This window comes from Callithrix jacchus, chromosome 5 (assembly GCF_049354715.1).
Source record: "Callithrix jacchus isolate 240 chromosome 5, calJac240_pri, whole genome shotgun sequence".
Taxonomy (NCBI): Eukaryota; Metazoa; Chordata; class Mammalia; order Primates; family Cebidae; genus Callithrix; species Callithrix jacchus.
The window spans coordinates 159,369,285-159,441,373 of NC_133506.1; the positions used below are offsets into that span (position 1 = coordinate 159,369,285).

The 72,089-nt window shown below is 45.3% G+C and overlaps 2 long non-coding RNA genes across 2 annotated transcripts; both read left to right on the forward strand.

The window, feature by feature from the left end:
* Positions 1–4,965: 4,965 nt before the first annotated feature.
* On the forward strand, positions 4,966–10,025 carry LOC128932233 (uncharacterized). Its single transcript, XR_008481821.2, has 2 exons — positions 4,966–5,138; positions 6,616–10,025. It is a non-coding gene; the product is annotated as an uncharacterized LOC128932233 (long non-coding RNA).
* A 4,245-nt stretch (positions 10,026–14,270) lies between these two features.
* Positions 14,271–22,847, forward strand: LOC144582899 (uncharacterized). The gene is made up of 4 exons (XR_013536449.1): positions 14,271–14,324; positions 19,243–19,350; positions 21,070–21,169; positions 22,261–22,847. It is a non-coding gene; the product is annotated as an uncharacterized LOC144582899 (long non-coding RNA).
* Positions 22,848–72,089: the final 49,242 nt, after the last annotated feature.

The window sequence follows — 72,089 nt, forward strand, 5'->3', positions numbered from 1 at the left end:
AGACCCCAGTGTCAACAAGAGGTAGGGTAGGCGTTTAAACCCAGTTCTGGCAACCTCCAAAGTCCCTGCTTTCAAATCTTTTTCTACATTTACTTTTTTTCGCTGTCAAAACATTTCTTTCTCCCGGACTCAGGTTTCGCCCTAGCTTTGCCATCGATATGTCCTTAGACATGTCAGGTAACTCGTTTTGCCTCTTTGTGGTAAGTTTCTGATCTTGAAAATAGGACTAACAACGTTCCTCTTGCCTGCCTCCCGCAGATGTTATGAAGGATCAATATAAAAGTATTTCAGAAAGTCTGCAACCTAAACAAGTGCAAATTACCATCATAGGTTTTTTTTTTTTTTTTTTTTTGTAATTTAGAGATGGGGTCTTGTTCCGTCATCCAGGCTGGAGAGCACTGGTATGATCATAGCTCTCTGCAACCTTGAACTCTTAGCATTAAGCAATCTGCCCATCTCAGCTTCCCAAAGTGCTGGGATCGCGGGCATGAACCACCATGCCTGCCCTCATTATTGTAGTTGTTATTGCTCACCTTGTGCACCGTCCACTGGAGGGTTCAGAAGACTCCCTCCTAAAGATGCGAGGCTCCTCGTATAGACAGAAATGGATATCACTTGCCGAAGAACACACCGTATCAGTTAGGATGTTTTCAGATGATAGCAACGGAACCCTGACTCAACTGCTGTAACCACAAAGGATTTATTCATCTAGTCAGAAGTTCCAAGGCTGCACAGCTCCAAGGTTACTTAATCCATGGGCTTCTAGATATCCTAAGTGAGCAAAGCTCCTGTCTTTCAGCTCTGCCCCCTACTCAATGGTTTGGCTTGTATTGAAGCTAGCTCATTTCATGGAAGTAAGATGGTAGCCTCCAGCCCCACTTACAACACCTACATCCAGCAGAAGAGGCTGAAGCTGCCTCCTTTGTCTTCCTAGTAATCTCTTCTTATAAGCAAAATACTTTCCCAGGTGCCCCTATGCTCCCACAAACACTCCTTCACATGTCACTGGGAAAAACTGCACCACAGGCTCTTGCCTAAAGCAGTGCCTGGAAAGGACACGGAATGACCAGCCACACAGCAGCATGGAGGAAGGTGGATTCTCCAAGTGAAGCCAGGGTTCTGGTCCAAGGATGAGAGGGAGGGTAGCCCCTGGTAAGCAACCAACCAACCATATCTGCCCTAGAAAAGCAATTAAATCACTCCGCTATGATTGACTGTAGTCCTGCCAAGTCTCCGAAGGTCTCTAAAAGAGAAAACAGCACAGTATTCTCTCACTTCCCCACCCTTCACTTCCATTTCATTTCAACCCAGTTCTAGTTTAAAGCATTCCATTTCATTTCGCATTCACAGACTTAAAGAGCCTTCTTCTGCCTCCCTGGGTCTCTCACGTTTCTTTATTTTGGATACAGCTTGTACCAATCAGTGCCAGACCCTGAAAGACTGCTTTCCACTTTCTCGTCCAAGTTTTCCCAAGTGAGACAGAGAGGACTCTAGAATGGGAAGGCTCTTCAAGTGGCCTTAATTAAGTTCCACTCTATCTACCGTCTGAATCACAGCACCCTCGTCAAGGCAAGCCTCTGCAACGTTGCTGCCTTTATCACCTTCCCAAGAGATTTAGTCTCTAGTGAACAGTCTCTCTCCTACATTCCAGAAAGAGAAGGCCCTTGTTCTGAACGGGCAGTGTGGAGCGACCAAGCATGCAGGCAGGTCTGGATTTAGCTCAGTGGTCTGTGAATCACAGTGACTGGTACATTCCAGGAAAGAAGATCCGGCAGTCCAGATGAGCCTCAAGGTTAACTACGGAAGAACAGGTAATCACCATTCGGGAGTAATTATCACACTGTCCACCCATCGGTGCTGAGTCTCAGCCCAAGGATATTTTTAGCTTTGGAGTCCACTTGCGTTTCCTTTCTCTCCCTCTGTTTACCCTAAAATTAACATTAATCAACATTCGGCTCCCAGCACACTATGCTCCCGCCACGTAATTATAACAAGTTTCCTGATATGTTTTGTTGTTTGGCCTTAAATCCTCAGCTTGTGTCTCTGAGTCAAGGCAAGCCTTTGCAGCAGTGAATCAGACTCTGCGGGGCCGTGGATCCTCCAAGAGGGACCCTCCAATACTATGTGAGGGAGGTTGTCATAGCCCACACTCACAGCAACAGTCTTCCAAGGAAGCCAAGAGGAATATATTTAGGCTTTGTGTTATGAAGAAATTATATGGCACAAAACCAGTGACATTTTGATTATTGTCACTTAGAGACCACCAAAATAGTTATAAGCAGAGACAGATGAGCTTGGATAGCCAGTCCTTCTGCAAATGTTCTAAAAACCACACAAAAACCTCAAACTTGATGCCATTCCTTGGCTTTCTGATGCTAATTCTCGTGATCACGATTAGGCGTCTCAAAACACTAGTAAGAAAATTTCTTTTCCTCATTCTCTGACCAGAAGAGGAAAATGAAGATACTGTATAACTCCACCACTGGGTGATAGACATTATACCTCTTTATTACACCAAAAGATAAATCCACTAACGATATTGGCTCCACAGGGGTGGAAGGATTATGAAAATGACAATGAACAGTTTCTCTGTAATCAAAAGTGGGAACTCTTAGAGCTTATTAGCAGGTTCAGCACTATAAAGGGGTCCTAAGCCGCTAAGCTCCATTCTGGACATTCAGAAATTACCTGTCAGTTTGAAAAGTGGTCACTTGTTTTTGAAACACCTTCTACATTTATTTCATGTGAGTCTCAAAGCCTTTGAGATAGATAGGACAGGATTTTTTTTTTTTTCAAAATTAATGAAATTGAGTCAAAGAGGTTAAGTGACTTACCCAAGACCAATGTGGGGTAACTGTATGTATCACTTTGCCCAGGGCAGTCCCTGTTTCCATATAGTCTTCCGTAGTAACTGTTAAGGGGCTTCCGTTGACTCTCAAGAGTGTCTTTGAAAGATAAAGTATATTGTCTCCCTAACCATAGGTCAAAATCGGCACCTAGTCTTATAACCCTTGTTCCAAGCTATTATGGCCGTGTCTCCAACATGGTCACTGAAAAACCAGTCAGTCAACAAAATGAGCCCTCGTCCTCTGGCTCCCCCATGGATTATAGCAACTGACAAATCAAGTGAAACTCACCTGAGAAAGAAGAACGTCTTGCTGGCAATGGTCGTGGCACCAAAGGTGACTTCCTCCAGACTCACAGCGGCTGACTCAATACTGCCACAGCAGCCAGACTTCCCCAAAGTTCCAAATGTCAAACGCTACTTAAAAATACCCAGCACCCATCACCTCTGTTTGCACTCGTCTACCCAAAATGACCACTGTACCCTTCATCTTCCCTGATCCCAGGCCAGTTATTCATTTCAGCACTAAATTTACCTCCTGTTCACGCCAACCTTATACTACCTTATGGTAAAATAAGGAAATCAGAAACTGATGTTCTGATTCTGAGGAGACGGAAAAATTCGTATACATATTAGACAAAAAAAAACTCCTGTTAATCATAGAATCTAGAGCTAGAGGCACTAGTTTGGGTAAATGAAAGTCATAAGACCCTTATTTTAAGATGTGACTTTAACCACACTGGGAGAGACTAGCTACACCTTTTACTTTTCTTTCCTATTAAAGGGAGATATAAATAATGTGAGTTTTCAGGACAGAAAGAATGCAAAGAAACTCAATGCTTAGTTTTAAAGACTGTATTTCATGAGCTGCCTTATCCTTTTTTTCTTTTTTTTCTGCATTCCTCCATCTAATTTTGACTGGTTTTCTCTCCAGGACGCATGTTCTTGGAAGAAACCACGGAGGTGAGCTAGGGGCAGTGGCTCACGCTTTTAACCCCAGCCCTCTAGGAGGCCAAGGCGGTAAGATCACAAGGTCAGAAGTTCTAGACCAGCCTGGCCAACGTAGTGAAACCCCATCTCTACTAAAATTACAAAAAAAAAAAAAAATAGCCAGGCATGGTGGCGCAGGCTGTAATCCCAGCTACTCAGGAGGCTGAGGCAGGAGAATTGCCTGAACCCAGGAGGCAGAGGTTGCAGTGAGCTGAGATCGCGCCATTGCACTGCAGCCTGGGTAACAAGAGTGAAACTCCGTCTCAAAAAAAAAAAAAAAAAAAGGAAGAAGGAAAAAGAAAGAAACCACAGAGGCGAGTCCTCTCCTGCTCCCAATGGTGTCGCTTACTCTAAATGTGTGTATTTAGGGGTCATTTTCCATCGAGCATTTGAAATTGTGCTTGTGATGGCCGTGGGAGTCACGAATCATTCCATAAACAACTCCATAGTAAGTAATGGAGTTATTCATGGAATGGTTTGGGGCGTTATCTCTATTTTGCTTTGTGATGGTGGCGGTTTTAACCTTTGTTTTGGGTCCAGGGTACATGTGCAAGTTTGTTACACAGGTAAGCTCATGTCACGGGGGTTTGTTGTACAGATTATTTCGTCACTGGGGTACTAAGCCCAGTACACGATAGATATTTTCCTGATCCTCTCCCTCCTCCCACCCTTCACCCCCAAGTAGGCCCGGGTGTGCGTTGCTCCCCTCTTCGTATCCACACGTTCTCATCGCCTAGCTCCCACTGTCACCTCCATTTTGGAGACTCCTGTAACTCTGTCACCCCTCCAGAAGGGGAGCTGCGAGGGGCGAGGGGCTCGGCCACACCCGAGCTGTACTACCTCCTCCTCCCCCTCCACCTCCCCCTCCTCCCCCTCCTCCCCCTCCTCCCCCTCCTCCCTCTCCTCCCCCCTCCCTCTCCTCCCCCTCCTCCCCCTCCTCCCCCTCCTCCCTCTCCTCCCCCTCCACCTTCCCCTCCTCCCCCTCCTCCCCCTCCTCCCTCTCCTCCCCTTCCTCCCCCTCCTCCCCCTCCTCCCTCTCCTCCCCCTCCTCCTCTTCTGCTCTTCCTGCCACGGCCGCGCCCCTTCTGGCTCCTGCAGCCCAGGAAGGCTCCCTCACTGCTTAGCAACTCCTCCCCGTGACCTGGGCAACACTCAAGATGGAGGCAAACAAGCCTCGGCGTGCCCTCTGCTCCGAAAAACAGAGGACGCCACGGAAAGCCCAGGCTCAACCCTGCACCTCAGAGCCGCCGAGGGCCACTGCCACCAGGGCAGCCTGGAAGGAGGGGGGCCAGAGTCTGTCCAGGTGAGGAGCCCAGCCCTGCGATGAGAGGGGTTGGGGGAGGGGGTTAATCTCAGGGCTGCCACTTAGGAACCCTGGTGACCCAGGGCAAACTTCCCATTCTCACTGGGGCTGGTTTCCCTCCTGAAAGAACTGCATAGCAGTCCAGGACCACCTCTGCCCACGGCTGTCACTCACACTCATCCCAGCCCAGGCTACTGCAGGTGCTGGGCACACCTAGTCTCCATCCTGTGGCCACCTGGTGCAGAGGACGTTATTCTCCCCACTTCACACATGAGGTGACATTAAGTCACCCCACTCCCAAGGCCACACAGCACAGGGAGAGCTGGCACTTGGGTTTGACTCTAAGTCTCTCTGGCTCTATGGGTTAGAACACACTGCCTCTCCTCTGAGGGCTGCTGGGGGAGCAATAAAATAAGACAGGGTGACAGGCTTTGGAAATTGGCCTCCTGGTCTGAGCTGTCTTTGGTAACCCACCTCTCTGTCCCCCACATCCTATGGGTTCACAGGCACTTCACAGAGTGGAGACCAAGGCGGGGACCCTTGTTCTGTGACCTCGTGCACTGCCACTGTCAGACACTCTGCAGAGGCAGTGAAGGGAAATGAAGCCAGAACACTCTGTGCCAGGAATTCTTTGAGAATAATTATCTCACGGGTCAGTCGGAGTTGCCAGCCAGCCAGCTGCTCCAGCACAGATGTCACTGATTCCTCAGGGTCTGTCTCCGGGTCCCTTGTTCTAGCCGAGACAAGCACACACGCCCCCACCCAGTCACTTTCCCTCTTCTCTACCTTCTCCCTTATTATCTCAATTACCATCCCAAAAGAGGCCCCGCAAATGAAGATGGGTTTGGAACCGCAATGGTCAACATGCTTAATAATAACAATTATATGATTATATAGCTCTGCTCTAATAATATGTAATTACCCAATAATTACTATTAAACAGTGCAGTGGTGACCATTGAGGTCCCAGAACCCTTTAATTATCATTATCGCTGATCATGAAGCAGAGGATCGTTCTCTAACATTGTTTCTGTGTATCACAGACACCTCTTCCAAACTCCTAGAACATCTATTTATGGTTTCACTCTTGAGCTGAGGTCTCACAGGGAGACAGAAAACTTAAAACTCAGGCCATCTCCCGGTGCCCTAAGCACGTGACATGCAAATCTCAGGATTGACTTTCTCCCTCATCTCCAAGTCCGCACGTATCTGCAGAAGCTCCTCATCTGCGGCGATTGATGGGGAAAATCTCACATCAAAACGGCTAGAATGAAGTTATGGCCTCAACTTCTTCCCAAACTGCTTTAAGACACTGAGAAGACAGATGAATCATGGTCACTCCTGGGTGGAATTCAACAGTGTTCTCAAGGTCTCGGTTACACTGAGTTTAGAGGCCTTGACACTTTGCTTTCTCTAATCCGATACTTGCCCTCCCATGGAAACAAACACTGAATTTTATCTCTATTTTTTTTTTGCAGGATTCCACCTTCAAGATATGTTTTTCGGGGGCTTACAGGTGAAGGGGAAGTACAACAGTATAAGAATTTCTTCCTGAAAACTTTTTATGCTAAACGGATATAGGAAAAGTGAATTCTTTGGTTAAGAACTGTACAGAATTCCAAGCTCCATTTTTTCCCAGACTGCAAGTGGACCTCCAGAAAATGTAACTAGAGTTTATAAGCTAAGGAAAGATTTGCCTTTTCTGGTTTGAAACTCATACCCTTTTATTCCTAAGGGATGTCTGATTCATAAGCAGTAGAATGGGCTAAAAATCAGCCCCCTGTCTATGGGCGAAGAGATTTCTAGCTTGGAGACCAAGGTATATGAGAATAATGTGAACGTATTTCCTTCACATTAAACAATTACATTCTGATATTTTTAAAAGGAGAGAGAGAAAGCCAATCATTTTCCTATTCATCATGGTAAGAGACTGAAACAAATGTTTTTCCAGCTTAATCTACCAGCTACCATTAAGTGGCTAATCCTTTTAGATAATAATCTAAATTATCCCCCAAACCTGAGGGGATAGTGTGCGCAGATGAGAGAATGCGAATACGAACCCGTTTTTGAGGTCCTTACAGCACTTTGTTAGTTTCTCCTGGAAGAAAACTCTGTTAGTACAAAACACAATTAATGGCAAATGCCTGAGGGTTCTGGGTGGGACTCGCTCCTACTTTATGCCAAAAGATAAATGATGGAGATGGGTAGCTCTTTCCTTTCTTGTGTTCCGTGTTCGTGCCACCCCTCTTCTCTGTGACAAAGTCAGCCTGTGCCTTACAGGTTGAATGTGACACAGAACCCATTCGATTTATCCCCAGTGGGTGACTGAGGCAGCTCTCTCTGCCCGTCTTGGTGCCCACCGGGCAGCTGAGCTTGCCAAGTCCAAACCCAAGCCTCAGTGTCAAGTATCCGTCTTGGGTTTTGGGTTAGAACATTCCAAGTCCCAGAGCAAGCGAAGGCAGACCTGCTCGAAACCTTTTGATGGATTTCTGGTGCATTGAGGAGGGAACCAGAGCGGACCTCAGCCTAGAAGATTCCCTAGGAACAGTTTCTCCAGCTTCAGCAGAAGAGCACTCCTAGCCCCAATCATGATATCCACCAACACCAGCTTCCAAGCTCTTCTCTTCTTTAGCCATCTTTCCCTACCCCTAGCGTGATCTTATCTAGGGGTAGTGATCTTATCTTATGTTTGTCAAGCTCACTCCCACTCATCCTCAGAGTTCAACTGGAAAGCCATTTTCTTAGAGGCCTGCTGGGACCTACCAATCTGAAGCTGTCAATTGTGTTCATGCTTCCAAGCACTTTTAAAATAAGTTATCATTAAGAGAAATAAGTACAGGCTGGGCACGGTGGCTCACGCCTGTAATCCCAGCACTTTGGGAGGCCCAGGCGGGTGGATCACCTGAGGTTGGGAGTTTGAGACCAGCCTGACCAACATGGAGAAACGCTGTCTCTACTAAAAATACAAAATTAGCCAGGTATGGTGGTACGTGCCTATAATCCCAGCTACTCAAGAGGCTGAGGCAAGAATTGCTTGAACCTGGGAGGTGGAGGTTGTGGTGAGCCGAGATCATGCCATTGCTCTCCAGCCTGGACAACAAGCGCAAAACTCCGTTTCCAAAAAAAAGAGAAGTCAGTACAAACTTGGCTGCCCACCTTTCTTCCACTCATTTATAAACTTCACGAGAGGAGAGAGTGTGTGTTTTGTTCATTTTTATTTGCCTGGTGTTGGGTACATAGTAATTTACAAATATTTGTGAAAAAAATGAGTTTAGGAAATGTAATGAAAGCAATATTTAAAGACACATCCTAAAGCCACCTTAGGAAGTAAGGGAAGAGGAGCAAATGTAGTGGAATAAATAGAGTTGGCATAAAGGGGTTGAGGTCCAGACCATCTAGCTCCAAAGCACAGAACGACACGTCCGGTCTTTATTCCACACTCCCCGCACTACTGGAATAACCTGGGAATTTGGCCCCATGTAGCATCTGAAGAACTGTCCACAGATAGTACAATACTCCCGGTTCAACACCGGCTTCAGCGGTTAACATTCTGTTCTCAGAAACCATCCAAAGGTCTTAGAAATGCTAATACCCTAGCATTCACATTGCATCCACCAGTATCTGTCACACCCAGAGACAGAGACAGGAACAACAACAAAAAGAAGCCTTTGCTGAATCATAAATCCCCACTTTTGGTTAAGAAACTGTGAGGACAGAGCTTACATGTGTGTCGACCTCAAAGTTAGGGAGGTGTTCCAACATAGCCTCCCTTCCCTCTGTAACCTACTGCAAGGGTGTAATTTACTATTTTATTTATAGCGTTTTTCTAGCTATATTTTTAATCTTTACTTAGGGATGATGAGCTCTGTAAGTTTACTACCTGCAGTATGAAGTTGTAATTTTACAAACTTCTTCGAAACCCTTGTTCTCTAATATTTCAAGCCACACTGTGCCCCTTCTCTTTCTTGCTCTCTCTCTCTCTCTCTCTCTCTCTCTCTCTCTTCCCCCCCACCACCATAGTTTATCAAATGGGAAAGGTCCTACTTGTCCTTTCTCCCTGCCTCTCCGCTGCTCATCTTAGCACTTTGGCCCTCCTGTGTCTGGTAGCTTCTTTATGGCCAGTTCCTTTCTCAATGGACTCGCTGTATAGAGAACCATTCAGAAGAATACGGTTTCTCTGCTACTGCTGCTGCTCAGAGGGTGACCTGAAGCAGCAGTACTCTGGGCTCATGAGGAATGCAGAATTCCAGCCCCCACCCTAGGTTCTGAATCTGAATCTGCTTAACTAAACAGTAGATGACTTCTTTGTCCATGGAAGTTTAAGGAGCTGCTCTAGAGAACCTTCATCTCAGTTCTCAAGAGCCTTTGCCAGGCCAAGCATGGTGGCTCATGCCTGTAATCCCAGCACTTTGGGAGGCTGAGGCAGGTGGATCATGAGGTCAGGAGTTCAAGACCAGCCTGGCCAATATGGAAACCCCATCTCTAGCAAAAATACAAAAATTAGCTGGGCATATCTGTAATCCCAGCTTCTTGGGATGCTGAGGCAGGAGAATCACTTGAAGCCAGGAGGCACAGGTTGCAGTAAGTCGAGATCATGCCACTGCACTCCAACCTGGGTGACAGAGCAAGACTCCATCTTGAAAAAAAAAAAAAATCCCTTCCCTGGGGAGCTCCTTCCCAGGTGGTCCCTGCCCCTGCCCCTGCAGCAGACCCTTTCCCTACACAGCAGCTAGCTGCTACTATGACCCAGTCTATTCCTCTCTTGGATTCAAAAGAGCTCAAGGGGTCTCAGGACTCTAAACTCCCAACAAATGATGGTTTCAGGGGTTCTGATAGTAAATATCTGCTGCTTTATGAATTTAATAAAGTTTTGTGAGCTACCACATGATCTTATATGTCAAGAGCGTCTCTACTTATATACATATTTGATATGTGTGTACATAATACATGGTAATGAAGTTCTCACAGTAGTTTATGTGAAACACACACCCCACATTCTGATCATATATAATATGTTCTAGAGAAAACAGCACAGCCTTTAGAATTAGACAGAACTGGGGCTTAGCCTGTCTCCACCACAACTAGTGGCGGAAGCTTGAGTAGGTCACAGGGCCTGTCTAACCCTCAGATTCCTCTTCTATAAAATGAGGGCAACTGTCACCTTGCAGAGTAGTTGTGGGATTATAAATGGGGTATAATCTGTGTTTGACGCAGTTCCTGGCACTCACCAGGTATGTAGCAACTTGTAGTCCTGTCGTCGGCGTTATCATCATCATACACACAGAATACAGGTTTCTGTTCGTGCCTAGATATTTAGCTACATCCCACGCAGTTCTCAATCAATCCCACACTCCTTCTTGCTTAAACTGGCCCTGGTCAGTGCTTTAATCAGATGGCTTCTTGATCCTAAAGCCTCCCTTGGAAGTTTCCCCACAAATGGGCACAAAGTTAGTTCTGCAGCTGTAAGGCCGTCTGGGCACACGGTCAGCCACCTTTGTCAATTCCTCAACTTTTCAGAGAGAAGCATCTAACCAACCCCGTCATTCCTGACCACTCGAGTTCCTGACTCACTCTAAGGCAGCGGTTCTCAATGAGGGCACAAAAATCTCAACAGGGCACATTGGCAGTGTTCTGGAGATGTTTTTGGTTGTCACTTGGGGAGAGGAAGGATGCTAATGGCACCTAGTGGGTGGAGACCAGGGACGCTGCTACACATCCTTCAGTGTATTTCTCCATCATGGACAGCCCTCCACAATGGGGAAACGTCTGGCTCCCAGTTGAGAGGAGCACAGTACTGAGGTTGAGAAGCTGATCTAGTTTAAAGTTGGGATGGCATTCAACTCAGTAAGTGGCCTCCTTACCACTAAACTGGTATCTTTCATTTTTTTCGCTGTCTTCCATTTCCCCTCACAAGGAGGCCCTCAAACTCACTTAACCCTTTATGCCCCATCAGGAGTTTCAAGTCTCTCTGGTTGGCCTGGCAGCTCATTTCCTGCTGGAAATGAGTGTTGTTGCCTTTGTTTATTTCATAGCTGGAACAACTTGGTGGGTGCAGGGAGAGCCACACAGACACATCCTATGGCGTGTCATCCATGCTGCCACTCGACAGGAAGGAAGATGCACAAGGATTCTGGCACAAGGCCTCATATGTGCTTGATTCTTTCTCTGTCTCTTGACCAATTTGGCCCAATCGGATAAATGAATTTTTCTCCTGTGAATGAAGACAGAGACTTCCCTTCCTCTGCCCTAGAGAAGTGAGCAAGGAAGCAAGCATGCAGCCCTGATCTCTTCTGGGAGTCATCATATGGCCTTGAGGAGAGCAAGGTTGAGAATGAAACCACTGCCAAGGACATCATAGCAGAAAGACAGACAGAAAGAACCTGGGTCCTTGTGAACAGAGTCATGTCCAACAGACCCAGTCCTTAAGTACACTCCGGTTCTTGCTGTGAGAGGTGCTCTGCCTCCCTGTCTGTCAGTTTCTCACTTAGAGGAAGAGCACCCTAACTGATCATGTATCCATCTCGGCTGAACTAGCCACTGCAACAATCAAGAGCCCTCCTTCCAAAAAGGTTAGAAATTTTATACTCCAACTCAAGACCTTCACCGAAGCTGCCTGGGTCCACTGCCACCCCATTTCCTTCCCCTGTCCTCTCCTTCCTAAGTTCACCAGCCAAACCTCTTTCCCTCTCTGCTCCTCAGCCCACACCCATCCCCGCCAGGGCTTTGTGGCCTTACTTGTACAATTTACCCACCATGGCCTCAGGTACGAGGGTTTATGACGTCCATAACAAGTACTTGCTAATCTCTCAGAAGCCACCGGGTATATGGAATCCTGCAGTTTATCTGGATGATCAAACTATTTCATTTTTTATTCTTCTTAGTTGGCATCAGTGCCTTAGAATAGAATTTGGATGTGTGCTTTGCCTAAAAGGAAAGAGCTGACAGAGCTGGCAACTGGCAATGTATCAGTTCCACCTCAAGGAAATCAACAGGGAGAAGCTAATGAAACGGAACAGTTCTCATATTAACCAGTTAGCTATTCAGCTTAGGACAGATGTGGAAAATAAGCCCATATGAGACAAATTCATTAGAGTGAAATTATCCATTCAACACCTTGATATCTGAGCAGACTGATGTTTCACAATTATTATAATTATGATCATGGGATAAAGAGAGCCAAACTTTCGAAAGAAGACTTGGAAACCATTAAAAATTCTAGCACTACCCTGTGAGATGGAAATAATGAGCTGGTCACAGATCCCCAGGATATCAGCAATTGCTCTAAATCCTTCTTGATGAGGAATCTGTGACTCCGAACTCAACATTAATTCAAATGCAAATAATATCTCTCCCCCCTGAGAATCATTATTCCTGATTCAGCAGGCAGTTTAATGGGAAATCTGCAGGTGCACAACAGACTTTGAACCAGAGACGTTGTTCCCACTCCAGATGAAGCTTTGACTCCCGAACACATGGAATCTGGCAGTCAGAGTCCAGAGATTCGAACTCTGTCAGTGCCTCTGAGATGGTAGTCCCTGGGTAAAGCATATGGAGCTCAGTAGGGCATGGATCTGGTGGCTGCATCCTGGAAAATGTCACAGACCCCTGTCTGCTTCTCTGAAACACACACCCCGTCGCAGTAGCTGTTAACCACCTCAACCCTTTGCATGGAAGTTCTTAACTACCACCCGCAGAAGACCAGTCAGCCTCCAGCCTTGTCATCTCGAGGTAACCCACAGAGAAGAAAAGCATCTAAAGCGGGAAGCATCTAGAATTACCTGGCTCAGGTTGGACTGTCTGATACTGGGAAAATTACACGGCCATTCTGTACCTCAGTTTCTCCATTAGCAAAATAAGAAAACTAATAACGTCTGCCTTGTAGGACTGTGGTATGGTGTAAGAGCTATAACACACTTTTCATAGGCAAGATCATAGAAAGGTTCACAGTACAGACTCTGAAACCAGACTTCCTCGTCCGAATCTGGGCTCTGCTGCTTACTTACTTAAAACCTTGGCAAAACAAACTTTAACATTAGTTACCCCCATGTAAAATGGGGGTGATAATATTAACAACCTGAGTTATTATAAAAAATTAACACTTTCAAAGAATTTAAACCAGTGACTGACTTACATACCAAACACTGTGTAATCACTTACGGCATAAGCAGCGCTCGGGCCATAATGAGAGCTCAGTAAATGTTCTATGTTAGCACAAGCATTGTCAGTATTTCCGTGAGTCAGTCATAACACCATAGAAGAAACAGACAATAATATTTCCAAAGATAGAATAGAAAGAGGCAAGGTACTTCCAGTTAGAAAGTACCTCTCAGCAAATTTTTTTTTTAACCAGGTTTTATATGTGTAATACTCTTTTCAGGATTCTGTAACAAAATGCTTCAGACTGGCTGGCTTAAACGACAGAAACTCATTGCTTCACAGGTCCGGAGACGGTGGTCCAAGATCAGGGTGTCAGCACGTTGCATTCTGGTGCGGACTCTCTTCCTGACTTGAAGACTATGCGTTCTCATTGTGTCTTCACATGGGAGAAACAGAGAGAGAGAGCTTGGCCTCTTCCTGTAAAACCACAGTCCACTGGATTAGAGGCCCGTTCTGAGGACCTCATTTAAGCTTTGGTGTCTCCTAAAGGGCCCGTCTCCAGATATAGTCACATTGCGGCTTAAGGCTTTGACACACGAGATTTGAGGGGGATACGATTCAGTCTATAGCAATATCACAAGAGAAAGGCCGTGTGATGCTTTGGCATACCCTGGTGACTCAGGGATGGCCAACTAGAAATACAACAGGTACCCAAATGCCATCCTTACTGAGAAGTCTGGAAACGTATTCCAACACAGAAGAGACACGGTTTAGCAAGGTGGGAAGCTACCCTATGGCCGTGTGTGGCGAGCACCGGTCTCACCAGCCATGGACACATGAAGTCCTTCAGTGCTTAACAATGCCGAGTCATATCGTAGATTATGTTCCAGAATTACACCCACACGGCATGTGCGGCAGATAAGCTGTCCTTACCCAAGAAGTATCAACACCACAACAGTCCTTGCTTGTCAGTCTGGCAGGGTCAGAAAGACCTGCCTGGAGTCAGTGTCTCTTAAAGCAACTGCTGGAAAAGTGACACCTAATTATTCCAAGAACAGAGTTATAAGAGACATGCTGATTCAACAAATGGGTAACTATATATACTTGTTTTATTTGATAAATCTATCCCTAAGAAATGGTGTGCAGAAAAAAAAATCGGAGGCACAAATCATGATGAATATTCAGTTAAAACAAGCCTGCAGCAAATCTGAAAACTCTATGAAAATACAAATAATCACCCCTCATTTCAGCTTTTGAGGTTCTTTTCTGTTATTATTATAACTTGATAGACCCATCGAGTTTACATTAGCCAGGATTTATATTTTTTATGAGGGCCTTTACCTGACTATTACTTCTTTTATTCTAGATTGCAGTAGCAAGAATTTAAAGATGTTACAAGGTAAGTGAGAGCTGAGATGAACTTCGGTCCTACAGAACTTTCTCTTGGTTATTTCAGGGCCAGTGGGCTTTCAAGTACTTGCTCGGTACATAGGAATCCCTGCACCTCACCACACTTCGCAGATGTGTCATTGTCAGAGGTTACAATTTCATTGTGATCGCCTTACAATGTGATTGGAATCCTGTAATAGCTAAAGCCAGTTTATTCTCAAGGACAACATTTAAAGCAAAAAGGGAAAATCTATACATATGTGAAAAAAAGAAAAGAAAAAAATGTGTCTCCTTGACCTTCAGTGTTGGGGGAAATGACTAGAAATAAACACAATTTTCTCCTTTGCTTCTAGGTCAACTTAATCTCCAAGGTTTTTCTAACTTATTATCAATTTCGAAAAATAAAAATATGTAAAATGAAGAAATAGATCAGGGCTCCTTATTTATCACAGACACATCCTTAACCTTCTCTTTAACCATCTGGCAGCGCATCTTCAGCTTTTCTTTCTGCCTTTACTTTCACAGATAAGGGACATTCGTAACCTCTTGCTTCTCTTATTTGTTGATGTCCCTCGTCTCCTGGCAGTTACCGCACTACCTTGACTAGGGTTTTACCTCCACATCTGTGTTATCCTCAGATGGTGGTGTCATGCCACCACACTGAGCCATTGGCAAAACATCCTGATGGGGCACAACCACCTACCTCCGTTTTGTCTCAGTTACCACGTGGCCCAGAGCCTTTCCTCTCTATACCAGCTGAACTGTAGTTCATCTAGGGGAGGAAACGGTAGGCTGGAAGCAAGGCCAAGAACAGGTCAACCCTCTCATGCAGTAAGAGATAGACCAGAAAAGCCCAGCCAGGTGTCCTTAGGACCCTCTGTCTCCTGTTTCAGTGGAAACTACACTTGAGTAATACCAGAGCCACCACAACCTCAAATTCCTTCTCTGCCTTACCTAACCTGAGGGAAGGCCACAGTCTGGAGGCCCTCTGGTCAGGAGGCTGAGAGCTCCTGTGGGTTAATTATTGTTTACTCTTTGGAACCAAAAAGTGACCAAACACCAGAAAACCTGCTACTTGGGACCTTACAGAGTGGTCTATTTATTTCTGTTTGAAAATAGAGGGGCACAGGTCTTCCCCACTCCCTCCATGCTGGGGCTGTTTCTAACGACCTGCACTTGCCTGTCAAGCTGTTCTGACTGCTCATGTCTACAGCCCTTGTTCCAATAACCAAGTCGGATAATATAACATTCAGAAAATCTTGGTCCTGTTCCTTGTTCTATAAACATTTCAAAAACCACAGAACAAAGGAAACAGAAGAGAGGTTTCATGCTGAAGTCTAGCGCTCTCCTATGTAGGCCTGCGTGGGATACAGTTTATTCTAGAGGTTTGCGTCTCACTGAGAATTCTTGAACCACAGAAACTGCATCAATGTGCATTGCTCCTTCTGAGCTCCCAAACCAATATCACAATTGCACTGACTTGAGACTTTGCCCAAGTCACAGGTTCCAAGGCTTGAGAGTAGATCAGGATCACCAAGGGGACAGGTCAAAAATGCCAATTTCCAGGTTCCATCCTCCAGAGATTTGCTTTAGGAGATATAAGGTAGGGGCACAGAACTGTGCATTTTTAGCTACAGATTTGTTGATTTTGAAGCAAGAAAGTCTAAGACCGCATTTATACACTGGCCTCAGTCAAAGTGAACATTTTTTAAATCCTCAAGAGGGCCCTGCCTTTTCCTGAAGGATGGATTATTTTCTTTCCTTCATTCTCAGTACTCAAGATTAAACAGTAGGCTGGACGCAAGGCTAAGACTGTCTCCAGGCCCTGAAAATATCTTAAGGCCTTTTTGAGATGAATAATATGTTTTGGGCTCATTGAATTGCTCTTTATTCATTAAGTAAAGATTTTCTAATTCATACTATATTCTGGGCACTGAGGATATAAGGATGAGAGAAGCAACTCTTGCCCTCAGGAGCTCGCAAGCACATGGGAAGACATTCAGCTAAACTAGTGACTGCAGTAAGGTGAAAGAGGGGCCACTGCAAACACAGCCACTGTTGCTACGGAGTACCAAAGAGGAGCATCACCTGACAGGGGTTTAGGAAATCTGCTTGGAGGAGGTGGCCTCAGAAGAGGGCTTCAGGTAAGGAGAAGAGACTAACTAGGCCAAGAAGATAGAGAGGGAGTCATATTTGCAAAAGCACAGAGCAGACTGGAGCAGAGCATCCTCAAGCCACTATGAGGAGTTAAATATGTGCAGGGTAAGGACTCATAAGAAGAATGACAAGGTGTGTGAGTCCGTTCAGGCTGCTGTAACAACATGCCATGGACCAGGTGACTTCCATGCAACAGAAATGTATTTCTTACAGTTCTGAAGGCTGTGAAGTCCAACACCAAAGCACCAGCAGATGCTGTGTCTGGTGAGGGCCCTCTTCCTCCTGGTTCACAGGGGGTTCTCTTCTCACTGTATCCTCACGTGGCAAAAGGGACGAGGGTGTTTTTCTGGGGCCTCTCTTATAAAGACACTCATCTCATCCATGGGGGCTCCACCCTCATGACCTAATCACCTCCCAAAGACCCACCTCTCAATACAATCCTGGAGGGTAGGATTTCAACATATAGATTTCAAGGATGGGGGGACACAAGGAGAAGACGCTGAAGGAGTAAAGCAGGATGTAAATCAAACTTAGGAGTTTGGAAATTATCTCTGCAGTACTGAGGAGCTATTGGAAGGTTCTGGTGTGTGCAGAAGATGCATCGGATGGGGAAAATCGGTGCTGAGATGATTACCTCAGCATAACCAGGCTCGAACACCAAAACTTAATCACACCAAAATGTCTGTGGCTTAGCTCCATGTTTTTTCTTCTAAGTAATAAAAAAAGTTTAAAGTTTCTATTACACATAGAAATCTGTTGACAATTTTCATCTGATGGCAGCTATGGCACTGCGACTGTTCATGTCAGAGTCCTGTGCCAGTGGAAACAAAGAAGCTGCTGTGGCTGGCATGCTTCAACTCAGTTTTATTTCCTTATTTTAGAAAGTCTCTTCCTTTTGTTAAATCCATCTTCTTTTTGAAAGCTAGCATCTTCTTGATGGATCCTTTGAGTTATTCTAGGACAATGCATTTGTAGCTCAAAAGTGTGGTTGGCTGCAAACTCTTTTACAGCTTTCAAACCCTCTACCACAGACTCCAGCCTGCCTTTCCAGAAATAGCCTCTCCATGTCTGCTGCACTCCAGCCAGATGGTTAGAGTCCAAACCAGCCACGAGATTGCCTGAACCTGTGCCTGGGCTCAAACACTTCCTTCTGCCTTCCACTAAGAATGCCCTCCCTCCAGCCCTATCCACCCATCATTCCTTTTCTGATTCTGTAAGTTCAAGTGCCTGAGGTAAAGATACCTTCTCTGATGCCCTGAGCAGAACTGCTTCCCCTCTGGACTTCCTCCTTGATTGCCTTCTAGAGTTTGGCCTGCGTTATAATTACCTGCGCACACATCTGCCCTGTGAAACCCTTTAAGGACATGACCCTGTCAGGGTCAACTTTGGCTCCATATTCCTCGCTTAGTGACTACACAAGGCTGAGTTACACTGCACAGGGCTACTTCTCCATATTTCAGAAACTGAGATTTAATAACCACAATCCACACGAAAGCTCCAGCTCATAATTAGAGCTACAGCTACCATTGACTGAGGGCTTATCCTGGGTCAGGCATGGAACTGAGATTTTTTCCACATGTATATATAATAATATTAATATATATGTGTATATGTATATGTTTATGTGTATATATGCATAAATACATATATTGGATATTGGGCCTAATGGATTTTCTGTGTGTTCCTTTCTGACCATAGAGAAACCTTTCATAGAGACAAAATATGTCTACAAGAAGGGTCACTGCCCTTGCAAGGAAACTATGTACATATATGTGTATAGATATATGTGTATATGTGTATAGATATATGTGTATATGTGTATAGATATATGTATATATATGTGTATATGTGTATAGATGATATATGTGTATATGTGTATAGATATATGTATATATATGTGTATATGTGTATAGATGATATATGTGTATATGTGTATAGATGATATATGTGTATATGTGTATAGATATATGTGTATATGTGTTAGATATATGTGTATATGTGTATAGATATATGTATATATGTGTGTATATGTGTATAGATGATATATGTGTATATGTATATAGATATATGTGTATATGTGTATAGATATATGTGTATATGTATATATATGTATATAGATATGTGTGTATATGTGTATAGATATATGTGTATATGTGTTAGATATATGTGTATATGTGTTAGATATATGTGTATATGTGTATAGATATATGTATATATATGTGTATAGATATATGTTTATATGTGTATAGATATATATTTATGTGCATAGATATACACATATATACATATAAATATATACACATAGACATACATTTATGTATGTATGTTTATATGTGCCTATACATTGTATATTTAATTGACAACATATATGTGTATATATGTATATACATGCATGTTGGGGGTGTGTGTGTGTGTATGTGCGTATTCAACTAATCCAACATAAAGGATTCTCTCCTTTTTAGAGGTGAGTAAACTAAATCATAGGGAGCTTAGGTGACTTGCAAGAGACTTAACTGCTGAGCAGGGGGGCCATCTGTGGCCACCCTCCTGTCACAAGGAAGCCTGCACATGTAAGTTGCTCCACCCCTGCCCCAGATGACTCCTGGGTAACAGCTGTGAAATATTTTGATCCATCCTGAGGCTTCTTTGCTAGTCCTACTGGCAAGTCTGGAAGGAGGTGTAGGGGGCATGAAGGAGAAATAAACACAGAATCTGGTGGAGTAGCTATGTTGTAGAAGGAAAGAGAAAGACAAGTCAGGGGTGGAGAAAGAAAAAGAAGGGTTAGAGACTGGGGAACGCAGAATAGTGAACAGCATAGGTTACAGAGCTTAGCTCTGTTCTGGCTGTTTTCTCTGGAGCACTCTCACTTTCACGTGCGGGATGGCTGTCCCTGCCACTGGCCTGTAAGCTCCGGGAGGGAAGAGACTGTGACGATTAGCTATATTCCTAGTGCTTGGCACAGTGACAATTATCATCATAATAACAGCAGCCATTATTTACTGAGCACCTGTGATGTGCCAGAGCACTGTTCTATGCATGTCTCCCGTATTATCCAATCCTCACAAAACCTTATGAGAGCAGTATAAGATGATCAACTCTAATTAATAGGTGAGGAAACTGAGTCCCAGAGAGGCTGCATAACTCATCTGGATCATACATCTAAGACAAGTCAGGGCTAGCTGTGCAGACAGATGCTCTGACACCAGAGCTTGCCTTTAACCACGATGCTGTGCCACTCTCATGGCACATGAATTAGCCATTTATTAGGCATTTACTGAAAAAAATAATGAATAAAGATGGGAAGGTCACCAGGACCTAGAACGGGAAGGAGGTAAAGAATTATGAAAACTGAAAAGAATCTTTGGATTTACGAAGTTAAGAGGATGTCAGTGGTGGTCAGGAGAGCATGGTGGAGTCGTCTCTCTGTGCCCGGGTAAGCTGGGAGTGCCCAAGGCATCTTTGGCTCTTAGCCCAGTTGGTGGAACCTGGTCTGCTCTCAGGATACCTGCCAAGGCAGGGGGCCACATGTCGTGACCCTCCACATTCCTTCCCAAGCCACCCACTGGCCCCCTGAAGGCTCCTGGGAGTGACTGAAAAACTGGCATTCTTGCTCCTGCAGAGACGTCAAAGAGAGGAAACGCTGAAGACAGAAACCCAAAACTCTCAGTTTATGACTTTGAACTGCGACTGGGGAGCGGGGTGGGGAATAGCTTTCATTGGGTACAGCCACCACATCAAAACTAAGTAAAACATGAGAACTGCGAACCACATGAAGGGAGAGCGCGCCAACCTCAGTGAGACTCTTCACACTTAAGACGCCTCTTGGTAGCACTGAAGCCTCCCAAATGAAAAACAAGCACCGTTGTTCTTTATGGCCCAAATCACTTCAAAAGAAACTCGCAAGCCCCAACAAGATAAAGCCCAGCTTGAACGTGCACCCCACCCCACTTCCTCGCTGGCTTCTTCCTCCACGCATCGCCAGAACCCGCTCCACTAAACAGCAGGGCGTGGGGGAGGGAACGGGTAGAAAAGGCGAAGGCCCTGGCCACCCTCTGTGCATGACTGCCATCTGCGTATGGCAGGGTCTGGGCCCCATGAGCAGAGAGCTGCCACCGCGCCGCATGTCCGTGTGGCCGGCCAGCTGGATCAATGAGCTCAGCCGCACTCAGCTCCAGGCGGCTGCAGATTTCTGACTCAGATCTCAGCGAGCAGCACTGACATCTATTACTCCAGAAAGAGATTGGCTATTGGGCCTAATGGATTTTCTATGTGCTCCTTTCTGACCATAGAGAGACCTCTCACAGAGACGAAATATGTCTACAAGAAGGGTCACTGCCCTTGCAAGGGAAATGTGATCCCAGCACGGCTGTAGCTGCTGGTGGCAGAAAGGTAAAGGAAAGCAGCACAAACAGGCCAGCCTGGTGGGGGGCAAGCTGGTAGGATCTCCACTCCACTGGGTGAAAGGGAAGTGGGCCGCGTAGAGGCAGCAGGAACAAGGGAGCAGTCAAAGTCCCTTAACACGGGCCTTCAAGAGCCCTCGGGTGCGTATATTTAATTGTGGATGTGTCCCATTTCTATAATTCACAAAGCAAGGTCGCAGTGTGAGAACTCAAATCAGCAGTCCAGTTTCCCATCCCAGTCCCGCATGCTTAGCCCTCGCCCCCGGCCCCAGGCGCCTGCCCAGAAGTCTCCTGCCTTCTCCCATTGACAAGAAAAGAGGCGGCCGGGAGCGGTGGCTCACGCCTGTAATCCCAGCACTTTGGGAGGCTGAGGCGGAAGGATCACGAGGTCAAGAGATTGAGACCATCCCAGCCAACATGGTGAAACCCCGTTGCTACTAAAAAAAATAAATAAAATATATATATATATACACACACACACACACACACACAATTAGTTGGACTTGGTGACACACACCTGGAGTCCCAGCTGCTCGGGAGGCCTGAGGCAGGAGAATCACTTGCACCTGAGAAGCGGAGGTTGCAGTAAGCCTGGATCGTGCCACTGCACTCCAACCTGGTGACAGAGCGAGACTCCGTCTCAAAAGAAGGAGGAGGAGGAGGAGGAGGAGGAGGAGGAGGAGGAGGAGGAGGAGGAGGAGGAGGAGGAGGAGGAGGAGGAGGAGGAAATGGGCAGGGGGACAAACTGACTGACTCAAACGCCTTTCTTTTTTTTTTTTTTGAGACGGAGTTTCGCTCTTGTTACCCAGGCTGGAGTGCAATGGCGCGATCTTGGCTCACCGCAACCTCTGCCTCCTGGGTTCAGGCAATTCTCCTGCCTCAGCCTCCTGAGTAGCCGGGATTACAGGCATGCGCCACCATGCCCAGCTAATTTTTTGTATTTTTAGTACAGACGGGATTTCACCATTTTGACCAGGATGGTCTCGATCTTGACGTCGTGATCCACCCACCTAGGCCTCCCAAAGTGCTGGGATTACAGGCGTGAGCCACCGCGCCCGGCCAAAAGCCTTTCTTTCCTAGGACTCCATCCAGGACAGCAGAAGTTGTGGCTGAGAGGAGGAGGGGGCCAGAAGCCCTGCAGATGCCCCAGGCCTACTGAGGCACAGAAGGGGAAGGGAGGAGGCTGCTGTGCTTTCTGTATACCTTGTTCTCTGCCCAGAAGGTCAGCACAGCCAGGCAGCCCCAAAATGCAGTGGAGGGTAAAGAAAGGAGGACCCCCTTTCTAGAGAAGGCTCAGAAGGCTCCTGAGAAAAGGGAAGGGGCAACCCTTTCCCTTTGACTTCCAGTGGGAGGAGGGAGGAAGGGTACAGAATCAAAATGTATAGCACTTGTGGTACAGTTTGCTCGTTTCTGAAAAAAATCAGGGTAGATTGGGTGCCCAATGCACCATGGCACTATGTGTTTGTAAGCACACGCGGGGCTGTGCACAGGGGTAGGGGGCCTAGAGAGAGAGAAGTCAAAAGGGAAAAGAAGGAAAGTAGCAGTGACAAGTTTACTCATCAAAGTGCATAAATAAGAAGACCTTGGTTTCCCAAAAACGGCCCCATCTTGGTAGCAGAATGGGACAAACTGTCACACATCCACAGTGAATTGTAGACAGAAGGGAAGGAAGGACAACGTTCATATGCCTTGGGTGTATAATAAGAATACATGTGTGACCTACATGTGTCAGTTTAATTAGGACAAGTGTCCATCCCTAGCAAAGATTGATTACTCACTGTGACCTTGTTTTCGAAAGGATAATGAGAGCAGATGAGACTTTTGCTTTAACAAACTTCCTTGGCCAAAATTTTAAAAGCTGGTAATTCCATCTTGCTATCAATTCTGATTGATTTGTTTTGTTTTGTTTTTCTCAACTTTACTTGTCTCTGAAATTGTCTGAAATTGAAATGTCTGGGAACTATAACCTATGACATGGAAGTGCTGTATAATTTCTTTTCGAATGTCAAGCATCTTTAACTAACGTGGATTTTTGTTAAGTACTTGTCTGACATCCAATGTCAGATGGTTACCAGGAAAGCTGCTGTGTAGAGGGATGTACTGTGTACCGGGCAGGATCCCAGGCTCTGTTTCTTAATTCAGGTCATAAAACTTACACATCTTTGTACGGTAGATATGACTTCACCCAATGTTCTTTCAAAAGAGAAGCAGAAGCTTTATGCCTTGAACACCACATGGTGGTGAAGTCAGAATACAAGCTGAGGGCTGGTCTGACTCAGAAGCCCACAGTGCTTCCTATGCTATCTCCTCAGTTACTGACGAGAAGTTCACAGCACTGGACAAGAGAAAGACCTTGATGTTGACTCCACCAGCCTCTACTTTTGCAGAGACTGGGCTACAGCAGAGGTTATGTTACTTGTCTATGGCTTACTCAGTAAATTTGGTGATGGAGCTAAATTCATCAGCAAATTTGGCTGCCACTCAGTTGCTAAGTTGCTTACCTGGTGTGCTGTCCACGCTCACCCCCACCCCTACCCCAGCTGTGCTCCAGGCACCATCCACAGATGAAAAGAGACAGCCATCCTCAGCACCTTCCAGACCTGAGCAAGCTGAGAACAGCTGATGCCTCCCCAAGTTCCTGACACAACTCCAGGGCTGTGGAGGAGGCCCCATCCCACAGAGCTACTGCAAGAAGAAGATGCTGGGAGCTGAGCTGCTCCCTGGCAATCACCTCCAGGCCAGCTCATGCTAAGGGATGGGGCCATGGGGACAAAAGAGCATTGTGTGTGAGAGAGGGAGCAGGGAGGGAGTGTGGGGAGGAATGCACTGGCAATTTCTTCCTCTCCCAAAGCCTGCCTCACCCAGCTGTCTCATGGCAAAGGAAGGACCCTCCCTGGAGGGGCTGGAGGCCCACCATGGATGCCTGGAGACTGGAGCTGATTGACTGAATTATTAGATTTCCTGCAAAGGATAGAGGGCTTCATTTAGCCGGCATTGTGTCACTTGCTACAATGGCCCCTGAGTATATAGACGCTGCCTTATGCCATTCCCTTTAATTCCCTTCAAATAGGGACATTTAAAAAGAGTCCAATAACATTTTTCTGAAAGGAACCTCCACCTCCTTTTTTTTTTTAAAGAAGAACAGAATCATTTGTTTCCAAAAGGGGGCCCTCCAAAAGAAGCTGGAGGAGCAGAAACCATTTTAATAGCATCTTCTCTTTGCTGAATTGTGTCTTCATTTTACACTGTGGCTTTATTCTCTGCCCCTTTGACACCGCCAGCTGCCTTTCACGTTCCAGCTCAGAAACAGGCTGGCTTCAGGCTGTAACAGGCACCAGCTTCCAAAGCCCTTTCTCCAGATGACTCACGTTAGCTTGTGCGAGCCTGCGAGCCTGTGAGCCCCACACCACAGCTCCCAGATCTTTGTTCCTTCGCAAAGTGCATTTAAGCTCCAAGCGCTAAAACGGTGTCTACCTAAGTCTCCTGCTTTACAATGGAGTGAAATAATGAATGACACAGTGGAATGTCTGGTTCCGATCTTGTTCAAGTTCATCCTGTTATCAACTCAGCAGCTGGAGGAAGTGACATCACACGCCCAAGCTCAGCTTTGAAGCTGGAGGTGCATACCAAGACACTGTATGTGGTACTGCACTCTGGCCAGGAAGCATCACCCTTGGACCATCTGTTAAAGCATTGTTTTTAAAAAAAAGAGGTTGGGACATCAGTTTCTTAACTGGAATTTCAAATCCTATTGTTCAAATGGTGAAAAAGGCCTTTTGTGAATTCTGCTCTTAGCCTGGAAGGTTGTAAAAGGAGTAGACATGAGTTCTTACAAATGTCTTGAAAATTAAATTGTTTTATGCAAAGCATAAATATATGTGGGGCTAGGAGGGGGTCATGCTCCACGGAGCAGGCTCCCATGTAACCACTGAAGCAGATCCATTTAATGCTGGTCACCAGGGCTTCTTTGCCATATTCCAAGTCCCGGTCTGTCTGGGGCTGCTTTTCTACTCCTAAGTAAAAGTACTTTATCAACTGCTTATCTCAAGTTTTTCTTAGTGAGTGACAGCCCTGGGAACTCTCCGTGTGGATCTGTGCAGCATGCAAAATCATTTTACTTTGAAGACAAAAGACACTCGCTTCCTGTAGCTTCCTTAGCCATCTCTACCTCTCTTCCCTTCCCGCCCACTTTTCCCTCCCCTCCCCTTCCCTCCAACCCCCACGGCACTAAATAAAATGCTTAGAAAATGAAGGCCACAGCTGCCCTTTCTTCCCATTAAAACAATCAAGAATGATGGTGGGTTTAATATATTTGATTAGAGAAACTCCAATTTGGTGCACTTGAATCAGCTGCCTTTGTCTTCAGCTCCCGATGGCCCGATTTCAGTGGAATGTCCTCTGCTGTCCACTGCCAGCTCACTCAGGCTGGGAGAAAATTCAGACGCTGAAAGCATTGGCTTGGCATGCTTAGAAACATGGCATTTATGCTGTGGAAGATGCCAGACTCACTTCATCCTAATCAGAGGGAGCACCACTTCATTAAATCACGGTCACTTACTGGTGACCCTCAGAGTGGTAGCCCTGGGGGCCTGTGGTACCCTTTATCAATGTCAATTTTTCATGGATTTTATTGCTTTCCTTCGTTGATATTCACCATTGAAATTCAAGCAAATCCTGTTCAAACAGCCGAGGAGATTCTGGTACCCAACTTGCACAGAGGAAATTGAGAGAATAATAATCACATTTACATGTGGCATCTCTTTCATTCAAACAACAAATAGAAAACTAATGGAAGATAAGAGAATGTGTCATCATTTCCCCACAAGGTGTTATTGAAAGGGTTTGAAACATTGCCTGGGCAGCCCCTACCTTGCAGGGTACTTGAGAAAGAATTGATCTCATGGGGGCTGGAAGCTTGGAGAAGGCTGCTTCTTGGCACTTAAAGTTTATAGAGATTTTTAGGAAGGGCTCCTTTTAAATATTAAATAAATGTATACTCTAAATATAAGTACAAAAATGAATTCAGTGTGAGAGTTTAAATTCCTATGCTACAGAGTTTGTAGGTGTTTGTTTGAATATATTTCAATCCCTACCATGGCCAGGTCAGAGACTGGAGATACATGAACAAGGTCACAAAGACTGCTAAACTCATTTCTACACTTTGATGAAGCAAAAGCCCCACATCTCCTGGTATCCACCCCAAGTCAGCCGCCTAGCTGAGCCCCTGCCCAGTGACTTCTCCACCCAGGCTCTGTGGTAGAAAACCAAAGCCCAGGGACACAGCCAAGTTAGAAATAGCATTCAGGGCAATCATTAAAAAGTCAGGAGACAACAGATGCTGGAGAGGATGTGGAGAAATAGGAACGCTTTTACACTGTTGGTGAGAGCATAAATTAGTTCAACCATTGTGGAAGACAGTGTGGCAATTCCTCAAGGATTTAGAACTAGAAATACTATTTGACCCAGTAATCCCATTACTGGGTATATACCCAATGAATTAAAAATTGTTCTATTATAAAGACACATGTGCACATATATTTCTTTCAGCACTGTTCACAATAGAAAAGACTTGGAACCAACCCAAATGCCCATCAGTAATAGACTGGATAAAGCAAATGTGGCACATATACACCGTGGAATATTATGCAGCCATAAAAAAGGATGAGTTCATGTCATTTGCACGGACACAGATGAAGCTAGAATCATCACTCTCAGCAAACTAACACAAGAACAGAAAACCAAACACCACATGTTCTCACTCATAAGTGGGAGTTGAACAACAAGAACACATGGACACAGCGAGGGAGTATCACACACTGGGGACTGTCAGGCGGTTGGGGGAAGGGGAAGGACAGCAGGGGGTGGGGGGACAGGGGAGGGATAGCATTAGGAGAAATACCTAATATAGATGATGGGGTGATGGATGCAGCCAGCCACCATGGCACATGTATACCTATGCAACAAACCTGCATGTTCTGCACATGTACCCCAGAACTTAAAGTACAATTAAAAAAAAAAAAAAGAAATAGCAGTCAGGTTTTTGGATCCCAGTGCCCATGCCCAGTCTGTGAGTTGGCCTGTCAACGACATGGACAGGGAACAAGCCGGCCTCTGTTAGGCTCAGGAAGAGTGGCCCGGGAAGGACAACTTCCTGTCCTCCACAGCCCTGGCACTGAGCATCCCATCATCACCTCAGGGACGGGTGGGCAGGGGCTGGAGGTCACTGGGAGGTCAGTGTGGTGCCCATCAGCTTTGCAGGCACTGCGAGCCTCAGTCGTCGGAGGAGGCCTGGTTACACTCTGGCTCCACACCCAAAAGCACTCTGGTCACGGGGCAAGAAGAATGAGCACAGCCTTCCGGGAGGGGCGGTTTCCCAGGAGCAGCACCCGCACGCAGGGAAGGACTCTGGGAGGAGGAGGTGCTGAGTTAGCTCCATGCTTCTCCTTGGGAGAACCTCAAGCCTTTGTAGACACAGAGGGAGCAGAGCACAGGCAGCTAAGGCCCACACAGGGTGAATAAGATAACTTTGGTTGCAAAAATACAACAAAGAGCTCGCTGGATTTTACTTCCCCTTTCGCTGTAAAAGTCGAGATTTCAGATTCCTGTTGTATACGGATTAATATGAAAAGAATTTTGTATCCCATTATGGCATTGTGTTATAATAATGGAATGCTCTCCCCGCCCAATCTGGCTTACTGTCCCCGAGATCTTGCCAATGATTATTCAGTTCCACAGTGTGTGAGTGTCGCTGCGGGGACAGCCTCCTGAGCCTGAAAGAGAGAGGTCGTGAATGCTTCGAGCTGGAAAACCGGGCACAGCCCGTTCTCCACCCCAGGCACCCCCTCTATGCACACTCAGACACACACACTTCACCCAGAGCTTTTACTCTCTTCCAAGCTGGATGGACCTGCATGGGAAGTGTAACACATGGACAACTGCAGCTGTATGAGCAGCTTATCGTCTGTGACAAGACACACAATGGGTTCCAGAGAAGGAAAACAAAATACTCTTTAAACTGTGCTGCATTCTGTTTGGAAATGGAGAGGCCAGGCAAAGGATTTTCCCTGACGACAAACCAGAACAGGGGTGTTGTTGCTGTACTTTGATTTTGCTTGGTCACTAGATCTTGTTCCCCTGAGCATAAAGATTTGACAGAGTTTCTCCAGAATGTACCAATTCAAAACATCCTGAACAACTAAGCAGGGGCGGGCAAGGGGAAGATGTGCTTTTAACTCGTCACATGTCCGCAGGACTCTTAAGGAAAAACCGGTAACCGGTTCTTTTCCATGTCCACCAGAACACAGTAAGGAGAAATGAGCTTCAGTTGCAGCAGGTGGGATTCAAGTGAGACATGAGGAAAGTTTTCCAGCCTCAGGAATGTGGACTAGAATGTATCACTGAGTGAGGATGCTGAAACACTGCAGAAGGTCAATGATGAGGATGCTGAAACGCTGGCTGATTTACGCACAGTAAGGGGTGGAACCTTGGATGCTATGGAAACTCCTGGCTGGTTAGGTGCTGATCATGGTGTTTTGTTTCATTCTGTTTTGAGATTTCTAGTTGCTGGGTTCCCGTCATCACATATTTCCCTCAAATCAGCTCCCTTAGAATCTCCCTATTTGGAGGGAGAGCACTGTTCTCCATTTCTGCTCGGCCACTTCCAGCCTCGCCGGCTCTTTATAATCTTCAGTGAGGAAATGCCTCTCAGGCTCACTCTTCCTTCCCTGCCCTGGCACAGAACCACAGATTCCCAGCGCTGAACAATGGCTATGGAAGATGTATCTGGTTGAGTTTGTTGTTTGTATGTGTGTGTGTGTGTTTTATTCTTTTCCTTTTTCTTAGTAGAATTCCTTCAATTACATGTATGTTTTCAGCAGTCAGGCCAATCCTCCTCCTCACGGGGGTGAGGTCAGCAAACCCAGGAAACTTTCAGAGCCAGGAAAGCCTCAGACCCAAGAGGAAGCAATTATGGATGCCCATGGCCGAAGTGTTCTGTGTCCACCGGAAGTTCAAGGGGAAGGTTCCTGCCCAAGAAGGCATGGAGGGCGTGAAATCATGTGTGGCTGCACTGAGGCTAACAGCTCCCAGCCAACCATAGCCAGTTAGGAATGTCAACCTCTCAAAAGCAAAACAGGTGAAAAATGACTCCCCATTTTCTGAAGTACTCTTGGAGCACAAGCTGAATGAAAACCAGTCATCATTGCCCTGCCTAGCATGGAACAGAATGAAAAGAAGGCAGATAATATTTCCCACCGTGAACCACTCATCCATCTCTGTTCTGTTCAGGTATTTGTGTCTAAGCAACAGCACCTACCCTTCTCAGCATTCACCCACAGGCCCCCGAAACCAAGCCCAGCACAAACAACCCCACTGAACTTGAGAGCTAAAGCCACCCTGAACATCTCCAGGCTTCTTTCCTCTGCAGCTTCCCTCCTTCTTCCTCATCGCCAACTATACCACCAAAGTATCTACAACTGCTCAGAGGTAGGCAAACTACCCTGAAAGTGTTCACACCTATTTCTTCCTTCCCTTGTGGATGACATTCTACAATAATTCCATTACATTTACAGAAAAGTTATTTCAATACCTCTGTATATTAAATATATATGTATATACATGTAGCTTTTACATCACTGTCACGGTGCCACATACACTAAAGAGAGGAATTATGTAGCTCAGTACAGCTATCTAACTTAGTCATTGCTGGCACTGAGCTAGGTACTATACCAATGGATTACAATGCAAATGTACAAGCTGGTAATTTTGAAAATATGTAAACTTAACATTTACTGTTACATTTCAAGATGTGCCACACCTGCCCATCACGACAGTGCTGTAGGTCAGTTTCTCTGACACTCAGGTGTCCATCAGATCTCCTGATGAGCCATAGGCCCTCAGAGAGGTCTACACAGTACCTACAGGTCAACAGATGGCATGAGCAAGTGCATTTCCTCCAGCCGAAGACTTTGAGGACATCTAGAATGCTCTCTGATGCTCAGAAGGAGGTAAACATGAGCCCAGACACCCAGCTTGACCCCAGCCTGCACCAGCCACTTCTCCAGGGTGAGCCATATGACCTTTAGTACATATCAGCCGAACGCCCCAAACTCAGGGAAACATACATTAAAAATAGGTCACAGGTACAATACTTCTTGAACACAGGAACATTGTCTTACAGACTAAGTAATTTCACTGCCTGGTAAAATTTCTATTTCACCATAGTTAATAAATCCTAGCTGCTGAATCAATGCATGAATAAATTTTGTCAAGCCTCAAATACCAGAAAGCCACCAAGGAGTTCCGAGAAGGTGAGGAGAAACAAGGCGTGGTGTGTTAGTGTTGACAGGAAAAAGACAAGTTTGTATGGCCGTGGTGAATAGGATTTGGTCCACAGATCTCGAACAAATGCAAGAGGAGAATTACTTGTTAATTACGTATATTGTTCAGTACCTCTATTACCCAAATGTGCATAAGAAAGACTGACCCAGCCACTGCCTAGGATATGAAGACCTAAGACAGCCAAGATAGGAAGGATACACACCCACTCAGAGTGCACCTTGATGGGTAAGCAGCTCATAGAAGGTGACCTCCTCCAACACATTTCCTTCACAATTGTACCCAACGGGGATGCAGGGGATTCTTCCAGGTCTGAGGCAATGGGCTCAGCTCCGTGCCTTCCTGCAGGAAAGGAGAATGTGGGTGTGCCCATAAAAGCACGTGTGTGTCCATGGATACCTGGTCAGTCCCACAGAGCCCCTGAGGGACAGAACTGGACCAATGATCGTTATTATTATAATTAGAATTGTTACTGCTAGAAGTTGTGTTAGTCCAGTGCCTGGCACCCTGTGATGTGTCCAGTGATTGGAGTCAATGATGAGCATAACAAAATGTTAAATAATAATCGTTTCATATGACAGATGGAAAAGAAAAATATAGATGGATGCAGAAAAACTAAAGGAAGCAATTGATTTATAGACCTTTACCGATGTTAAGAAATCAGCAGTATGGCATTGGAATCTATATTTAGGGCATATTTACTATATATTAAATACATGTAGATCTTGCTTCTTGGCACCAAATGAGTACAGTTGGAACAACTGCAATATCCACAGGAATTTTAAAGTACATTGAAATGTACATAACTATTTTTAAAGATGTTTAAAAACACCCTTGACCCCATCCTGGCCAACATGGTGAAACCCCGTCTCTACTAAAATTAGCTGGGTGTCGTGTCGGGTACCTAAAATCCCAGCTACTCGGGAGGCTGAGGCAGGAGAATCGCTTGAACCCAGGAGCTGGAGTTGCAGTGAGCCAATCACTGCGCTCCAGCCTGGTGACAGAGCAAGGCTCCATCTCAAACAACAAGAACAACAACAACAAAAAGCAAAGCTTTTGACCCATTACGACAGTGCCCCAAACCCTTTCTCATTTGAAAGCCGGTAATACACCATGGAATATTATGCAGCAATCAGAAATGATGAGTTCGTGTCGTTTGTAGGGACATGGATGAATCTGGAGAACATCATCCTCAGCAAACTGACACAAGAACAGAAAATGAAACACCGCATATTCTCACTCATAGGTGGGTGATGAAAAATGAGAACACATGGACACAGAAAGGGGAGTACTAAACACTGGGGTCTATTGGGGGGAAAAGGGGAGGGCCAGTGGGAGGGGGAGGTGGGGAGGGATAGCCTGGGGAGAAATGCCAAATGTGGGTGAAGGGGAGAAGCAAAGCAAAGCACACTGCCATGTGTGTACCTACGCAACTGTCTTACATGCTCTGCTCATGTACCCCAAAACCTAAAATCCAATAAAAAATTTAAAAAAAGAAAAAGAAAGCCAGTAACAATGTCTTCGCAGATTTGTATTCCTATGTTCCCAGGGGGTGGCGGCAAGACTTGGAAAAACAGCCAGGCTACACATTTGCATCAAACAATAGAGAAACAGCCTTTATGAGAGACAGAACATGAGGAGAAGGGACAGGGTAAGGAAACAGCACAAACAGGACTGTGTCTCAGCGGAACATCTGAGGTTTACCACCATTCCATCAACTGCATCCCCAGCAAGCCGGTAACGACGAGCCTTTAATGCATTTGCTGCCTCTGACTTGCGCGGCCCAGCATGCAATCATCCAAATGACACCACAACAATACCGGAGCACACATTAACCACTTACTGTAATAGCTGGACTGCTGAGCAAGAGACATCAACGGACGCAGAGCGGCAAGCATTAAGGGTGGCTTCGACTGCGTGTGCACACTCGTGTCAAGCCGTGGTGTGGGCTCCAACGGGCTGTGTAGTGACGACTGCCGTGAGATCCCCAAAGAAGGAAATGGAGCATCAAAAGGTTGCTGATGGGACCTCCCTACTTTTAGGTAAAAAAATGTATTACCCCAAAAGTGAACCCTAATGTAAACTGTGGACCTCGGATGATAAGACGTGTCAGTATAGGTTCCATTGTAGCAAATGCACCCTTCTGGTGCAGGATATTGACAGTGGGGCAGGTGCTGTGGAGGGGAAGGGGTACATGGATTATCCCTGTACCATCTGCTCAGTTCGACTATGACCCTAAACTGCTCCGGGACATAAACGCGATATATAAAAAAAATTCCAAATGGGTCCAGAGAGGTGTACGACGTTCCCTGCAGTAGACAGCGCTACTCACACATGAAGCGGCCTCACGCAGGTAGAGATAAAAGGGCACAGCATCAAACATCTGGGTGTCTACAGCGCACTGACCCAACTCCCACTCCCAAGAAAACGACCCCAAAGATTTTCCTGCTGACATGTGTCCAGGTATCAAAACCTTATGCTTCCAGCCATCCGATATCTTGAAAGAGTAGTTGACGTTTTCGTTATCATTACTCTCAAAAGTCTTAAAGGCTCTGTGTTATTTTCCTGTGGCTGCTGTAACAAATCACTACAAACTTTGTAGTTAAACACCGGTTTACCATCTTACCGTTCTGTAGATCAGAAGTCTGGTGTGGATCGCAGCAGACTGGCGTCTAGGTGTTGGCAGGCCGTGCTCCATTCTGAAGGTCCCAAAAGAGACTGCACATCCTGTTCATTCAGGTGGTTGGCAGAATTCCTTGCACTTGTAGGACTGAGGTCTCTGTTTTCTTCCTGCCTATAAACTGAGAACTGTTCTCTGCATCTAGAGGCCACCACATTTCTTGGCCTACGGCCCTCTTCCTCCATCTGCAATATCATATCTCTCTGACACTCTTCCTGCTGGCTCTTTGACTCACAAAGACTCATGTGATTAAACTGGGCCCACCCAGATAACCCAGGATCATCTCTCCGTGTCAAAATCTGTGTCCAGTTGCAACTGTTCAGTCCCTTTTGCCACATAAGCTAACATATTCACAGATTCCAACCATTAGGGCAGGCACATCTCTGAGGGGTAAGGGGTATTCTGCCTACCACACTCTCCTGAACCCATTAATACATGGCCCTTATCCACAATGCTTCTGAAACTCATTTCACTGAAGTCTTCTTGGACACTTGAATGCCAAATCCATCCTCATCCATATGTGACCATTCTGCAGTGCGTGACATGGACATGACCTAACTCTTGAAGCACTTGGCTTCTACGTGCTGTAATACTGTCTGTTGCTCTCTTCCTACTCGTCGGACCATCTCTTATTGTATCCTGAATTCATTTCTCTGCTTTCTTCTTTCTCTACATAGGATGGTGGCCCCTGTGCATCTCAGGTCTGTGTCCAGATCTCCGGGACCTTGCTTCCCAATCACCAACTGCCTTCTGAGCTCTGCTTGGATGACACATAGGCTCCTTTCTGTCCCACACATGACCGATTCCTTTGTCTATGTGATATATCTCATCGTGGCAACACCAAACCTCACTCTTCCATGACAGATGCTTAAAATTCATTCTCTCCTCCTCCTTCCGCCTCTGCTCACATCTCCCAACCCAGACAATCATAACACTCTATCTTACCTCCTGAGTATCTCTTGAATCCACTCTCTCCTCTCTTGCCCCAGTATTAGCCCCAAGATCACTGACAACACCCTTGAGTCCTGTGCCACCACTCACAGCCATTCTTCACATTTTCAGCAGACACAGGTCTGATCGTGTCCCTGCTCTGTTTCAAAACATTAGTTGACCAGGCATGGTGGCTCACACCTGTAATCCCAGCACTTTGGGAGGCCAAGGCAGGTGGACTACTTGAGTTTAAGAGTTCAAGACCAGCCTGGGCAACATGGAGAAACCCTGCCTCTACTAAAAAATACAAAAAACTTAGCTGGGGTGGTGTTGCATGCCTGTAGTCCCAGCTACTCAGGAGGCTGAGGTGAGAGGATCACTTGATCCTGGGTGGTGGAGGTTGCAGTGAGCTGAGAGCAAAACACTGCCCTCCAGCCTGGGCAACAGAGTGAGACACTGCCTCAAAAACAAAACAAAACAAAAAAACTTGGTTGCTGCCCATTGCCCAACAGCATCAAATCTAGCTCATGGCAATACCCTATGTGCACACATACAGCACTAGCCTCTAAGGGGCTGCTGGGTTTATCACCTGCCCTTCCTTCACTTGCTATTCATAGTTCCAGCTCAGTCTACAGACCAGCAGCGTCACCTGGGAGCATGTTAGAAATACACACTCTCAGGCCCCAGCCCAGATCCACTTACTCAGACTTTGCATTTTAACAAGATTCCTATTTAAATTTTATGCACATCATTGAAGTTTGAGACACGTTGCTCCAGAGCTGTGCTCTCCACAGTGAGGCATGTGAGGTAAGCTCTTGAGTATGGGAGCATCTTATTAGAAATTCTCTTTATTTTTATGTGTATTCTCCTCCATTGTAACTTGGATTTTTGCACCTCTTTTATGAATCGCTGCCAGTTTTAACAAATCATCCTGACCCTTGTTTCTGTGCTTTTGCCCACAGCATCCTTTTGCAGGGAATAACTTTCCTGCTCTCCTCTAACCAAAACTAGCTTCTGAACCCTCCAGCATCCCCTGCTCTAGGAGGCTTCCCCATCCCTTCAAATGCGTCCTCACTCTCACCTCCACACGCGTGTACACATTCTTATTGCATCGCTTCTGTTTGCTTATTCATCTGCTCCACTGGGTCGTGGCCTCCTCAAGGATGAGAACTGTGCAATCTCTATCTGTGTGTCCTCAGAGCATGGCACAGTGATATTTTCTTAGCTAAACAGATGAATAGCTAAAACTTGAGAAAATTCTGCTATATTGATAATACCTTGCTATTTTTTCAGGTCTCTATTTGAAACAAAAGAGAGTTGTTGCCTAATCTCAGTTCTGAGATCACACAGCTCTTACCTCTGGCTGATTTTTATTTGGAGACACACCAGCTGGACAGAGGGCTGAAAGTAGACAGGATTTGATCCTCACTTACCTGTAACCAATGCAGAGCAGTTCCAATCACACCCCATCTTCTTCCAGCTCTGTGTCTATCTGGCGTGGATACACACTACACAGCAGAGGGGGAAACAGACACCTGGGTTAGAATGTTTAGTGTCCTGACTTGGAGCTTAATGCATATTTTGAGACCACGGTCATGCCAACAGGATTGCCCATATGAGCAAAGAGTAAAGTCCTCATTTTAAAGAAAATCATTTTGTTTTCTGTCAGCTCCAGGGTAACAATGGCTGATTCTGACCCTAATTGGTAAGCATAGTCTGACATCTCGAAATAAAATGGTAGCTGATCAATTTTTCAGGTCGGCATATTTCTCTAAATCATTTACAATGAAACTTGGTATGTGCAGAGGTCAAAGAGACCTATCGCTGGACTAAGGTCCATTTCTTCATATGCAAACCTGAGATAATAGTGCTTATCACATAAGGTTACTGTGCAGGTCTAATGAGGTGACACGTGTAAAAAAATTACACACTTTAAAACTCTATACAAATGTATTCCATTTTATTAATAACATTAATATTTTGTTAATGACTCCTTAGATTTCCCTTCTTCGGGCAAGCAATGGCAAGCCTTCTACTCTTTCTTAAATATTTCTTTTTCCTGGCTTTCCGATGTTCTCATCCTCTTTCTCAATTCAAAGGGATCTATACCTCCCTTAGAATTAAATAGTAATCCAATAGTGAGCACAGGATAACTGCTTACAGAATACACCTATGCATTTCACTTGTTCCGTTTAATCAGGATTTGAGTAAATTACACGTTTCTCCCCCCGACATGTCATGTACTTAACACTATGTAGAATCAAACTTTAAGATAAAGGGTGATATCATTTTTTTTATTTTGAGATGGAGTCTCACTCTGTTGCCCAGGCTGGAGCGCAGTGGTGCGATCTCAGCTCACTGTACCCTTCCCTTCCCGGATTCAAGCACTTCTCCTGCCTCAGCTGGGATTACAAGTGCCCACCACCACACCCAGCTAATCTTTGTATTTTTAGTAGAGATGGAGTTTCACCATGTTGGCCAAGCTGGCCTTGAACTCCTGACTTCAGGTGATCCACCTGCCTCGGCCTCGAGAAGTGCTGGGATTACAGGCGTGAGCCACCGTGCCCGGCCCCAGGGTGACATCATTTCTTATCACTCTAATACCCCTTGCCTATGATAATAAAAAGTGTGTGCCTCAAACAAGATGGGTGTGCACTTGTTCACGTGGGAAGGTAGGCAGGCAGAGGCTGGGAAAAGGACAGAAAACAACAGGAAAGACGGAGACCTAAATGTCATTCTCACTTTGGCCACAACAATATCTATTTTATGGCCATTTTCTTTCAACTATTGAGTATAGTGAAATAGATGTAAGAGCCATTCAAAACTGAATTCAGCAAACTTAACCACCTACTACTACACTATGCCAAATTCTACTAAAATGCCAAACATAAATATTTTATATTTATGTATCTAAATAACTGGGAAATAATACAAAAACAATTCATTGAGACAGAAAAACAGCATATACGAGGGTTAACATATATGAAAGACTATGATGGCAGAGAGGGATTAATTTAGCAGAGAGAAATTAATTAAAGAGAATCAAGAAAGCATTCTCAGAGTATATGGTTTTCTTTGATGAGGGCCCAAAAGGAGCTGAGAATTGGGTAGGCAGAGATGAACGGGGAAGGGATTTCCATGAAGAGGAATGGCAGCGTGAGGGCAGGCATGGTGTGACAAAGAGCAATACCCTATGCAGAAGCATGTAGTGTAGCACATTGTGCAGTGAGGCTGTTATTCGCGACAAACAGGCTTTGTTAAGGATGGAAAATGAAGACCTAGCGTGAGATTTATTTTTGTGTCTTCCTTTTAGTCATGTTAACTGATGTGTAATTTACATACAGTAACATTTTCCCTAATATGCTTATTTTAACATCTAGCATAGGGCACCAACATCTAACAGAATAGTCTGCACATTGCAAATATTCAACATATATTAACTAGGGGGATAAGTTATTGGCCATCAACATGTATTATTTGATGTTATAAACTGACTCTTTTTTCCACAAAATCTATTGGTAAGCCATTGAACTGACATGGTACATAATATTAAGGTTTATCTTGATAGTCGTCTTTCAAAGGTTCCTTGATCTCACCAACTATCTATCTCTTCATTTATAAATGTCTACATGTATGTCAACTCTCCCTCCAGTGTCTCAGGACATTGGTCTGAAAATAGTTGATATGATTTGGATATTTGCCCTCTCCAAATTTCATGTGAAATGTGATCCACCAATGTTGGAGATGGGGCCTGGTGGGAGGTTTTTTTTTTTTTTTTTTATCATGGGGGTGGATCCTTCAAGAATGGCTTGGCACATCCCTTACGGTAATGAGTTAAGTTCTTTCTGTTAGTTCATGAAAGATCTGATTGCTAGGAAGAGCCTGACAGCTCCTCCTTCTCTCTTGCTTCCTCTCTTGCCATGTGACATGCCAGCTCCCATTGTCTTCCACCATGAGTAAAAGGTGGAAGGTCCCAAGGTCCTGACCAGAAGCAGATGCCAACGCCATGCTTCCTGGGCAGCCTGAAGAACCATAAACCAGATAAACCTCTTTTCCCTGTAAGTTACTCAGCCTCAGGTAATCCTTTATAGCAAAGTAAAATGGACGAACACAATAGCCAAAGAAAATCCTGAACAAAATGTAAGGCAGGATATTTTACTGTTTCTCACTTTGTGATGAATAGACATTTTCTAACTAATACTTCATTGAGGAAGAGATGGGGTTTCACAGGGAGACTACATTATATTAAGGAAAAAAGACAGCAGTCACATTTTATTGCCCAAAGCCCACTTTCATTCACATTCTCTTCACTTATGAGCACACATACAAAGCAGGTGTTATGTGTCTGATTTGGTAGATAAGGAAAAGAACCTTGAAAGCTGAAGTGACTTATTCGAGGTCACACATACAGATGCATAGGCAGCAGAGACAAGACTAGAACTCAAGTCCTTACAGTGCTCTTGAGATGGAGTTATCAGCGACAGTCCCAAGACACTTTTTAATTAACGTAAAAAAGAGTTGAAATCACCTATTTATGCTGCCTTTGATAAACATATCTGTCAGAACTCAGTTGTAGAAAATAGAAATGATTTTAGCTATTGTAAACGAAAAGGGATCGATGTTTACACAACCATTGGAGGGGTTGGAAGGGTAAGCTAAAGGTTGGATCCAGGAATGCCTTCCAGTACTACACTGCTGTACCAGCCTTCAAGGGTGTTGCTCCCTCTACCCCAGTCAGAAGGTAGGGGTGCCACAGGAATGGATGAGCTCTAGAACTCAATCCCGGAGCTGTGAGACCCAGAAACTACCAACATGCGGCTACAATTGCTTCTCTACTCGCATGAAGCTTGTTGCTATACAATAGAATTTTGTGACAGAAAAGCACAGCATCTTCAAGACCTCGCGTTCCAGAAAAAGCAGTCAGAGCTGCAGAATCTGGCCTTTTGTCACATTTCCTCTTTTCAAATCTTGCATGGGGCACATCTAATTGTGGAAACTGCTTTGCATCCATGACTCTGGCTGCGAGGGATTCTGGGAGATACATAGTTGGAATAGATGCCAAATGCCAATCTATGATACCTACAACCCATAAACTTGGCAATATCAACAGCATCTCCCAAGACAGATTAGAAATGAGACTCTTGGTCTGTGCTTTAAAGGCAGACATCAAAGGCAATCTGCATTCAGGTGCCACGTGTGATTGCACAATAGGAAATGAATGAACTCCCCAGGCTGTGCACTAGCCACAGAGACTGTGAAGAGTAGCCAACCCTGAAGTTACTCGATGAATAATCGAAGCCAGCCTTCTCAAGAGCTGCGTGCATCAAAGCAGGTCTTGGTCATAGCTTTGACATGGAAAGAAAGCCACATATATGACTAGATTAGAAAGCTACTTAGAAATGGAACATTGTGGAGGATCCATCACCCAAGGTGCTAAGGCCATGGCCACAGGTGGAAGGTCAAGTGGAAGTTAAGATTGACTTGAGAGCCTGATAGCCACAATACCTGCCCAGAGAAGTAGGTCAGATATTTTCATCAAGCTTTCTTAGAGCTTAGCATAAAAACACCAGAGAATAAAAATATCATATATTATGATCTAAGAAAGTCAAAATCAATTATGCTGTGCTGAGAAGTCTTTGAACTGACTTCGCATTATGTAAAATTAGAAATAAAAACATGTTATGTCTCCTACTGCTGTGTTAAACACACACACACACACAACAAAGCTCCTTTTTATTTTATTATTTTCATTATTCCTCAATTATTTATATTTATGACTTTTTTCTCCAGATAAACTCAGAATAATGTATTGTGTTCTAGATTTCCCACTCAATAAGGACATTGAGAAGCTGGAATATATTCAGAAGGGAACCATTAAATCAGGGACAGGTGTGGACCCAATAGCATGGCTAAACCAAGTGACAGTTAGGAAGCTACTATGAGCCTTGGAAGAGAAGGCAGTGGAAGAGAAGATAGTCATCTTCACACACCCGGAATGCCATCATTCTGAAAGACCAGTGTGTGTGTGAAGCTCTGGAGAAAGGAATCTGGAAAAAATGACTAAAACTCACAGAAAGGGAGAGTTGGGCCCAGTTTAACCACGACACGTGTCCCTATGGTGGGACAGCACCTCTCATCATGTTGACCATTTGGTCTCCTGTATCTGCTGCATAGACTGACTTGACAAGACCAGGAGTCATCCCACGGTGGACGGCACAGGGACAGGCGCTCCACACAACCGAGATGAAAAAACGAAGAGATGAACAAGGCCCAAGGCCACAGGTGACATCATCAGACAAGGACTGGCTTTTACGGGCCACTCCAGATACCTGGCTGAGCACATTCAGAGTCAGCGATGCTGAGGAGACTGGTGCCTAGGCCAGGATTTTGCCAAGAGCAGGCTCAGCGTGTGAGCAAGAGAAAGAGAGAGGCTCATGTGGACGCTCAGAGCCTGGCCTGAGCACAGGTTCCAGGTAAAGCTGGTGGGAATCAGAGGAATTGGCAGGCTTGGGCACAGATGCTATATGCTTTCTCAGCACTCAGGAACAGTGGCAGAAAAGGCCGGGATTTTGTTTGTTTGTTGGCAGAGGATGGTGGCAGAACAGCATCTAGATATACAGGGCCTTTGTTTCTGGATCTTTCAGCATTCTCTGTGTATGATCTCCCTCACCCTACCTCTGCTCTCGGAAGAAGCAGGCAGGTGGCTGCTACAGAAGGCACACGGGCCTGTTTTGACAAGAGCATGTGGAATGGCTCCTCTCTGGCAAGCAGCCGCCTCAACAGCCAGGAAAGGACTGTCTTTCAACCCCAGTGACATCATGGAATGATTTGAAACCATATCAGTTCCTTTTCTATTCTTGATCCTATGACTCATTGGTTAATATTGAAATGTATATCGCTAATTGTGAATTAGTAACCTGTGATTCAGTGTTGGACTGAATCAGTGAGACCAAATGGATCTGTGGAACAATTGTGTGTGTGTGTTTTTTTGGTGTATGTGTATGTGTGTGTGTATGTATGTGTGTGTATGTTTGTATGTATGTATGTGTGTTTGTGTGTATGTGTGTGTGCTTTTATGTATTTGTGTGTGTATGTGTGTTTGTGTGTATGTGTGTGTTTGTGTATGTGTTTGTGTGTGCTTATATGTATGTGTGGATATGTGTGTGTGTCTTTGTATGTGTGTATATGTAGGTACGTGTGTGTGTGTGCTTGATCCAGCACAAAGTGTGGAAATGCACCCATCTCCTACATCCAGCACCCCACACCTCCACACAAAGCCACTCCTCTCACTGGCTCCCCAGAAGGCCAGAACTGTCATCCCAGTCGCACTGCTACTGAAGTGCATGGTACATCTGATCTGCGAGTTAGCACTTCCTGTTACCTTATTCATAACACCCCGGAATGAAGCTGCCTGTTCCTGCCCTGGTTCCACCCCCATCACTCCAGCATTTCTTGTGTGTACCTCTTTTATTTAGTACCCTCCAGGTTTAAGGGAGGGACAGCTCCTACCTCCCATACCTGCCTGCCCGATACCCCAGGGTCCAGCTTGCAACCCTCCATTCTTACAGCCTTAGGTCCCAGTCAGTGGCCCTAGGCTGTGTGTTCCTGGGCTCGGATGAGAAGCTTTCTCTGTTGATTCACAGGAAGAATATTCAGACATTTGACTTCCTGTTTTTGACAAACATAGTAAAAGAAAAAGAAGTGCTTTTTTACAAATATAACTGGCTCCAAAGAGTAAACTATGAAAGAGAAAAATGGAAATTGCACATTGATTAAGGACTTGTCCATGAAGCCCATGTTGCGGCTGAGGTGCTGGGGACCACCCACGACGCATGGGTAGTACTGGAGCAGCCATGTTTCTTGGGACACAAGATATGACCGTTTTCAGGAGAGGAAGTGAAAAAGGGTGTCTTCAACTGAAACCCCAACAGACAAAACGTGCACAAAGTGAGTCAGTGGGATGCAAATGGCCTGTGAGGAACTGAGAAGTGTAACTCCTGTTCCAGTGGATGGGGGCTTTCTCCAGCACCAGCCTGTCCACCTGATGTGTTGCATTCAAAGGACTGGGGGAAGACCTTGCTCACATACAAAAGTGGCCAGAGAATGGAAATGCAAAATGCCGTCCCCTCTCATACCTCTGGGCTGAAACAGCTGTTGCCTATGCAGCATCCATTGCTTGTAGAGGCAAAGTTATAGAGACCAGGGCAGCCTGTGCCCTGCATTGCAAGAATGCTTGGTAAACTGACCAGAGAGCTACTAAGAGATGATGAACCCTGCCCAGCCAGCGGGAAAGCCAAGGGAATCAGTACCCCAGCCTACCTAGCAACCATTCAAACTCTGGTTAATAGATGCAATGGTGGCATCCACGTGAGTGTGCCTGGCCTATCAGTGCTTGCAATGCTCTTCTTTACAGAGTTCTGACCACCCTCAGAAACATCACAACTGTTCATTAAGTGACCCCCATACATGCTGTGTGTTCTGTAAACAGGATGCCCCTTCTCTCTAGAAAGACTTTATAGCTGTTAGGAATATGGCCCTTGGCAACAACACTTTCGCTTTGCCATTTATAAACTAAGCAGCCTTGTGCAAACCACCTTAACAGTATAGAACTCTTTCCTTACCTTCCTAACAGGATTGCTGTGGTAAATTCTCTTAATGTGAGTCAGACAGAGTTCAGGCCATAATAACTGCTCAATAAAAGGTAGGTACCATTTTTTATGTCCTGGCTTCTCGGATTGATGAATTGCCCCGGGCTGGGCTCAGGCTATATTACTGCACCATTTGTCTTCATGTATTGTAGTTGATTTACATGTGTCTGTCCATACATGCTGGACTATGAATCTCATAGAGCAGGAGCTATTTCTTGCTCATTTCTGCATTCCCAGCACATAGCACGGAATTGGCACCTAGTAGGTATTAAAGAAATGAACATCATGTAGCATATTTGGCATGCAGAGCATTGGACACATAGCCAATGTCCGGCAGTGACAAGAGGGTGTACCAACCCTTTTTCTTCCCAGCTGCAGGCCTTCTTTCTCTTAGTCTCAGTCTTATGAACCTGCAGAGTCACCTTTGACTACATAGCTGGGGATAGTGTTTCTTGACATGTGGAGGCTTGCCCCAGATACTGTGAAACAGAACTATGGGGGTGGCGCCGTGAAATGTGCAGTTTAATATAGACCCCAGGTGAGTGTGAAGACCCTGCAAGACTAGGATCCACTGAGTTGGGGAAACAGCCACCTGGTTGCCCTGTGTGCACCAAGCAGAGATCAGCAAGCCGCAGGCAGCCTCTGAGACAGAAAGGCAGAGTTTCCTTTCCAACTTCTCAGAACAAAAGAGCAGTGATTCTCACACCTGCAAGATGAAGGGTGGTGCCACCAGGTCTCAACAGATGACACCTGCCTGGCGAGATAATCACAGGATGGGCCATGTCCTCTAACACAAGATAACAGAACCCTTCCTTTTTCAAACCCTATGAGCTCTATGAGACTGACAGCCCATCCAGAATCCAATTCAAACTTTCTGAACCCAGCCCAGAGGCCTAAATTCCTTGACAGTCCCTTAGGGAGGAGGTGGGATGCAGCATTGACTACGCCCCTACTAAGTGCCAGGCTCTTTACTAGGCCATTGTTAAATGACAAAGCAAGCTCAAGAAGGATGATTTAACATCACCTGGGTTTAGTAAAACCTAAACCCCATCATTCCCTCATGGGGAAAATTCTTTTATTGTTTTTCTAAAGAGCACAAGAGGTTAAAATGAAAACCTTCCAGTTAATAGCTGCATTTCAGGCTATGTTTCCATTAAAGCAAGAGGGATTCATACCTGTCAGCTAGGAGCACGTTCATCTGAAATGTATCATTAAAGCCACACGGCCTCATGCTCCATGCAGATACATCACCACGGCAGTAGTGAGCAGAGATGCTTGGAGAACAGGCAATGTGAATTTCCCAGGCTCTCGTTACGTTTTTAGTTGATTTTTTATCTAAAATGTGTTGACATACAGCACCACGTTGGAGAGAGCCATTGACTCTGCAGAGTGGGTGGCGCAGCCTCTGGGGGAAGTCAGCACAACATGCCCACTCAGAGATGCCCAGCAAAACATCATCAGGACAGCAGGCACCCATAGGACCACAGACAAAAAGCGTATGTAAATCCATTCATTTGAACTGTTACTCAGGGTACAAATAGGCCTCTGCTCTATGCTCCTAACAGTCCACTCAAGAGCAGAGTGACCAGGGCCCAAGGCAATGCTGAGCCAACAGCACAGGCCTGATCTTGCCTTTCTAGGGAAGCTTGTCATCCCAAGAAGCATCCACCCTGCAGAGATGACTCATCATGGCCACAAAGCCCGGGCTCTGTGTCTTCCAGTGAAAGAAGGTGACATGAAACAAGTGGGAACCTGGAAGGATCCAGTTGAATCTGTAGCTCCAGGCTGGGACAGCAGTGGGACGTGGCCATTGAGAGGGGCAGTTTTGTCAATGTCAATTCCTCAAGGGTTGGCCCTCAAGTTAGAGAAGTACCCAGATTTTCTCTTTTTAGCAGAAAGGTCTTAACCACCTGCTGTCATTTTGCCTTTCAAGAGACGGCTAGGAAAGGAAAACGAATCTGTTTGAGCCTCCACCAGCTAACCCTGAAAAAGGATGTGAAGGAAAGATGAACACAGCCAAATGAGGTGTGTGCGTTGTGAATCCATGCTTCCTCTAGTGGGTGCTCGGTGAGAATGAAAGCTGACCGCAGAGAAGGGTTCCTTTCTGCTTCCTCCGCTAAGTGATTCCCTTAGGAGCTTCCATGATGGCACAACTCTGGCTGAGGCGTCCATGACCTAATTATAATGATTATCTGATTGTCTCCCACCAAAGACTTCAGTCCCTGAGGGAAAAAACCATGTATTGTTTTGTCATTCGCACCATGTCTGGAATATAGTTTAAAAAGCAGTGAGTGTTTGTGGGATGAGTACTTGGATAAAAATAATGACCGATACATAAACAAATAGAGAACCGGAACACCTGCACACTGTACCCCTTACAGGGCTTTATTTTAAACACCTTATACCCACTTACAAACATCTGTGAGAGACAGAGAGAGAATAATGTTGTTTGTAATGTACAGGTGCATAAGGCAAGCCAGGGAGATGTCAAGAAAAGAGAGAAGACAGATGTGGAGCTGAAAGCGTGCCAAGTCTGTGCCTTCTGGGAGAGGTCGGGAAAATGCACAATTGAAATGTGGCCCGACCATTCGTACAGGGCTTTTCACTTTCTGAAAGTGCTTTTTCAAGTAAAAGTAAAAGCACGTTGAAAAAGTGAACAGCCCTGTACGAATGGCTGTATCTCACCTTGTTTTATCTTCACAATAACCCTGCGAAGGAGAGCAAGCTGCCACTATTACCCCTGTTTGATGAGTAAGGTAAAGGAGGCAGAGAAGCTTGACACCACACCCCAAGACACCCAGTGAGTGGGTAGCAGAGCCTGTGTTAGAAATCCAGGGCTGGTCCTTGTTTCACCGGCCCACGGTGCTGGTCTCACCCAAGCTCTGGATCAAGACTGGCAGACGCTGCTTCCACAGAAGAGAAGAGAAGAGAGGGAAGGGAAGGGGAAGGGAAAGGGGAAGGGAAGAGGAAAGCAGGGGAGGGGAGAGGAAGGGAGGAGAGGGGAGGGGAGGGGAGGAGAGGGGAGGGGACGGGAGACAAGGGAAGGGCAGGGGAGGGGAGAAGAAAGGAGGGGAGAAGAAAGGAGGGGAAGGGAGAGGAAGGGAGGAGAAGGGAGGGGAGGGGAGGGGAGGGGAAGAAAGGGGAGGGGAAGGAAGAGGAGGGGAAGGAAGGGGAGGGGAAGGAAGGGGAGCAGAGAGGAAGAGAGGGGAAGGGAAAAGGGAATGAGAGACGAAGGGAGGGGAAGGGAGGGAAGAGAAAGAAAGGGGAGAAGGAAAAAAGGAGGGAAGAAAATGAGCTCTGGAGGAATAAACAGGGAAAGGGGTTTTCCAAGAGGCAATAATCCACACCTCAGCCAGAAACACACTCATGAGCCAGACACTTGAGGCCAACAATGCCCATGGCTGCCCCTCTTCACCTTGGCCACTCTCTGCCCAGTGACCCTTTCCCATTCCCCAGACCCCCTTCCTCTCCCATTTCCCACAACTGAAAGCTAAACTTTCTCCTCTGTCTTTGAGCCTCAGTTCATGTCGGTTCCTCTACACCCTCTCCAACTCCACTAAGCAAACGAGCCCATTGGTTAAGAACATCTGTTTCTGTGGATAGCTTCTTCCTCGATCTCTCTTCGGCTGTCTATACAGTGGGCCATGGCCTCCTTTGTTAAGCCTTCTCCTCTGCTAGATGTGGGAAGCCGCCCTCTCGTAGCCTTCCTCCTGCCTCTTCTCAGCCTCCTCCCTCCTCTCCTCTTCTGCCTGTCAGTATATCAGCATTCCTCAGGGCTCCTGCTCCCCTCTATCTGGGAGGTTTCATCCGGTCTCATGAATTTTAATCTCTCATGATTACCAAATTTCCATCTCCACCCTGCTCTGTCCCTAAGCGGGAAGCTCCTACATCATCTGCCTGCTTACATGACCATTTGCACACTCCAATGCCTGTCGAACTTCACTTGTTCAAACATGCTCTGATTTGTCCCCTAAAAACTGATCTTCCCATCTTCCTCAGCTGATTCATTGGCACCACCATTCACACAAATGATCAAGATAGAAATCTTGGAGTCATCTCTTATTCCTCCCCCTTCCTTAACCGCCACATTCAATCTATTGCCAATCCTATTGGGTCTACTCCAAAATTTGCATTTAATCCATTTCTCTCCGTTTCAGACATTCCTGCTGTAATCCAAACTACCAACATTTGTCATCAGAGGAATGAGACAATGTAAAGTAAATATGTTGTTCCTCTACCTAGCGCCTCTCGATGGCTTTCTGGTGTACTTGGAAGAAATGCCAAACATCCTGCCATGGTCTTGAGACATACTCCATCCAGGTCTTGCCAAACTCTCCAAGCTCCCCTCGTCATCCCTGCACACACTGTGCTCCAGTCACACCGGACTTCTGGCAACCCACACACAGACTTGCCTTCCCCAACGGAGACCCCATGCTTACTCTTCACCCAGCCTGAAATTGTCTTCCCTGAATCTCTGCACAGCTGCCCTCTTATCCTCTAGCTTTTTGCCTAAGTGCCACTCTTCATAAAGGCCCTCCCTCACCTCCTTTTATTAATAAAAGTATTCTCTATTTCAGGATCATTCTAGCCTACAACCTTTGTGACAGGCAACAACGTATAGTCATTGAATGACTCTCCCAAGAGAAGCTGATATCTCACTCCTGTAATAATCTGGGGTGATGCTAGGCTGCGGAGAAAGGGACTAGGAACATGGGGAGTTGCTCAACCCAGAAAATTGGCACTCAGGCCGAAGTAGGCTCTGCTATCTCCACCATGCGGTCTTTGAAGCCTCCATGAAGGCTGTCATCCCCATCGGTCAGAGGAAGGAGAGCCTGGAGGATCATGCGTGGGCATTTTAGTGAGTAGTACACGGTGTTTCCAATCATATTCCATGGCTGGAACCCAATCACATATTGCACCCGATGACAAAGAAGACTAGGATGCCACCCAGCTGCATGTGAAGAAGAAAGAACAATGGTCTGGCTGTCTGTGACCAGCTACCTGGTCTCTGCCATGCCGCCCATTCCTTCTGCCCTCAGGCTTAGTAGACGGGGTCTGCCTCTTCTGTTAAAGGTCAGTTCTTCCCCCTCTGCTTTGAATCTCATCTCTTTCCACTTCCTTGAGCTTCTTTCTTCACCAATTTTCCCCTTTCATTTCTACATTTTCAACTTCTTCCTTTATAGTTGGGTTCTCTCCTCAAATGACATCCTTCATTTGCTAAAGTCACTGACACATTTCGTATTCCCACATCCAGTGTCTCTATTTTTCTTGGACTCTGCAGGAGCTGACACTGTGGACCCCTCCTGTCTCTTTTACTTCCTCTCCCCATCTTTAGTGATAGCACTCTTTGCTGGTGCTGTGCCACCCTTTCCCCCAACTTCCATAAATATCTTCCCCAGCCTACTTTGTGTTCTCTGTACTTTCTTCTACTCTTACTGCGCCGCGCCCTAGGTTCTGCCTCCTGCCCTTGCCATGATCCCGTGTGAACTTCATCTATCACCAGAGCATCAACTGTCCCTGTACTAATATGACTTCCAAATCCATATTTTTAAATGAGAACTCCCTACTCTCCGCCAGCCTTTATATTCAATTGCCTTCAAACCATCCTCACTATTTTAATACGTGTGTGTGTGTGTGTGTGTGTGTGTGTGTGTGTACATTTTATTGCATTTTAGGTTCTGGGGTACATGTGAAGAACATGCAGGATTGTTGCATAGGTACATACATGACAATGTGGTTTGCTGCCTTCCTCTCCATCAGCTACATCTGGCATTTCTCCCCATGTTATCCCTCCCTAACCTCCCTACCCCCTGCCATGCCTCCCCTAGTCCCCTCACCCCGAGTGTGAAGTTCCCCTCCCTGTGCCCATGTGTTCTCATTGTTCAACACCCACCTATGAATGAGAACATGAGGTGTTTGATTTTCTGTTCTTGTGTCAGTTTGCTGAGAATGATGGTTTCCAGGTTCATCCATGTCCCTACAAAGGACATGAACTCATCGTTTTTTATGGCTGCGTAGTATTCCATGGTGTTCATGTGTCATTCTTTAAGTATTTACACCTCACCTTGTTCCACGGAACACTGAGATCCGTCATAATACATATATATATATATATAACATATTTTGATGAAGGACTGAAATATCAAAGGGAAAATATAGCAAAGAAAATTATCAAGTCACAGGGAGCCCGTGTCATCCTAAACATTAGGATTCATATTAGGAATCCTTAGCTTCATATCAGTCTGTTCAAAGGGAAATATGATAGTTGCTAGATTTACCAAATCTAAATAAAGAGCAAACGAAATATTTATTCTCTTCAGGTCCTAAAAAATTTCTTGCGGGGAGCCTGGCCCTGTAATGTTTTGGGTATTGGGAGGATGTCTTGGACTTCATCCCTACCCTAGAATCAACAACAGGTTTCACATTGATGTGGTTTAAAATCTTCTCCTATAAAGCTCAGACATAACAGCAAAGCACAATACAATAAGATGAGTGTCTGAGAGTCCAAAACAGGCTGGGCATGATGGCTTGTCCCTGTAATCCCAGCACTTTGGGAGTTTGAAGCAGACAGATCACCTGAGGTCAGGAGTTTGAGACCAGCCTGGCCAACATGGTAAAACCCTGTCTCTGCTAAAAATACAAAAATTAGCCAGGCATGGTGGCAGGCGCCTGTAATCCCAGCTACTCGGGAAAGTAGGAGAATCGCTTGAATCTGGGAGGCAAAGGTTGCAGTGAGCTGAGATCGTGCCACTGCACTCTAGCCTGGGCAACAGGGTGAGATTCTGTCTCAAACAAAAGAAAAAAAAAGAACAAAACCATACAACCCTACCATGCTACTATCTGATGGTCTGGCTTGATGCAAGTGAAGATTCGAACATCTAAAGAACATCTAATTTATATTTGCTACAAATTATTCAAAAATATCTTTCTGTATTTATTGTTTCTCACAACAAAGTTCTTCATAGGATTGGATAAGAAAGGCTTCTCGGTTTCTGTATTTGGCTCACAACCTAAAATATAGACAGTAAGTGATGTTAATAATGAAGGCAGAGATGCATAGGTCTTGACAATAGCAAGATGTTGTCCTCTTAAAAAATGTAGAAACTTAACCAATAGTCGCTATGGAATCTGCTTCTGAATATCCCTCAGGCATTTCTTTTTTTGTTTTGTTTTTGAGACGGAGTCTCACTCTGTCGCCCAGGCTAGAGTGCAGTGCCACAATCTTGGCTCACTGCAACCTCCACCTCCCAGGTTCAAGTGATTCTCCTGCCTCTGCTTCCTGAGTAGCTGGGATTACAGGTGCACTAAAGAACGGGGTTTCACCGTGTTCATCCGGCTGGTCTCTAGTTCCTCACCTTCTGATCTGCCTGCCTCAGCCTCCCAAAATGCTGGAATTACAGGAGTGAGCCACCGTGTCCAGCATCCTCAGGCATTTCAAACTCATCTGGTCCAAAACTCAGTTCACCGTCATTTCCCTTGACCCTTCACATCCTCCTGTTATCCCAAGACAAAGACTGAAAGAAAACACTTCAGCACAGATACTGGCAAAGAGAAATACACGAGGCGTATAAAGAACTCCTATAACTCAATAATAAAAAGAAAACCAACCAAATAAAATGGGCAAATGATTTCAAAAGCCATTTTCCTAAAAGAGGAACCACAAATAGAGTCATCCTGGAGCCCTTCCCGAAGTGAGTCCTGCCGAACACCAGGTCCAAGAAGGGCCTCAAGGTCAAAGGCAAGGAATTTGAACTTTACCCAAAAACCACTGAATGATTTTAAGCATGAACCAATATGTGCTGCTTTTAAATTTAGGAAGATCGCACTGGATGGTAGTAAATGTTATATAGTACATTTAAAAAAGAAATAGTTCTATGGTCAAAGATATTTGGAGAACCTAAACCATCCATCAGGAAGTCGTGCTGCAGAAGTCCTCAAGGACATTCTGTCGGATGAAGCTCTGTCACTGCTGAGTGATGGTGGCAAAGAATCTTGTCCTGGACTTCCCTCGATACCTTCCCACTCAGGTGCAGTCAGTCTCTCCATCCGGTAGGGTCAGTCTCTCCAACCGGTAGGGTCAGTCTCTCCGTCCAGTAGGGTCATTCCAAAGTGGCCTTCTCTCCTATCTGCACCCTCAATGCTTTCTACATTAGCTCCTAATGTGGCTCCTGCCTTCCCACCCAGCCCACTTTCAGCCCACTCCTGCCACAGGGAGGGCTCTTTAGCGCAAATCTCATCACTTCACTCCCTTGACTAAACTCCCTCCATAATTCTACACAGAAAAAAAGGATCAAGTTCGAGTTCCTTACTGTAATTCATAAGGTCCTTTCAAACTTGGCTACTGCCACTCCCCAACAGGTCCCTACACCCCGGATTTGAAAAGCTGCTTGTCCTTTCTCAAAAGGATGCTTCAGCAATCTGCCCCTTTGCCCACAATGTCCCCTCTTTATAAAATGTCCTCCCCAACCCCATCTTCTAATCCCACTCATGCTTCAGAGCCATTCAAACACCCCAGACAGTCTGACTTCCTTGGAGACTTTCCGGGTAAGATTCCATGCCCTGGTCCTCCTCCTTTCTCCATCTACAGCACCTGCTGCTCTGCACTGTCACAGCTGGTGTGTTTGTCCATTTCCCTGATGGGAGTAGGCACGTCTTGAGATCAGGGCTCTGCTGTCGGCTCAGTCATCTCAGTGTCCCACACACCTAGCACAGAAAATGCCCACTGGCCACCCCGTTCCCTCCTGCTTGTCTTTCAGACTCACTGCAAAATCAAGTCCTCAGGGAGCCTTCCTTAACCTTGCCCTACTGAGTCATGGTCTTCTATCATGAGCTTTCCCACTCCGTTCGATTTTCCTCAACACTCTTGTCATCCCTCATTACAGCTTAATTATTTAGCAGTGTAATTACTTCACACTGAGCCTCTCCACAAGGTAAGGATCACATCCATTGCACCCCCTGGGTTAGAGCAGCACTTGGCGCGGAGCTAATATTCCATCATTATGAACAAAGGAGTGCATGGGAAAGCATATGTGAATCTACAGTAGTGCCTGCCTGGGATGGAAGAGGCCAAGGGTTTGTTGTTTGTTTGTTTTTTAATCCAACAGGGCCTATGTGGTGGTCATCCACAATCTGATAAAGGGTGAAGAAATCAAAGAACAGAAGTCCTACTGATTAGGTTTAAATGTTTGTCCTGTCAAAATCTCAAGTTGCAATGTGAGCTCCAGTGCTGGAGGTGGGGCCTGGTGGGAGGTGACATGGGAGTGAATGCCTCATGAATGGGTTAGCACCATACTCTCAGTGATACGTGAGTTCTCAGTTTGTCCACGTGAAATCTGATTGTTTAAAAGTCTGGGACCCCTCCCCCTTTTGTCTCTCTTGCTCCCACTCTCACCATCTGAAGCACCTGCTCCTTGCTTCACCTCTGCCATGACTGGAAGCTTCCTGAGACCCTCACAGGAGCAGATGCTGGAGCCATCCTTGTACGGCCTACAAAACCGTGAGCCAAATAAACCTCTTTTCTCCATAACTTACCCAGACTCAGATATTTCTTCATAGCAACAGAAAGACTAATACACCTACCTATAAAAGTCATACCAAGATGTTCCTGTTTAGAGCCAAGCATAGTGGCTCATGCCTGTAATCCCAGCTACTCAGGATACTGAGGCAGGAGAATCATTTGAACCCAGGAGGTGGAGGTTGCCGTGAGCCGAGATCATGCCACAGCATTCCAGCTTTGTCTAAAAACAAAAAGAGAGAAAGAGAGATGCTCTTGTCTGAAGAGAAGGGGAAAGCGGGGATGTGTTGACATACAGAGAGTTTCTCTTTCTCTGTCCCTTTCCCATGTCCATGGCTAGGTGCAAGCAGACAAAGAATATGCCATGCTGAGTTTGTGAATGAAGAAGTCAGGCTGACTCAGAGATCAAGCCTCCGCTGTACTTTTTCCCCTGGTTCCCCAGTGGTGTTTAATTACCATCATTATTAATTCATCACAGTAATTCTCTTTTAAAATCATATAGTGCTAAAAATAGTGTTTCATAAATGTGTGAAAATTGAATCTAGAAATTATTTACCAGGTTCTACTTCCTCCCCAGAACTCCTCATCAATGAAAATTGATTTGAAGCTGAATTTTTTACAAATCCATTGCCCACTCATCAACCAGTCCATGGAAATAGAATAAGCAGAGGGTCCTCCCTCTTTCCTAATAGCACTCCAAAGTCCCTTTCTCCAGCTCCATTGAGCTGAAAATCTCTATCTTGAAGCACTTTATACACAGTCATTAATGTTCACAGCACTCCTGCTAAGAAGATTCTGTTACTTCCATTTAACCATAGAGTAAACCAAAAAGTCAAATTAAGTGATTTGCCCGCTCAGGAAATGAGTGGCCTGAGTTCAAACATAGTAGCTAAGATTTCCAAGGCCTTGCAGACGGCTGCCACCCTGACATTTCCTAGCTCCATTGAATGGATGAAGACCTGGGCTTCTGCATCAGTACAACCTGAGTTCAAGTCCTACTTCTGAAATTTCCTTGGCAAATTACTCTACTTCCTTACATGAATGCAAATCTGGGATAATACGAACATTTGTTTCATAAAGTCTCTATGAGGGTTCAAGGTGATAATGTACACAGAAGTACTTACTGCATAACCTGGAACAAACAGCTGTGTTCTGATTATTCTTGTACACACCTGGAAGGGTACACTCTTCACCTAGCCCCTCCCATAATCTTCATCACATCAGAAAATGAGCAACCCACACCTGCAGTTCTGATTAGCTCTGCTATACGACACACACATTTGCAGATAAAGTCTTCTATGGGAAAAACAGGACACCTGAGCACATGCTGGAGCACTGCTACATCAGTAATTATCCAGAGGTTCATTGACATATCCACCCACCCACCCATCCTCTCATCCACCCATCCATCCATCCACCTGTTTGACCATCCATCCACCCATCCATCCATCCATCCACCCATCCATCCATCCATCCACCCATCCATGCATCCACCCACCCATCCATCCATCCATCCATCCACCCATCCACCCATCCATCCATCCATCCATCCATCCACCCATCCATGCATTCACCCACTCATCCATCCATCCATGCATCCACCCACCCATCCATCCACCCATCCACCCATCCATCCATCCATCCATCCACCCATCCATGCATTCACCCACTCATCCATCCATCCATCCATCCACCCACCTATTCATCCATTCAAGCTTAGTACACATAGAAAGCACCTACCATGTGTAAGCCTATGTTAAGTATTGTGGAATATACTAAAGTGATTCAGACATGGTCTCTGTAATTCAGACATGGTCTCTGAATCACTTTAGTATATTCCACAATACTTAACATAGGCTTGCACTATAAATCCAGACAATTAAAAGGAACTGTAAAACAAAAAATGGAATGTAAAAAGTGTTTTAAGAGAGTTTATTGAAAGTGAATGAAGATATTGCCACATGGAGAGAAGAGTGAATTAAGAGTGTGTATGTATATATATATATTTAGCCTGGACTTTAACGTTGCTCTAACATAAACCCCATCACCTCCGTAGGCTTCGGTTTCCCCGAAGTGAGGAGGCAGAAGTGGAAGATTCCAAGGTCCCTATAACCTCTAACATTTCATCCCCTCTGCCTCTAGGTAGCTCAAGGTAACATCCAAACTGAGCACTGAGTAGCAGGGTATGGCCTTCCAGAAGTGGGGACTCATATGAGCAAGTTCATGAAGGTAGAAAGACATCAATAGTAATGGAATGGCAAGTGGTACCATCTGAATACAGCAAATGGCCAAAGAAGGTAATGTATTGAGAGTTAGGTCAAGAATAATTTGTGAAGGGCCTTCTTTCCAGGCCAGAGAAATGGAAGAATTAATTACCATTGAGCAAGTGGTAAGGAGCCTTCTTATGTGTCTGTGCGAGGAGCCGCTTTCTCAGTTACCTTCTCCTTACACCTCTCACACCTCCTTAAACCTGCACACCCTACAAGCAAGTAGGCCGGGCCTGGCCGAAGTCGAGCCCTTTGCAGAGAGTTAAAGTTTCTATTGAAAGGGCCCTGAAGAAGCTGCGCTGGGCACAGGGCCTCCCCCACATTCCCTGTAAGATCTGTAGTCATCAACATTGAGTTATCTTGGAGAGCTGTTCTCGTCTCTACTACGCCCTGCACACGGTCATATTCCGCCACCCTCAGCAAACCAAAATGAGGTGGCAGCAAGGACAAGTAACCAGCCTGTTTAGGGGTATGCAGGCAATGACCCAGGCCTCACTGCCGAGCCTCTGTGATGGGTGCTCAAGCAAGCCAGGAGAAGGAGGTGCTTTCCCGCTTTCCCGCTCCCCCCGGACTGGCCTTCCCACCCATCTGCCTGGTGAATGCCTACTCATACTTCAAGCCTTAGCTCCAGAGTTGTCTAATCTAGAAGGCCTTCTTTTTTTTTTTTTTGAGGTGGAGTCTCACTCTGTCGCCTAGGCTGGAGTGCAGTGATGTAATCTTGGCTCACTACACCTCTGCCTCCCAGGTTCAAGCAATTCTCCTGCCTCAGCCTCCCAAGTAGCTGGGATTACAAGCATGCACCACCATGTCCAGCTAATTTTTGTATTTTTAATAGAGATGGGGTTTCACCATATTGGCCAGGCTGGTCTCAAACTCCTGACCTCCTTGGCCCTCCGAAGTGCTGGGATTACAGGCGTGAGCCACTGCACCCAGCTGCTCTCAAACCCTTCCCAGGCACAGTGGGCCCCTCACTCCACCGTCCTCACAATTTTAACAGCACCCATGATTCCTCATTGTATTTATTCACCTATCTTTCCCCCAAACAAGCTGCAAACACTCTTAGTCATCTTTGCACTCAGGGACTGGCCTTTACCTGACACATGGTTGCACCTGATGAGCGTTCGTCTATAACGAGAGTAGCTGACCTTCGCAGAGCACTCACTCCGAGGCAGGCACCACGCTGGCAACTTCACACGCGCTAGTCATTCCATTCCCACAGCAACTATCTATGTTTGGTGCTATTATCCCCACTTTACAGATGAAGAAACTGAGGCACAGATGAGCTAAGTAACTTGCCCCGAAATGAAAGCACCGCTCTCTTTTCTGAGATCTTCGTCACTTTAGGTAGACAGTAGGTAACGCAATCTGAAATGGAGAAAACTGACGCCATTGCAGAACTGGGGGTTATAAAAACGTTAGTCCAAGCTGATGCCGAAACAGTGAGAAATGTGTAGACACCTCACACTTGAATTCTGAGATTTCTTTATTTTTGGAGTCAGGGTCTCACTCTGTTTCCCAGGCTGGAGTGCAGTGGTGCAGCCGTAACTCACTGCAGCCTCAAATTCCTAGGCTCAAGTGATCCTACCACAACCAGCTGTTTTAATTTTTTTGTAGATATGAGGTTTCGCTATGCTGTCCAGGCTGGTCTCAAGCTCCTGGCCTCAAGCAATCCTCTCGCTTCCACAAATTCTGAGAATTCTTCCTTATGCACCCCTAGTGAGGACCCAAATCACACAGGCCAATCATTAAGTCCAGTTCATGCTTATGGAACATCTGATAAAATAAATTTTAAAATATAACCTGCTCCTTGGCTAGTGTGGTGGCTCACACCTGTAATCCCAGCACTTTGGATGCCGAGGCAGGCAGATCACGAGGTCAAGAGTTCAAGACCAGCCTGGCCAATATGGTACAACCCTGTCTCTACTAAAAAATATGAAAATTAGCAGGCATAGTGGTGTACACCTGCAGTCCCAGCTACTCAGAAAGCTGAGGCAGGAGAATCACTGGAACCCAGGAGGTTGAGTTTGCAGTGAGCCAAGATCGTGTCACTGCACGATCTTGGGCCACCAAGTGAGATTCTCAAATATAGACATATACACATATATATATATATATATTTAGAGAGTCTCATATATATATGACTAGCAAAACTAGCAGTGTATATATATACACACACACTGCTAGTGTAGTGTATATATACACTGCTAGTATATATATGTATATACACACACACACACACACACATATGTATATATACATATATATACTGCTCCTCCCCCTCACAATAACTCTGGGAACAGAGATTCATTTGCAGCAACATTTTCTCCCCCTGATTCCCTGTGACCTTTCCCACCACTGTCTCTTCTCAAATACAGAGCGGGTGGAGGTGAGCCTTAAACTAGGAGAGAAGAGAGAGGCCATTAGGCACAGAGGAGATTTGCAGGGTGGAAGTCCCACTGCCCGCCTCTGAAAATAGTCTCCTTGATGGCCACAAGCCCAGACAGCACATGAGCACCAAGTCGATTACATTCTTATTTATTTAAAAGGAAACAGCCCACCTGGGCCTGGATCCTCCACAGAAAAACAAAAGAGAAGGAGTGGGAATCAAACTAGCTCTCTGGAGCAAAGGTGTACAGTTCAAACGACGGCACGACCGCTGCTGCATACTAGAACATTCTGTACAGTCAGAAGAGGGTTAATTAGCCTGAACCAAGAGTCTAAGGTCGTATGATTCAGAACAGTTCACAGCCTGGGTTCTGACATTAGAGGGGCTATGGGTCACCTCACCAGACCACCGTTGGGTCCCCCACTGGACAGCACTTTGTTTTCTCCAACCCAGGCTTAATTTAAATTGAAAACATGGAGGACCTACGGGGAGGCTCTGGCTGTTTTTTGGAAGCCACAGTTGTTTTCTTAGTATGTGTATCTGTGTGTATTCTACTGAGAGTGTGTATGTGTGTGGGTCTGTTGGTGTTCTGTGCTCCTAATCAAAGAAAGTTTATGAAAGAGAAAAAGAAGTTTAAATAGCAAAAGCAGTGATGCCATTTCCAAGCGTTCTGGGATGAGAAGATTGTTCTACAGTTTATGTATTGATTTATTCATTCATTCCTTCTTTCTTTCAATCAAACTCCGAGCGAGCACCCATTTTGCCTTAGACTCTGTTACAGGAAGCAGGCCCCAAAAGATGCACATTCCTGCTATTAGCGCCTATCATTGCTGTCATAGATTACCACAAACCCGGTGTCTTCAAACCACAAAAATTTATTATCTTGCACATCAGAGGGTCAGAAGCCAAAACTGGGTCTCACTGGGTGAAAATCAAAGTGTCATCAGGGCTGCCCTCCTTCTGGAGACCTCAAGGAAAACCCATTTGTCTTTTCCAGCTTTTAAAGACCAAGGACAACCCTTGTTTGTGGCCCCTTCCCCTACATTCAAAACTAGCAGTGTCAGGCCGGGGCTTTCTCATGCTACCAGCTGTCTGGCTCTCTACCCTTCTGCTCTCTCTTCCATTTTTTAGGACTCTGGTGATTACACTGGGCCTACCCAGATCGCCCAGGAAATCCCACCACCCTCAAGATCCTTAACTTGATCACATCTGCGAAGTCCCTTTATCAGATATTGCCAAAATGTAAGGTGATATATTCACAGGGTCCAGGGATTAGAACTTGGATTTCTTTGGAGGACTATTATGTTGCTTCCCACAGTCCCCATTTCAGTTGTTTTCATTTCTTATATCTGATTGAAACTGACTAACCTTCATTTTGGCTTGTTGTTCCTCATTAGACTCTTTGGCTATGCTTTCAGGGTATGTTCACAGACATAATTTTTGGAAATTGTGCTCAGGCCTCTCCTGGTTTCCTTTTAACCATTAACATGCACATTTATCTCCCTTGATGTCTCCTTCCAAGACACCCTGTACAAGTTAATAATTTATTATTTAAGACACATTAGTCTGACTTTTGATTTTGAACTAAACACAAACACTAAAATGAATATTCATAGACTCTTGAAGCAATGGCCTGGCCCTTACCTTTCTCCAGAATGGGTTCTCTGGGCCAAGCCCAGAAAGGTACCTATATGGCTGGCTTCCTGCTCACTGGTGAAATGTGTCTCAGCTCTCTGCTTGCAGTGCGCCTCCAATTTCTCCTTATTCCTGGCCTGCTGAATCCCAGCAGCTTGGGTCAGCCATTTTCCCCCTTCATTTCCATTTGGGGGATGGAGTTTTACCTGGCTGTGACTTCTATGAATCCCACATAAGCATCTAACACCATAAGACACTTTTAATATACTTCCACAGTAAAGTCACTTTTCTACTCTGATTGTCAATAGACTTGACAGCTTATTCTCTCTCTCCAAATCTTTATCATCCGTTACTTATCTTACCTCATACTTCATTAATATAATAGATGCCATCATATCTTTCACCTTGTCTCACCCCCAATTCCAACAAATTAAAAAAAAAAAAAAAAAAAAAACTTCTAACCTCTTTACCTGTGCAGTGAGCAGAAGAATGCTGCTACCCCGCAGAGATAACCTCATTCTAATCCCTAGGACCTGTAGATATGGTCACCATACATGGCAAAAGGGGCTTAGCAGATGTGACTGAGGTTAAGGACGTTGAGATGGGACAGTGTCCTGGATTAAGTGGCTAGGCATAACATAATCATAAGGGCCTCGATGAGGTAACAAGCTTTCCTGGCTCCAGACAGCCCAAGAGAGACAACAGCGTCAGAAAGAGTTGATGTCCAATCCTAGTCCCAAAATGTAGCAGGCTATTTGTAAGGACCAGAGAGAGATCTGTAGATGCTGAAAGGGCAAGGAAAGAAGTCCTCCCCGAAGGCCTCTAGAGAGTAATGCAGCCCCCTCCACAACCTGAATTTAGCCCAGCAAGATCCTTGTTGGATTTCCGACCTGCATAACTGCGAGGTAATAAATGCACTTTTTTTTTTTTTTTTTTTTTTTTTTGAGACGGAGTTTCACTCTTGTTACCCAGGCTGGAGTACAATGGCGCGATCTCGGCTCACCGCAACCTCCGCCTCATGGGTTCAGGCAATTCTCCTGCCTCAGCCTCCTGAGTAGCTGGGATTACAGGCATGCACCACCATGTCCAGCTAATTTTTTGTATCTTTAATAGAGACGGGGTTTCACCATGTTGATAGGATGGTCTCGATCTCTTGACCTCGTGATCCACCCGCCTCGGCCTCCCAGAGTGCTGGGATTACAGGCGTGAGCCACCGCGCCCGGCCCCACATTGTTTTAAACCATTAAATTGCGGTAATCTGTTACCGCAGCAATAGTAAGTCAATACAATGCGCATTCTTTTGCAGTCTATGCTGATCATTTAAGCCCTCAAAATTAATGTGATTCAGAGTCATTAGTGGAATGGCAACACCCTCCTCTAGATCATTAGCCAGAATTCAAATAAGCCCAGGCCTAATGGGGACCCCTACAGGACTCCATCTGAGAACTCCTTCCGTCGAAGTAGGCATGATATTAATTCATCTTGTGTGGACCTTGAGATTCCAGGACCTGATTTTATATTTGAACCAATCTGTATTTTCCCTGCCAGATATAGCACTGGACAGGTTTTACCTTTGTAAGGAAGATTGTCTTCCCCGTCCTTCCTCCACCGATACGGCAGTCAGTGCCCGCTTCCCACCCCATACCATCACCTCTCCCCTGATGCATAAACGCGCGTGTGCGCGCACACACACACACACACACGAGACAGATACATAGGCAGAGACACACGCACACAGACACACAGACACACACATAACCACATTCACATACACTTCTTTCTTTTTTGAAAATAAAGCAATCCAGATATTGAAAAATATCTGCTCCCTCGGTGCTCTGCTAAGGATTGCCCTTGGGTTTGTGAATTTCTTTGACATGCTAAGTGATTTATTACGTAATAAAACATCGGGTACTTAAAGGAACAGGAGGTTGAAGCTGTCAGTTTTCAAGCTTTACAGAAGAGAAGACTTAGGCTGAATTTTTTTCTTCTAAGGGATACCAAGAACTTCACGGATTTTTGCCATTCAATCTTTGAAGATGCCAGAATGTGCCAGGTGAGGGGTTGGTACATTTCAAAATGTGCCATCATTTTGCCTGATTGGAAGCACTTCTGGCTTCAGACTTAGAGTTTTCGAGATCATTCGTTTGCTCTTCTGATTCTTGTATTCTTGGTATTCATTCCTCTGAACTATATTCCAGACACTGCTGAGGATGCCAGGGGTCCCTGGGTGAAAGACTAGAGTTGGAGATACAGATTTTATTTTTATCTTTCATTTGCATTTATTTTATGCTGAATTTATTCTCATGCCATAGTTTATATTTCTTCGGTGTCTTCTGGGATATCTTCTTCTGTGCGACCTCCTCTTCTGGTTTAGGAGAAATTTATTTTTTTTTCTTTCTTCTTTTTTTTTGAGATGGAGTCTCACTCTATTACCCAGGCTGGAGTGCAGTGGCATGATCTCGGCTCACTGCAACTTCCACCTCCCAGGTTCAAGCGATTCTCCTGCCTCAGCCTCTTGAGTAGCTGGGACTACAGGCACATTCATTTTTAGTAGAGATGGGGTTTCATGTGTTAGCCATAATGATCTCAATGTTTTGACCTCATGATCCGCCTGCCCGTCTCGGCCTCCCAAAGTGCTGGGATTACAGACATGAGCCACCACGCCAAGCCAATTTGTTCCTTTTTGGTGAGGATCAAATCAATATGTCAAGAAGAGTTCATGTATGGGCAGATCACAAGAGTTCTTAAAGTGAACATTTAGATTTGAACCTCTTGATTTGCATAATTTTGTGGAGTTTTCTGGGTTGAACAAACAGTGAGCCATTTTAATAGATCACCTCAGGCTGCTTAGGGGAAGAGCAGAGTTGGTTTTTTTTTTTTTAATGTGTACAAATGTATGAAGTACATGTGCAATTCTGTTACATGGATAGACTGTATAATGGTCAAGTCAGCGCTTTTAGGGAATCCATCCCCCAAATGACATACATGGTGCCATTAACCAATGAAGATACAGACTTGAAAGTCGTTGTCCATGGTTAGCATTAAAAGCCATTGGAATACAGCATCACCTGGAGCTGTGTGTAGGCCGAGAAGAGAAGGGGAGTTCAGCCCAGAGCTTAGGGCACGACAAAACTTAAAGGTCCAGCAGAGGAGAAGGAATTAAGAACAGAGGATGCTTTCATGATAGGAAGAAAACCAGCAGCATGGGGGGTTCCAGGCAAGCCACAGAAGAAAGTGTTTCAGGGGAAGAGAGAATAGTTAGTGGTGCCAAATGCTGGCAGAGGTCAAGCATGGAAAGGACTGATTGGTGATCATTGGTCTTGACACAAAGGTGATGTTGACATGAGTGATCGGAAGAGATGGAAACCCAGTTGGAATGGGTGAGGACAAAACATGGAAAAAAAAAAGGAGTAGAGACCGTGGCTTCAATAAATGATCGATTAGTTGCTACAAAGAGCAGCAGATGCAAGTAGTAGCTGGAGGTGGAGGTGGGGTCACCGGGAGGAGTTTCTTAAGTGGGAGCACCAGTGGTAAGGATAATAATGCAGTGGAGAGAGAGAAATAGTGAAGCAGCAAATAAAGTGGATAATTGCAAGGAGGAAAACCAGGGCAGAGTGAGAAGGAAGGGACCCACGGTGCAGGGAGAAACAGCTGACTTGGCTAAAAGCCGAAAGTTCACCCACGGAGCCCGGAGGCAGGGCGGTGAGGAGGTGAGCACAGAAGCAGGTGTGTTGGGAGATTTGGCAGGAAGAAGATGAGGGATTTCCTAACTGATGAATTCTGTGTTCTCAAGAAAGTGTGAAGCAAGGTCGTCATCTGCCTTTTGAATATCTTCAGTGTCTGAGCTAGAACAAAGGCTGCTGCCTTGTCAGCTAAGGTGATACTTAGGATCATGGCACAAGGATCTGGTGTAGACACTGATTACTTACCAAGAAAATAACTTATCCTGTTGACGCATGTGTTTCTCAACTTTGAGATGGTCACGACAACTATCGTATTAACCTGACATGGAAGGAGTCACTCTCGAGATTTCTGCTCCTGGAAATGTGGCTATCTAGAGATCCAGACATATCTAAAATGCGGGATAACTTTACAATATGTGTTGAAATCTATGGCGGAGCTGGCAGAATGTTAGTACAATTCTGAGAGCCTGGAGACAGTGAGAAGACAGTGCAGGGAGGGAAGCTACAGTTGGAGCCAGCGCTGTCCTGCGCTGCCTGAAGACCACTGGGTACCTCGAGCCTGGGTTTGAACTGGCTCTGTGCCTCCAGGACGGGAGACAATGCCTGGGCTAGAGAGGAAAAGTCAGACTGAACCCTGGCAACCGACAAACAAACAGGACCTCAGAAGGGAAACACTCTCTACGAGTGAACTTAAAAAATAAAATCTACCAAAGAAGAGGCCGGATAGGAGTCTGTCTTGTTCTTGGCCCTTGATGGAGGGGAAAATCAGCAGGAAAAACATTTCCTCAGAGAGTATCTATCCATAGACCTGCACTTAAGGGGTTTAGGGGCTGGAATTTATTCCAAAAATGCCAGACAAACATGTAGTTAAGAAGGAACAGACTTCGACCCATGTCTCAGAAAACGGCTGCAATGAAGCTGTAAGTAACTGGTGTTTACAGAGACTGAGGCAGTGATAGAGAGATCCACAGAGAGATCCCAAAACACAGAGGAGAACAAGCCACCACGAGAAGGGTCCACAGAACCAATAAACTGCAAAATCAGACCATGTAAGAATACACAGAACAGGATTATCAGATGACAATGTAAGATATGTTTGTTTGATACGTTTAAAACTGAAAGGTGGCGGCTGGTACGAGCGCAGTGGTGTTTTCAACTAATCGATCACAACCAGTTACAAATGTCTTTGTTCATTCTCCACTCCCACTGCTTCACTTGATTGGCCTTAAACAAAACACAAAACAACATAAAAAATGAGGCCGGGCGCGGTGGCTCAAGCCTGTAATTCCAGCACTTTGGGAGGCCAAGGCGGGCAGATCACGAGGTCAAGAGACCGAGACCATCCTGGCCAACATGGTGAAACCCTGTCTCTACTAAAAATACAAAAAATTAGCTGGGCATGGTGGCATGTGCCTGTAGTCCCAGCTACCTGGGAGGCTGAGTCAGGAGAATTGCTTGAACCTGGGAGGCGGAGGTTGCAGTGAGCCGAGATTGCGCCATTGCACTCCAGCCTGGAGATGTAGTGAGACTTTATCCCAATAAATAAATTAATTAATTAAAAAGGTAAAAGGTGGTAAGATTAAAAAGTTCTAGAGATCTGCTGAACAACATTGTGCTTAGATTTAACAATACATTGTACCTTAAAAATGTGTTGAGAATAATTAATTTCACGTTTTTTATAACAATAAAAAAGAAACATCATATTGAAAAGTTGGCAGAAGCCGGGCACGGTGGCTCACACCTGTAATCCCAGCACTTTGGGAGGCCGAGGCGGGTGGATCATGAGGTCAAGAGATTGAGACCATCCTGGTCAACAAGATGAAACCCTGTCTCTACTAAAAAAAATACAAAAATTAGCTGGGCATGGTGGTGCATACCTGTAGTCCCAGCTACTCAGGAGGCTGAGACAGGAGAATTGCTTGAACCCAGGAGGCGGAGGTTGCGGTGAGCCAAGATCGTGCCATTGTACTCCAGTCTGGATAACAACAGCGAAACTCTGTCTCAAAAAAAAAAAAAAGAAAAGTTGGCAGAGATAAAAGAGACTACCAAATATAATCAGTCAGATTTTGATAAAAAGATCAGTTAGAAATGTGAGAAACAAAAACTAAAGTAACTAGTCAGAACTACAGAGGAAATTTATAAATTCAAAGATCAAGCTGAAGAAATTCCCCAGAATGGGCCAGGTTTGGTGGCTCGCACCTGTAATCCCAGCCCTTTGGGAGGCTGAGGCAGGTGGATCACCCTGAGGTCCAAAGTTCGAGACCAGCCTGACCAACATGGTGAAACCCCATCTCTACTAAAAACACAAAAATTAGCCAGGCATGGTGGCACACGCCTATAAATCCCAGCTACTCCGGAGTCGGAGACAGGATAACATCACTTGACCCCAGGAAGAGGAGGTTGCAGTGAACCGGGATCGTGCCACTGCACTCCAGCCTGAGTGACAGATCGATACTCTGCCTCAAAAACAAAAAAGAAAGAAAGAAATTACCCAAAGTGCAAAACATATACAGTGACAAAAAGATGAAAAATACCAAGGAGAGGTTAAAAAACAGGGAGAATTGAGGGGAAAGTTCTAACATGCATCTAAACGGAGCACCACAGGAGATAATGGTGAGAATGGGGAAGGGGAGACAGTCAAAGAGATCATGAATGAGACCTTCTAGACCTCGTCATTATTAATGACAATAATCCTCAGATTCATAAAGCCCAATGAGCATCAACATTCCCAGTGAAATCCTCACCACATCAGTTGAGACTCAGGATACAGTCCTGTACCCAGAGAAGAAGACAGATAACCTACACAGAATATTAGCTCAACGGCTAATTTAGGAACAGCAACAACAGTGAGAGAAAATAACTGTCAACCCAGAAAAACTATCCTTCAAATATGAGGGTGAAATTAACACATTTTTTCGAATAAGAAAAACCTGAGAGATTTTTACCAACAAACACTCAGTAAAGGAACTTCTAAAGGATGAATTTCAGAAAGAAGAAAATCATCTCAAAAGGAATTTAATGGTTCTCAAGAAGAAATAAGGAGTAAAGAAAATAATAAACGTGAGCAAATATTTGAAGGTACAAAATAATAAACGTGATATCTAATTTGTGACGTTAAAAAAAAAAGAGAGAGAAACAAAATACTACACAAAAATAGTGTATGAGTCAGAAACAGGTAATTGGGCCACTTATCTATCCCACCCTCGGAGCGTCAGTTCTCTCTGCCACCATAAATGTCAAATAACAGCCATTTTCAAAATGAACTCTGGAACCTAGTTGTTTCTACTACAGATCAATTTCTGATATCTTGCTCAAAGCTTTAATGGTTGCATTTTCTATGAGCCAGGTTTCCTAATTGTGGGACTTGGGTACAAACCCAAAGCATTGAAGTAGCTCGACCAAGTGCAACACATCTAAAAACTCCTAGATTTGTGCTTTTTCCATTTCCATCTCCATTTAATTTTGAAGAATGATGAGATAACTGCAATGACAGCAATCTAAGTGGTTGTGTATTTTGTCTAAAATGCCCTGAAATCATTCTGAGATATTATGTAAATACTCACATCTGCTCATTATGTCTATGGGGGAGGCTCCGCAGTCCTCCTGCCGGTGCTATTTCTTACGATGAGATCAAAGGATTAGTGGTGTAATGTCTGCGGGGCTCCAACAATAATTTGAGACTTTTAGATGTGCACGAGGTAATTTTAAATAAATTCCAGGGTTTTTCTGATGATAGCCCTCAGTTCCATCATAGCTGTCTTTAAAGAAATGATAATTGGATGAGGTAATATTTAATGCAAAACTTGACGCATGCCAGACCCTCAATAAATATAGCTATCACTATTCTTAGTATAATTTCTGGGCATAAATAAAACAAACACAAAAAGTATGGCACCATGATGGACTTTAGAAGTCTTGGTTCCCAGCAGTGATTTACAACTTTTCAAGGCCACAAAACTTAGGGGACAGAGAGAGAATTAGATACCGCTGTATTTGATTTCTGGGGATTGATTCATTGAGTCAATAAATACTTAGAGAGCACTTAGTGTATGCTGGGCAATGATGCCAAAACACAAGATGTGATCCCTCCTCTAAAGAAATTCACAGTTGACTAGTAAAACTGTGCCAGGCCCTGGAGACACAGAGGTGAACAAGGTACATGTGTCTTCAGTATCTCACCATCTATTAAGAACACAGATAAATTACAAACCCGTAAATTACAAAACATCACTGTTGTAAAACAGCCATGGGCAAAGCATTGGAGGCTACAAGAGACACAGTAGCTAATCCAGATTAACGGTGTTTTGCAAAATTTTAAAAGGAGTTGACATTTAAAATTGGACTTGACTACTCCACAGAAAAACACAGGAGCACAAGGGTATATGTGTGCAAAGTGGCTTTTTATATTTTTATGTACAATAAAAAGAGATAAACAGTAAAAAAATAAAATTGGACTTGAAAGATGAATAGAAAATAAGAAGGGAAGGAGCATCTCGGACAGAGGGGGTCATGTCTCTAGAGCCAAAACGGGGTGCCGGCTTTGAGAAATGGCAAGCAGTTCTGCCGGCTTGATTGTGGGGTATGTAGGTGAAAACTGGCAAAAGTATGGGCTGGACGACTGGACTGGACTCCGTTTGCGACAAATCATGCAACTTTACAAAGAATTTACACCTTCTCCTGGAACAGCAGGGGTCAACATGGGATTGGAAGCGAGAGATGGCTACAATGCATCATTTAAAAAAATAATTTCAGGGAGATGGTGTTAAAGTCACCCCAGAGATGAGAGAGAGAAATGATCAGAAGAAAAAAAACTAACAGTGTAAAGGCTACAGCAATGGTCTAGACAGGACGTGATAATGACACGAATCAAATCATAGCAGTGAGAGTGTTACCAGATACGTGAGGAGAAATTTGACAAGACGGCAACAAACCGAATGTGGTAGGAGAGGAAGAAGAGAAAGAAAAAATGATGAAGGATTATCTAACTCGAGAAACCGAGTGAGCCAGTCTCACTACTATCTGAAAGAAAATGTGTAAGATGTAGAACAGGTTTGGGAGAAACATGATAAGTTCTGTTAAGCAAATTTTACCTGTGAGATGCTTCTGTTATGTCAACAGGGAGGATGTATCTGGTAGGGAATTCCAAATAGGAGGGTGATGTTTTGGGGACACAAGAATCTGGAAGAGTGATAGTTGAAACGATCTGAGAGTTTGTGGATGTCATCTGATAAAGTCAAGATTTAAAACAAAATATAGAAAAAGAGACCAGAGAGACCCAAAGAGCTGTTCAGAGCAACCCTGTAAGACCAGTCACTCAGGACAAGCCACGAGGCACGCACCCTGCTTCGGCCACTGTGGAGGACAAGAGAAGCCGAGGCCTCCCACGCTTTCCTCACCTCTCCTCCGGGTGCCAAATGCTCAGGCTACGTTGCTACTGCTCTGCTGCTACTGACTCTCTCAAGCCATGACCAGCTACAAATCCACTGTCAGGATTCTCGAACTTTTCCTTACATCCTTTAACCGACTAGAAGTCTTTGAGATAAAAAGGAGATAATACAAAATACATAGAAAATAACTTGCTTCACCAAGAAGCCACAGAGCAACAAAACTGGCCCAGGACTAAAAGCTCGTGGCTTCTCTTTGTGAGAGTGACCCGCCTCTTATCCCACCTTCCCCCTTCAAGGTAATGTCCATGAGCTGGGATAGCCATCACGACACCCCCCACATGGACTTGCCTAAAGAACACGCTATGGAAAGGTGACCCGCGTCCGTTTTTACTATCTCCCCAGCGCACGGTTTCCTGGTTCATGACTTCTGTGACAGCTGCTGTGTCTTTTCCTTTGAAGAAAAAAGCAGCCTTGGAAAACAATGGCATTCAAACAGCCAGGGACTGATTGATCTCTCCTTGCTCGTGGTTATATTCTCTGCTTTACCGTATCTCTGTATTTGTGCCCATGACATATTTTAAATTCAAGGATAAGAAGACAGGATTCAAGTTCATGCCCCCGACTTGCTCACATCTTCCTGGAAATGACTAGAAAGTCTGACATCCCCAAGAAAGAAGTCTCCTCTCTACCTGTTGAATGATGGCAAGTGGAATGGCAGAGAACTTCAAATTGACCATTAAAACCATTTGCCATGCGTCAGCGCTTTCCAAACTGGAGTCTGAGGTGCCCGACGATAGGAGCTGTGGGCCAGATGACTCATGAAACCGCAAGATAAAACTGTTGCTTCTCTTTCAAACTTCAGTTTTACTAGATTTGAAGGGGAATTTTGTCTTAATATTAAATAAGCACAAACATATTAAAGAATAGGCTGCCAAGTTTGCATGGGTTTTTTTTTTTTAAAGATAAAATATGAGACTTCAAAGAAATTTTAGACCTCTAGACAGACTGCTTCCAGCCCCCTAAATCAAAGAGCAAAGATTCTCTCTCTTCTCCCACGGGGGTACTTCAGATGCTTGGGGAAGATCCTGCTGCCTGGAAGAATGAGATGAGTGGATCAACTCAAGTCAGTCTGACAAAATAAAAATGTCTGGAGGATAAAAATAGACACTGTCTAGAGAATACACAGTTCGTTCTGTCTATATGAGAATACACCAGAACTAACATGGGTACTGATTCTGAGATGAGAGGGTTGACTAGAATCCTAAACCGGGAAAGCATGGCTCACTCATTTCCTTCACAGCCTTGGAGAAGACTTGGAATTGCCCCGAGTCTCAGTTTCCTCACCAGTACAATGGAGTTGTACTAGAAGAAAAGTCACACGTGATTTATAATTTTTGAATAGTTTCCAACATTTAAAACTCAGTAGATTTCAGATAAAAATCTAAATTGTTGTCTTCTCTTAAAAGACTAGGATATTTCATCCCTGAGCCTATTGCTTTCCTAAATGGCAACTGATTGTGGCAGTGGAGAGGAGTCGTTCTTTAGATAGGACACGGGTCCCTACCACGTCCCAGGTGGGAGTTTATCTGGACCCCAGGGTCACCTCCCACATTGGCCTGTCCTGCCTGACTCTATAGAGACCTACTGTGTCCATCCCACCCCGTAGCTCCTAGCTACATGGGGCTACTTACATTTACATGTAAATTAATTGAAATTTAATAAACTTCAAAATTCAGTTCTTCAGTCACACTAGCCAATTTCAAATGCTCAAGGGTCACAGGCAGCTAGTGGCCGCTGTACTGGACACAACTTTAGAATGTTGTCATTACCACAGAGATTTCCATTAGACGGGGCTGCATAAACATTTGAATATATGACTCCAGGCTAGGTGACATTTTGGATCTTTCAGCCCTCATTCTAGATTCTTTACGGGGGGATCACAGCAAATGCACACGTATCCCTTTAAAAAATCTTTCCCGGCCGGGCACGGTGGCTCACGCTGTAATCCTTGCACTTTGGGAGGTCGAGGTGGGAGGATCACAAGGTCAGGAGTTCTAGACCAGCCTGGCCAACATGGTGAAGCCTCGTCTCTACTAAAAATACAAAAATTAACTGGGCATGGTGGTGGGCACCTATAATTCCAGCTCCTCAGGAGGCTGAGGCAGGAGAATCACTTGAACCCAGGAGACAGAGTTTGCAGTGAGCCAAGATCATGCCATTGCACTCCAGCCTGGGTGACAGAACAAGAGTCCATCTCAAAAAAAAAAAAAAAAAAAATCTTTCCTTCTCCATCTGTTGCCACAGTTGGAGATGACGTGTAACTGAGGGCACGAAGAGGACTTGTGGCTTCCACTGTGAGCAAGGAATGTTGACTTGTCTTTGGGGTCAGTTTGATGGGGACAGCTGGAAGCGGCAGAGGTTTGGGATTCCACAGGCAGGAGTCCTCAGCTCCTCCTCTCCCCCACAGCCTCAACCAGCTCAGCTAAGAGTGGCAGTTCCCATTCTCCTCTTAAGGAAAGGGTAATTAAGATAGATGTGTAAACAGTAGCCATTCCAAAGGTGTTCCCCTACAAAAGAATTAGGGAAATCTACAAGCTATTAGCTATGGACACAACATAATTGAATGAGCAATGGAAAGTTTGCCCCCCGGCACAGAGACTGGCCTCAGAGAACCTCAGTGAGGAGAGCAGTAGGTGTGAGCTGAGCGGCACTTCAGCTGCACTAATGTATAATTACAAACGAGCCGGACTCCTCCATCTTTTTCATTACAGCCAGCCCCTCCGGGAGCACTCTCAGGCAACACTTAGTTAGCAGTTAATAAGCCACTGCATGTGCCAGGCAGCGGCCAGATTGCATTTTCCCCAACACTTTCATTCACACTGGCCTTCCCCCATTGGATCAGCAAACATGAGATTCTCCTGTTCCCTCTTACATGGACTGTGTCTGGAATTTGAATGCAGGAAGCAGTATACCGTCTATCTTGGAGACAGGGGTTTGGTGATTTGACCCTCTTTAAGACCCTACCCCAGGAAGGTGGAATGGCAGTGTCTCTCAACCTAGCCCATAGCTTATGAAATAATACTGACACCTGACATCATCACAGCCCACTAAGGTCAGAATCCTGGGAGGCGGGCCCAGGAATTAGAATGTTTTTAAAATATCTCGGAGAATTCTGAAATATACCAGGATTGAGAACCGCTGGCTTTCGTCGTCTGAGGGCCGCTCGACCACGCCGTCCCAATGCCACTGATGGACGTGCAGGGAGATCAGGAGTCTTCCTTGCCTTGGCCTCTTCTCAGTCGGCCGGATGATCACACCCCTGGCGGGCCATGCAGTGGCCAAGGACAGCCAATTTACGTGGAGAGGTTCAGCATCAAAGACTCCAGGTACCAAGTGCCCAAAACCTGTTCTGCCTCTCGCCCAAGATCTAAGAGAAGCTCTATCCCAGTCTTTCCTAGTTCTCTGGCTCCTGAGCTTGGGAGGAAGAGTGTTTGAGACTTCACTGTAGGAAACAGATTGTGCCGTGAGTAGATGGGTCAGGAAGAAACAGGAGACAGGCAACGGGAGAAATCCAAGAAATATTAGGAGAAGAAAATAAAATAATTAACCATGCAGCTGCTAAGCCATGAGGCGGAGAGTGAAGGAGAAAGGAAAGGCAGCGAGCAAAGGAAGACGTGAGCAGGCACAAGTGTGGCAGCCAGGAATGGCGACAGCTGCCTGTTTTTGTGTGTGTGGCACCCAGATTAAGCACGTGTCCTCACATGTCCAGTGTGAGGCCTGACAAGCACAGATGTCAGATGAAAATGTGGGCACCCGGGCTTGCCTTGACACTAGTAGGGCAGGCCTCTACAAGAAACCCCCATCCATTTCTAGACTGTTTTGCAAAAGCCAGTAAATCAGTCCCGGTCCCACTGCCTGGCGTCGTTCCCGCCTATCTAAAAAAGCAGTGAAATATGGGAATCTAGAACTACGAGCTCCTTCACACATGGGCTGGCTCAGTGGCCTCGGCTGGACAGCTGTCCTCTCCTGACCCGGGCTCAATCTCTCCCTAACAAATTTCCTCTCTTGATATTCAAGCAGATGGCTCCACAGGAGAGTGAACGCATTCCCAAATCTTACAGCGTGACTCTGTACATGCAGGAAAACGTCGGTTTTGTTTTGGTTTTTGCTTTTTTCCTTAAGAGGTGCAATGAACAAAATAATGTCTTTCAGTGCCTAACCGAAAACAGCCAGGCTTTCCCTGAGATCTGGCTCTCGTGGTGGAGTTGGTGGTACTGGCAACATACTGACGGTTCCGCGAGTCCTAAGAGACGTTGAGAGCTTCACCTAAAGAGTGGACTGTGCGGGTCCTTCCTCCTGACCTCAGGGGTTTCAACGCTGCACGATACTTGACGTCGTTCACAGGTCCTCAGATAGAAGCAGGGAGCCTGGGACCTCTTTCTT